General features: G+C 40.7%; 1 protein-coding gene across 1 annotated transcript; it reads left to right on the forward strand.

Moving 5' to 3' along the window:
• The first annotated feature begins 18,750 nt into the window (after positions 1–18,750).
• Positions 18,751–20,923, forward strand: LOC114897886 (filaggrin-like). Its single transcript, XM_029226945.1, is given in 2 exon segments — positions 18,751–20,762; positions 20,764–20,923. Coding segments are annotated over 2 exon segments (2,172 nt in total).
• Positions 20,924–72,089: the final 51,166 nt, after the last annotated feature.

Below are 72,089 nucleotides of genomic sequence, written 5' to 3' on the forward strand. Positions count from 1 at the left end.
GCTCAACATTACTTTCTTTTACTATTGTCTTGGTAAATACAAGCTATGAGTAAAGGTGGAGATACTGCTCCACCACTGGATAGCTAAGCAGGAACATCAGCTACAACTACACCAAGGAATTGAAGAGAATATTCAACCTGGAAAGACTCCACCTCCAAAAGAGCACCTCCCAGGAAATGACTACAACTCCTGTAGGAAATCATTTAACCACAAATTCCAACTCCCCTTCACTCCTACAGCCTCAGTCACACATCTCAAAGGGCTGTTCCCTTGAATTGTGACAACCTGACCCACATAAGCAGCCCAGAGGCCATATGGCAGCATAATGCCTCTCTAGCCCATTGGATAGGAAAAGGGAGGGACAACCACTAATGAATAATTGCAATTGAAATCCTATAATTTCTGATTTGTCAATAACTCCTGATATTTGGGGCATTTTCTTCATCCTGTAACAAATCCTTGTAGCTACAAGATGTAACTGTGGACACCTAAAATGCCTCTGAAACCATTTCATTGTCTGGTAACAACAAGGCAAAGGATAAGTTCTCTCTGAGGATAGAGAAGATGCCCCACATCCCAGAGTTTACTATTCCATGGTCAGTAATTTTAAAGGTTTAGGGGGGAAATCCTTTGGTATTTAAAGGTAAAAGCTAATATGCAAGAGGGATCAGGTCTGTTTGCAGGAAGTGGAATATGAAAACATACCCCATGTATATACAGGGTACAGTGGAAATTCCACTATAAAGTGGAATTGATAGTCCTGTTACCCCTGCAGTTAGTAAACTGCACTGATCAAATAGCCGTATGAGCTGAGTTTAATCAAGTCAGGCAAAGAAATTTACTTGAATCATAGAATCACAGCTCTCAGGTGGAAAGAGGGATTTATCAGACATCCCCCCAGTGTTCCTCTACTTAATGACCCTCCAAAATATCCCTGTCTCATGCTCATCTCCCAGTAATAGATGTAACCTGGTGCAACACAAAGTGCATTTGGAGTGAAAAATCTGAGTTGGAGGCCTCGGTCTTGAATTGCTGATTAATCAGCCATGCAACATTTGACCTCCTGGTCGTCAGCCACAACGTGAGGAGCCTAGGCTAACTGACTGCCAGCAGCTCATCCAATTCCACATTCTCTACGCAGTCACAGAGAAACATCTCCAAAGATAATTCTTTTCATGTTTGGACAATTCTGACTATTAAAATGTTCTTACTTATGCTAAGCCAAAATACGCTTCCCTGCAGTTTCTACCTATTTACCTGAGTTTTTATACAACCCAAGCATAATAAGAGCTTCTCGTATCATTGAAAACAGATATTCTTCTCCCACCATCTGCTTCTCACTCGGTTCCCTTTACCACCTATCTAGCCAATCACCCTATTTACTTGACTCAGAACACACAACAATTTGACAACATCCCTATTGAGAAGTGGGTATCAGAACTGAATTAAAAAGCTACAGAAACAATCTGACAAGTGCTGAGTGAAGAACACCATCACTTATTTTGTTCTAATTAATGTGCTCTTTTAATGCAGTCTGAAATAGCATTACCTTTTGGGCTACTACATCACACTGCCACTACCACAACACCCCTTCTTTTACTCATGGCTTCTACCCTGTCCTTGGGAAGTTTAATTTAGAACCAAAGTCAGAATCTTACTTTTACTTCAGTAAGATTCACTTTTATTAAATTTGAGCTATTTGTGTGACATGCTAAAATCTCCTTGGATCTTCAGTCTATCCTAAAAATATTTGCCATCTGCCCACATTTTCTTTTGTTTTTCTTTTTTCTTTTTTTCTGGCTGCACCGTGCAGGATCTTAGTTCCCCGACAAGGGAAGGAACCTGAACGGTTCCTGCATTGGAACCGTGGGGTCTTAACCACTGGGCCACTAGGGAAGTCCCTCTGCCCACATTTTCATGCAAGTTATTGGTTGGAATATAATGATCATAACATGGTCAAGAAAACAATCCTGGAGCAGACTACTAGGACTGCCCTCTATACTGATAGGAACCTGTAAGATTTGTGTCCTCTGGGCGTGAAACATCAGATCCCAGATTACCCCATCCTTGCCACTCTCTAGACTCCACTTTTCTCAGCTCACTCACACTGCTGGCCCTGCAAACGATTTCCACAGTTAAGGTCACCCAGGACATAGGGCACTTTGAGAGAAACCAGTTTAAATTACTAAAAATATAAATAAAGCTAAGAAAAAAAGAAGAAAAGCTCACACCCAAAGCAATGTGGTGTAATGGAAGTAATGTGGGAGTTGGAGTGAGAATGACCTGGGACTGAATCTTTGGTCTGTAACTTACTCGCTGGGTAAACTTGTGCGCCCCGTCATTATCAGTTTCTTCATCTCGAAATTACGGGTAATAATAATGCCCTCACAGGGCTGTTCTGAAGGTTAGAAGAAATACGTGCAAAATCTTAGCACATTCTTGGCACGTGATGGGCATGCAATACAGATTACTACTATTATTATAGCCTGGTAAGAGAGAGACAATAACAATAAGTCCTGGCACAAAAAGACAATTAAACCCAGGAAGAAAAGAGGAGAAAATGAAGACCTGTGTTCTGTGGATGTTAACTAATGTTTCACAAAAGAAAAGAAAGAACTGGTGGTCTCTTAAGGTTAAAAACGAGGGCATTAAACAAAGTTTTTAAAATTCAGGCATATGAATACCTCACTGACTCTAAAACAAGATCACCTCTCCACCCACCCCCCCCCCCACAACCATCCCACCCTTGCATTTATTTGATCATGTCTCAGGAACTATTACAGGGCCCAAGAACACAAAAGATGATTCAAGACCCAGTCAATATCAGGGTGAGAAGAAACACAAAATGGGGCACTGCGGGTCTGGGAGGATCCCACGTGCCGCGGAGCGGCTGGGTCTGTGAGCCATGGCCGCTGAGCCTGCGCGTCCGGAGCCTGTGCTCCGCAACGGGAGGGGCCACAGCAGTGAGAGGCCCGCGTACCGCCAAAAAAAAAAAAAAAAAAATGGGGCACTGGGCACTACAGACACATAAGTAAATAATTAAAATAAAATATCACCAGTGCTATAAGAGAGATGAATACAGAGTATGTGTGGGAACAGCGATCCATCTGGAGACGTAAGGTGAGGCTTTATGAAGGACGTGGTGATTCTGGAGGATCTTAAAGGATAAAGAGAAGCTAAGGTTGAGGGACTCCCCCAGGTAGTAAGGACAGCATGTAGAGAATCTGAACAGTGGTGGACCATTAAAATAACATGCGAGAAATGTGGATCAGGCTAGAGTGATTTTCCCATAAAATACAGGTGATAAGAGAAGCAGCTAAAAAGATACAAATTCATTCCTACTGTGAAGGGGCTTATATGTCAAGTAAAGAAATTTGGAATTTTCCAGGCAAGCAGGAGTCACCAGAAGGAATGATATGATAAGAGTAAAAGATGAATCAGGCAGGCTAATAATGGAGGGGCTAGTTATGACACTTTTTATTAATGTCCAATCCAAAGATGGTGAGGTCTAGAACTAAAATTGCTGCACTAGATATAGAGAACAGGCCTGCATATTAAGAATACTAGTCTAGGTAAAAGTGACATGTCATGACATTCGCCTGAGGGCTAAAGACAGGGAGAAATGGAAAATGACTTTGCGGGGTTTTAGACACTCAGTGGGTGGAGATGTCATTGACCAATTTGTGGACCTCTGGAGGATGGTATATTTTGGTATAAGGCACGATAATGAGTTCAGTTTTGAACAGTATGGACTGAACTAATTAGGGGACATCCAAATGGAAACGTAATCTGTTCGACATACAGTCTGGAAATTAAGAGAGAGGCCAAAGATAGGTGTCTCCTGTATATTTACGAGGTTAATGAGAAAACCCACAGTTTAACCCACAGGAAGAGTAAATAGAGCATGTCTCTGATACCCCAATGTAATAAACTTGAAAATAAGATTAATGATTCTTGCCCAATAAGTTCATGCCAGCTCAGAGTGATCACTGCTTCTAACTCAAGAGCCCACTTTCTTGTTCACTTTTGGAAAGTCAAAATTAAATTTGCCTACCTTCTCTGAATTGCATACTCTGTAGAAGATCAACATTCATCATGGCAAGTTCTCTCAGGATTCAGAGATGGAATTCATAGATATAAAGGGACATGCAGGTAGGTGCTTGTGATGTTTGCTTAAATATAAATTGAATTTAAGTTTTTCAGAAATGTATATTCTCCTTCTCTAGAGACAAGGGTAAGGAAGTACACTTATCAATAGATAGTTATCAACCACCCACCATTCAAAGCAGGGGTAACAACAACCACAACAAAACCTAGAAGTTGTGGACCCTGCACACTAAGGACCCATGCTAGCCAAAGTGTACCTTCCATAAAATCGCCAGTATATGAGAATAATGTAAAGCTAAATTTGGAACTTGGCAAGACAAGTACAGATGAGGACATGAAGAAGTTGGGAAGCAAACACATTGCTAGAGAAATAATAGAGGTGGAGATATGGGTGGATCTGGGTTTGGTTAGGAATGAATCAGACCAACCTACAGAAGATGGCTCCTCCCTGGATGGACCTGCTATAAAAAGGCCATTATCCCAGACTTCAGCACACAGCAAGCTCCTTCAGGCTACATTCTACTTGCTCTTCTGGTGAAGGAAGGAAGTAAGTAAGAGGAAATACATCTAACCTCGTCTACTTGCTCTTAAGCAAGGTGGAGATCTGGATGTATGTGTGGTCTGAGGCCACAAGTTCTGGATGTTTGGGGTTCTTTATTTTTAGTGGCAACTTTACTAAAAGTTTATTTTGACATAGAAGGAAAATGAGGGCATAACTTTGCTTTCCGCAAGGCTACTCTCTTAATACCGCTGGATTATCTATTTATCCATTCACTGAACAAATATATATTAACTACCTTCTATTTGCCAAGTGCTGCTCTTGGCTGATTATGTGGCAGTGAAAAACGTAAACTCCCTACTCCCGGGAGCTTACATTTAGTAGGGGGAGACTTTCAGTAACAATAAATGAATAAAAATTTCAAATAGTGATAAGAGCAATGAAGAAAATAAGAGAGTGATATGGTAAAGTAATAGGAGGAGAGTACTTTAGATTGGAGGGCTAGAAAATGCCCCTCGGGGAATTATCTTTTGAGCAGGGATCTTAATGACAGACGAAACCAGTCAAGGCAAATGAGAGGATTCTAAAGCAGGAGTAAACTTGCTTTAAAGGACAAAAAGAAGCTAGTGTGCCTAGAGCATGTTTAACAGGAGGAACAGTGGTATATGGTGATGTCACAGAGCTAGACAGGGGTAGACCATGTAAACAGGGGCACAGTAGAGTTTGTACATCATTTTAAGTATATGAGAAGCCACTGGAGAGTATTAAGCAGGAGGAGTAAAAAGATCATTCTGAGCTGCTATGTGGAAAATAGGATAATAGGCAATGGTGGGAGCAGGGAGATGGACTGCAGTTTAGATGAGAGATGACAGCGTAATAGAAATAGTGAGAATTTTTTTTCCCCACGTCTTTACTGGAGTATAATTGCTTTACAATGTTGTGTTAGTTTCTGCTGTACAACAAAGTGAATCAGCTATATGTATCCATATATCCCCATATCCCCTCCCTCTTGTGCCTCCCTAATGGAATATTACTCAGCCATAAAAAGGAACAAAACTAAGTTATTTGTAGTGAGGTGGATGGACCTAGAATCTGTCATAAAGAATGCAGTAAGTTAGGGGGCTTCCCTGGTGGTGCAGTGGTTGAGAGTCTGCCTGCCGATGCAGGGGACACGGCTTCGTGCCCCAGTCTGGGAAGATCCCACACGCTGCGGAGCAGCTGGGCCTGTGAGCCATGGCCGCTGAGACTGCGCATCCGGAGCCTGTGCTCCGCAACGGGAGAGGCCACAACAGTGAGAGGCCCGCGTACCGAAAAAAAAAAAACAAAAGAATGCAGTAAGTCAGAAAGAGAAAAACAAATACCATCTGCTGACACATATATACAGAATCTAAAATAGCGGTACTGATGAACCTAGTGGCAGGGCAGGAATAAAGACACAGACGTAAAGAATGGACTTGAGGACATGGAGGGTAAGGGGAAGCTGGGACGAAGTGACAGAGTGGCATTGACATATATACACTACCAAATGTAAAATGGATGGCTAGTGGGAAGCTGTTGCATAGCACATGGAGATCAACTCGATGATTTGTGACGACCTAGAGAAATAATTCTTTGCTCAAACCAAAATCTAGAAGTTATGCATGATTCCAATCTTTCCTTTACACCACACTGATTCATCACCCTGACCAACGAACTCTGACTATAAGACGTGCCAATCCATCTTTCTCCCTGTCCACCACTACCATCCTAGTTGAGGCTATCCTTCACTCCCACCTCTATTATATGAAAATACCACAATTTATTTATTGTTTTTATTGATAGATATATGGGTTGTTTCCATTTGGGGAGGTATTATAAATAATGGGGCTATGAACATTTTTGTACATGATTTTTGGTTACAAATGTGTATATATTTCTACTGGGAACATTCCTAGGAGTAAATTACTGGTTTTAGGTATTACCAAACAATTTTTGAAAGTACTTCTGCCAGTTTATGTTCCTTCTAGCAGTGTATGAAAGATCCAGTTTCTCCATATTCTCACCAATATTTGGAATTAGGATTCTTTTTCCCTTTTGTCTATTTTGTCATTTTGGTGGGGGTACTACTGTCTCACACTGTAATTTTAATTTGTATTACCCTGATGATTAACAAGGTTAACTTTTTGTGTTTATTAGCCATTTGGATATCCTGTTTTGTAAAGCTCCTCTGCTCTCCACCCATTTTTCTATTGGGTTGTCTGTATTTTTTGTACTGATTTATAGGAGTTATTTTTATATTCAGGATAGAGTCCTTTATTGGTTAAATGTGTTGCATATATCCTCCCACTCAATGGCTTTCCTTCTCTCCTTTAATAGAGTCTTTGAATAAACAGACACTCCTATTTTTAATGCAGTCCAATTAATCCATCTTTTTCTTTATCATTAATATTTTTTGAGTTCTATTTAAGAAGTATTACTCTACCCCAAGTTCTTGAAGATATTCTCCTATGTTGTCTCCTTTATCTTTTTATATGTAAAATCCACCTGGGAACAAATTCATTTTTCCATATGGGAATTCAATTAACACAGCACCATGTATTCAAAAGACCAGCCTTTCCCTGACAACTCTCACCACAATCTTTTTCATAAATTAAATGTGCATAATGATATAGGTCTGATTTTGTACTCTTACCTTTCATTTATCCATTTGCTTGGCATTGCACTGATGTCACGCTGTCTTCTTTTATAATGTACTTTGACATCCGGTATGTCCACAAACTTGGTCTTCTTCAATGTTGTCCTGGCTAATCCTGGACCCCCATATTTTAATATAAATTTTAGACACTGTAGAAAATTGTTCTATATACAGAAGACACATCATTCTCAGTAATGACAGTTTTGTTACTTCCTTTCCAATTATTCTGTTTTTCATCCTTTGTCTTAACTGTTGCTCTGGCTAGGACCTTCAATACAATGTTGAATAGGATATTAGCAGGTGTACTGATCTCATCCCCAAACTCAGAGAGAAAAGTTTTCAGCATTTAACCATTAAGTATGATGTTTGCTATAGCATCTTCATAGATATAATTGATACCTTTTATTTATAAAGAAAAATTAATATTGGATTTTATCAAATGTGTTTTTGCATCTGTTGAGAGGTTCATAGAATTTTTCCCCAGTATTCTATCAGAGTAGTTAATCAGTTCTCAAATGTTAAACCAAACTTGAATTTTTGGATTAAAATTTTCTTAAGTATGATGTATATTCTTTTTGTACAACACTGGATTCAGTTTATTATCTTCTTTCAGATTTTTGCATCTATATTTATGAAGGAAATTGTCTTGAAAATTGTTTCTTGTAATATTCTTGTCAGGTTATGGGTACTGAGGTTATGCTGGATTCATAAAATGAGTGTTCCCCCTTTGCTATTTCCCTCAAACAATCTGTATGATGTTAGGGTTATTTATTTCTTACACATTAAATAAAATTCACTAGTAAAGCCATCTGATTTGTAGTCACCCCTCCCCCCAACATGGAATATGTATTCATTTAAGATTTAATTTCTTTTTTTAAAAAGATTTAATTTCTTTAATAGATATAGGAATATTTAGGTTTTCTATTTCTTGTTGTTTTCATTTGCATAAGAAGCATTTTTCTAGAAATGTGTCTATTTCATTTAAATTTTCAAAAATTTTGGTTAATGTTTTTTATAATATGCACTTACCTTTCTAATATCTGTAAAATCTAAAGCAATGCCCCCTTTTATTTTCCTGATATTGGTTACTTATGCCTTCCTCCTCTTTTCTTAATTTTTCAGGGTTTCTTAGTTTTATTAATTTTTCAAAAATCTTGGCTTTTTGGTTCTCTAAATTTGTTTTCTATTTCATTAATATCAGTTCTTACCTTTATTATTTCCTTTAGTATACTTTCTTTGGGCAGAATTTGTTGTTGTTTTTCAAACTTCTTGAGGTGTATGGTTAGGTTATTGATTTTTCAGCCTTTCTTCTTTTTTAATATATGTATTTAAGCTATAAATTTTTCTTTAGGCATGGAATGAATGTATCCCACAAGTTTTGCTATTTCATATTTTTCTCATATTCATTTAGTTCAAAATATTTTCTAATTTCCATTGTAATTTATTCTATAACCTATTTGTTATTTAGAAGTTAGTGCTTAATTTCCAAACATTGGACATTTTTGTAGGTTTCTTTCTATCATTGAAATCTAGCTTCATTCCACTGTGGTACAAAACAAATTCTGCATGATTTCAATCCTTTAAAATTTGTTGAAACTTGCTTTATGATCAGCATATAGTAAATTTTTTAAAGTCTCATATCCATTTCAGTAGGATGTGTATGCTAGATTTGTTAGATGCAATGTTCAATACATATTAAAGTTTTGTGAATAATTTTGTGGAGCTCTCCTACATCCTTACAATATTTTTATTTACTTGTTCTATCAGTTGCTGAGAGAAGTGTGTTACCCATTATAATTATAGATTTGTCAATTTGTCCTTATAATTCTGTCATTTTTTTTGTATGTATTATGAGGCTATGTTATTAAGTACATATCAATTTAGATTTTTATATCTTCCTCATGAACTAATCATTTATTGTTATGAAGTATTCTTCCAGTTATACTTTTTGTCTTAAAGTCTACTCTACAGATATAAATATAGCAACAACAGCTTTCCTTTAGTATTTGAATAATGTATCCTTTTTCCATCATATATCATATTTAAGTGTGTCTCTTGTAGGCATCATGTACTTGTTTTCTTTCAATCTAGTCTGACAATCTTTGGTTTTAAATTACAGTATTTAGTCCACTCATACTCAGTATTATTACTGTTTAAATCTATTTGGTTTAAATCTACCATATTACTACTTGGTTTCTATTATCCCACCTGTTCTATATTTCTTTTTCTCTTCTTGACTTTTTTGAATGAATTACATATTTGTCAGTTAATTTTTGTCATATTGGCTTATTAATTATACATTCTTTTACTATTCTTTTCATGCTTACCCTAGGGATTACAACACCTATCCTTGACTTATTAGAATATATTATAAAAACTACTTTAACACTACTCAAACAATTCAAGTATCCTATAGTACTTGAACTCAATTTACCCCCTCCAGCCTTATGTGATATTGTTATGCATGACCATAAATCCTAAAAAATATTATTATTGTCGTTGTTTTCAATCAATACCTATTTAGATTTCCCCACACACTTACTCTGTTGACATTCCTTCATTCCTTCCTGCCTCTCTGTGCTTCCAACTAGGATCATTCCTTACTATTTCCTTTACGGATCTGCTGGTGATTGGTTTTGTTTTTGTTTGCCTGAAAATATCCTTAGTTAAGCTTTCTTCTTCTTTTATACTTTCACTGGGTATAGAATTCTAGTACAGAACTTACTTTCCTACAGAAAGATGAGGAAAACATTTCATTGTCTCCTGGCTTCCATTATTTCTTTTGAAAAGTCAGCTGTCGGTCTTACAGTTGCTCCTTTGAAGATAATGTGTTTTTTCTCTGGATGCTTTTAAGATTTCCTCATTGTCTTAAGTGTTCAGAAGGTTTTTACTATGTGTCTAGGCATGGTTTTCTTTTATATACCCTGCTTGGAGTTGATAATAGTTTTTGATTCTGTGGCTTGATATCTTTCATCAGTTTTTTTAAAACTGCAGTTACTTAACCCCCCAAATTACTGTACTTCCCTTCCAGTCTGAATGTAGGCTTCAATAAATTGTCACAATTTTGGTAGCATTATGACACCTTCACACACACACACACACACACAGACACACACACACACCAGCTTTCTAGCTGTTTTTGTTTTTTTTGTTGTTTTTTTACATCTTTATTGGAGTATAATTGCTTTACAATGCTGTGTTGGTTTCTACTTTATAACAAAGTGAACCAGTTATACATATACATATGTTCCCATATCTCTTCCCTCTTGTGTCTCCCTCCCTCCCACCCTCCCTATCCCACCCCTCCAGGCAGTCACAAAGCACCGAGCTGATCTCCCTGTGCTATGCGGCTGCTTCCCACTAGCTATCTACCTTACGTTTGGTAGTGTATATATGTCCATGCCTCTCTCTCGCTTTGTCACAGCTTACCCTTCCCCCTCCCCATATCCTCAAGTCCATTCTCTAGTAGGTCTGTGTCTTTATTCCTGTCTTACCCCTAGGTTCTTCATGACATTTTTTTTTCTTAAATTCCATATATATGTGTTAGCATATGGTATTTGTCTTTCTCTTTCTGACTTACTTCACTCTGTATGACAGACTCTAGGTCTATCCACCTCATTACAAATAGCTCAATTTCGTTTCTTTTTATGGCTGAGTAATATTCCATTGTATATATGTGCCACATCTTCTTTATCCATTCATCCGATGATGGACACTTATGTTGCTTCCAACTTCTGGCTATTGTAAATAGAGCTGCAATGAACATTTTGGTACATGACTCTTTCTGAATTATGGTTTTCTCAGGGTATATGCCCAGTAGTGGGATTGCTGGGTCATATGGAAGTTCTATTTGTAGTTTTTTAAGGAACCTCCATACTGTTCTCCATAGTGGCTGTACCAATTCACATTCCCACCAGCAGTGCAAGAGTGTTCCCTTTTCTCCACACCCTCTCCAGCATTTATTCTTTCTAGATTTTTTGATGATGGCCATTCTGACTGGTGTGAGATGATATCTCATTGTAGTTTTGATTTGCATTTCTCTAATGATTAGTGATGTTGAATATCCTTTCATGTGTTTGTTGGCAGTCTGTATATCTTCTTTGGAGAAATGTCTATTTAGGTCTTCTGCCCAATTTTGGATTGGGTTGTTTGTTTTTTTGTTATTGAGCTGTATGAGCTGCTTATAAATTTTGGAGATTAATCCTTTGTCAGTTGCTTCATTTGCAAATATTTTCTCCCATTCTGAGGGTTGTCTTTTGGTCTTGTTTATGGTTTCCTTTGCTGCACAAAAGCTTTGAAGTTTCATTAGGTCCCATTTGTTTATTTTTGTTTTTATTTCCATTTCTCTAGGAGGTGGGTCAGAAAGGATTTTGCTGTGATTTATGTCACAGAGTATTCTGCCTATGTTTTCCTCTAAGAGTTTGATAGTTTCTGGCCTTGCATTTAGGTCTTTAATCCATTTTGAGCTTATTTTTGTGTATGGTGTTAGGGAGTGATCTAATCTCATACTTTTATAGGTATCTGTCCAGTTTTCCCAGCACCACTTATTGAAGAGGCTGTCCTTTCTCCACTGTACATTCCTGCCTCCTTTATCAAAGATAAGGTGACCATATGTGCATGGGTTTACCTCTGGGCTTTCTATCCTGTTCCGTTGATCTATCTTTCTGTTTTTGTGCCAGTACCATACTCTCTTGATTACTGTAGCTTTGTAGTATAGTCTGAAGTCAGGGAGCCTGATTCCTCCAGCTCCGTGTTTCATTCTCAAGATTGCTTTGGCTATTCAGGGTCTTTTGTGTTTCCATACCAATTGTGAAATTTTTGTTCTAGTTCTGTAAAAAATGCCAGTGGTAGTTTGATAGGGATTGCATTGAATCTGTAGATTGCTTTGGGTAGTAGAGTCATTTTCACAATGTTGATTGTTCCAATCCAAGAACATGGTATATCTCTCCATCTATTTGTATCATCTTTAATTTCTTTCATCAGTGTCTTATAATTTTCTGCATACAGGTCTTTTGTTTCCTTAGGTAGGTTTATTCCTATTTTATTCTTTTTGTTGCAATGGTAAATGGGAGTGTTTTCTTGATTTCACTTTCAGATTTTTCATCATTAGTGTATAGGAATGCCAGAGATTTCTGTGCATTAATTTTGTATCCTGCTACTTTACCAAATTCATTGATTAGCTCTAGTAGTTTTCTGGTAGCATCTTTAGGATTCTCTATGTATATTATCATGTCATCTGCAAACAGTGACAGCTTTACTTCTTCTTTTCCAATTTGGATTCCTTTTATTTCCTTTTCTTCTCTGATTGCTGTGGCTAAAACTTCCAAAACTATGTTGAATAAGAGTGGTGAGAGTGGACAACCTTGTCTTGTTCCTGATCTTGGTGGAAATGCTTTCAGTTTTTCCCCATTGAGGACGATGTTGGCTGTGGGTTTGTCATATATGGCCTTTATTATGTTGAGGAAAGTTCCCTCTATGCCTACTTTCTGCAGGGTTTTTCTCATACATGGGTGTTGAATTTTGTCAAAAGCTTTCTCTGCATCTATTTAGATGATCATATGGTTTTTCTCTTTCAATTCTTAAAGTAGTCTTACTCTGAAACAACCTACTAAGCCATTCCACAAAGTGATCCCTTAAAAACTGAATTATACTAGATTACTCTGTTACAAAAAAAAAATTATTTAGTGACTTCCCATCACACTTAGAATAAAATGCATAAATATTACCCTATTTGGAAGATCATCATTTTCTGACCCCTTTCTGTAAATCTGAATTTAAGGTGTATCACTCCTGATTTGTTCTGGAGTTGTATTTTTTTCTATATCACTAACATTCCAAGTTGATTCCCATGTTGGGATTACTGCACTGTTCCTTTTACTTAAAATTCTTCAACTAGTCAACAAGGTTAGTTGCTTCCTATTTTTCCATTTTAAGCTCAAATATCCTCTTTACCGCAAAATCTTCTCTGATTAATCTAAAGTACATTCCCCATAACTCTATAGAGCACCATTGTTATTTTAATGGTAATGTATATCACTCCTCAATATCTAATCACTTCATTCATTTGTTTACTGTCTTCAGAAGAATAGCCACCTCATTTATCTTGTTTATTAGTATATCCCCAAAGCATGAAATAGTACTTAATCCTGTGGTAGGTGTTCAAAATTTGTTAAATAAATTAAGGTGTGAATGAAAGAGTGCAGAAATCAAGGTAACGTCATGCTTGGAGGTATCAATCTGGAAGTCATCAGATAGATAGTATCTGAAGTCAAGGGATCCAATGAGATTTCTAAGTGCATAGATACATGGACATGGGCCATGGGGATTTCCAACATGTGGAGAGTAAGCAGATGAGAGGTTAGCAAAGAATACTGAGAAAGAGCAGGCAATAGATAAGAGGTATATCAGGAGAATGTAGTCTTGAGATCCAAGAAACAAACAAACAAAATTCCATGAATGGTTAGGGAAAGGTTAACTCTACTTTACACCACCAAGAGGTTGAGTAAGATGATGATGAGATGGAACCAAACACTGTATTTAGCAACCTGGAGATCATAGGTTATTTGACACAAATCAGTTTCAAGTGTTTTGGAGACAGAAAATTGAGAGAACTGGGTTAAAATGAATGGTAAACATAAAATGAGGGAAAGCACAGAAAACTCTTTGAAGACTCTTTGGTGAGAAAGTAAACAATTCATTAGGAGAGCTGGATGGGGTGGAACATCCTGGTTGAGGGGGAAATACTGTTCAAGGGAACAAACTTGTCTTCAAGATGATACAAACTCCAGCATGTTTTTGTTATGGGTCAAAATTAATTACTAGATAAGGCCAATAGTATGGAGGTAGGAAAAGTGACCAGTTTCAGGGATATTTTTAAAGTACACTGAATAAAACGTTGATGAATTAAATACAGGATGTGAGAAAAAGGAGAATCAAGACTAATTCCCAGGTTTGTGGCTTGAGCAATCAACGAGATAGGAATAACTGGGGAGGAGAGGGTGTGGGGTAAAGTAGTTGGAAATGAAGACTTCTATCTTGAACATGGTAGGTTTAAGACCTCTCTTAGGCCCAAATAGAAATATCTGATAGGTATTTAGATATACACGTGTCAAGCTTAGAGGAGACTTTATAGCTGGACATATAAACTTGGGAGTTGTCAACCTATACATAGGATTTAAAATTATAGGGCTAGATGAGACCCCCTCCACCCCATTCAAGGGAACATAAATAGAGAAAAGAAACTAAGGAGTCAATCTCAGGCACATCGACATTAGGGGCTGAAAGAGGAGACTAAGAGCAAATAGGCAGTGAGGTTAGAAGAGAAACAAGAGAGCACAGGGTCTCTGAAAGAGGATGTAGCCACCTGCATCAAATGCTGCTGATATGTCAAGCATATGTGAAATGAAAATGGATAGTTGGATGTAGTAAGATAAAGGACTTTTATTTATCTTCATAAGAGATTTAGTGGATTTTTTTCAGAGAGAAAGATAATTTGAGTGAAAGAAAATAGCAAGTAAAGAAGAAATATAGGCATATCTTTTGAGGGGTTTTGCTATAAAAGTGAAAAGATAAATCAGGTGGTTTCTAAAGGAAGATGTAGGATGGGAGGAGAGGATGTTAATAAGAGGCACTTCAGCATAAATATATGCTGAAGGGAGTGATCCAGCACAGAAAAAGAAATTGATGATGTAGGAGAAAAAGTGGACAACTGCAAAAGCAAATTGTTTGAATAGGCAAGAGAGTGAGGTCCGTTGCTGAAACAGAGGAGAGACACATAGTTTATCCACCGAAACAGTAGTGAAGGTTAAGGTATGTGGATACAAATGCAATAGGTTGGGTGAATAGATATTGGGAAAATGAAATTATCTTCTAATGGCTCCCAAGTTTTCAGTAAAATAAAAAGCAAGGCCATCTTCTGAGATAAAGGAAAGGAAGAAGCTGTTGGGGCTTTGCCAATGAGTACAAGAAAGAGTGGGACAAGAAACAGAGGGTGTATGCAAGGAGTAATGATGTAGATTAACTATAATGTCTAACCAAGGTAAAAAGAGAAGTGAGTACATAAAGCAGTAAAAAATGAGGTTAAAGAATTATTGAAGTATGGGTACAAGAGGAAGTCAGAGAGTAAATCCTTGAGAGTGAGATTTTGGAGACAGTGCCATTACAATTAAGTCCAGGTCTGAAATATCACCACAAATAACAGTAGCTGAAAAACTCTTAAAATCTTAGGTGTGTTTTTGTAAAAAGCCTATAACCGTACTTTTAATTCAGTCTTTATAATCTGCCCTTTAACCAGAAAGTCTGGCCTATTTTACATCTACTGTAACTAATGATAAAATTATATTTAATTCTACTCTTTTATATTTTCTGTTTATCCTGCCTTTTCTATGCTTTTTATTTTCTTTTCCCCGGCTTCTATTGAATTGATCAAGGTTTTTTTATTCCCGTTTTTTCTTCTCTTAATGGTTTAGAAGTTATAAATTCTATCCTTCTAGTTCTTATCCATAAACTTATCAAAATACATATTTAACCATGTCAAAAATTAATCAGTACGTATTTCCTCTTACCAAACAATCTAAGGTCCATAAATGCTATAGATCTGACTACTACAGTAATGCCTTTCATGCTGTTATTTTCTATGGCTTCCAAATTCTCAGTGAAATAAAAATCAAGGACATCTTCTGCCTGGTTTTATAAGTCCTAAAGTAGTCATTATAATGCTTTTATATAATAAATGCTCGTTTAGATTTGTTGACATGTTTAGTAATTCCTTTGTTCAATGAGATAAACTGAATATTCCTTAAATGCTATTCCTTAAATGGCAAAATGAAAGCTAGTCAACAAAATATTTTTTTGTTTTTTATTTTTTATTTTTATTGGAGTATAGTTGATTTATTACAATGTTGTGTTAGTTTGAGGTGTACATCAAAGTCAATCAGTTATACATATTAAGTATAGCCACTCTTTTTTTTTTTTTTTAGATTTTTTTTCCCATATAGGCCATTACAGAGAATTGAGTAGAGTTCCGTGTGCCATACAGCAGGTTCTGACTAGTTATCTGTTTTATATATAGTAGTGTGTACATGTCAGTCCCGATCTCCCAATTTATCCCTTCCCCCGTCTTATCCCCTGGTAGCCACAAGTTTGCTTTCTACATCCGTGCCTCTACTTCTGTTTTGTAAATAAGTTCAGTTATACCCTTTTTTTTATATTCCACATATAAGCGATATCATATGACATTTGTCTCTCTGTGTCTGACTTACTTGACTCAGTATGACAATCTCTAGGTCCACCCATGTTGCTGAAAATGCCATTATTTTGTTCTTTTTTATTGCTGAGTAATATTCCATTGTGTATATACACCACATCTTCTTTATCTATGCCTCTGTTGGTGAACATTTAGGGTGCTTCCATGTCCTGGCTACTGTAAACAGTTCTGCAATGAAAATATTTCTTATAATATTGAAAATTTATTAAAGCCATTTGATCCAATCAAACCTTTTTTATAATATTGAAAAAGTATTAAGCCATTCTATCTAATCTAAACCAAAAAAAAAAAAAAAGTAAACTGAAAGGATGTTTGTTCATTGACTGTCTCAGCCATTTGACAAACTGGCTTGCAGAAAATAGTCTCTCAACATACATTTAGCAAATTAGCTTTTGGAGAATGGATTTTTAGCAAATTGGTATGAGTAAATTTTCCTGCTTCTGACGAGTAGCCTTTCTAAAATCCTGTTATGGACAATGGCCAGATCAGAAAAGGGTGTCTTATGTACAGCACACTAAGGTCTGTGAGAATGTCTAAATCCTGCTGTGAATGAGTTCAAGGCCAAAATGTTGGCATTTTTTAGTAAGTAGTTCAGTCAAACTCTGTGTTAATATTCACCATGTAGATAATATATAGAAGTTTTTCGTGGCCATCTTCCATTTTAAAGCTGGACTACATAGGGAAAGATGTAGGTTTATAAATGTGGAAATTCATCACAATAACTGATATGACCTACAAAATAAAATAAATACAAGAAAAGTACATTTTAATTTTTTTCTAGGTTCACTTATACTTCCAAAAGATGTCTACTCTCCTGGAAAACATCACTGCCATAATCAAACTATTTCACGAATATTCAAAAACAGATAAGGAGACTGACACATTGAGTGCAAAAGAGCTGAAGGAACTTCTGGAAGCAGAGTTTCAGCCAATCCTGAAGGTAAAAGATATTTGCCAGCATTAAAGGGTGTATCATTTTTGTTCTGCATCAAACAATCTGTCAAAATATTACTGTGAAATCTTTATGAGTTGTTTCTTTTGGAAGAGGAACAAATGTAATCTTATTTCAAAACAGATATAATTTGTTCAAATTCTTTATATCTCTATATATACTACACACACAAACACACACACACACACTGTGAAAAAATATATATAAATATTTAGTGACAAATAAGTGAAAAACAGTTAATTCATTGTAATATTCCCCCTAATTTCAAGAATGTAAAGAGGGTACAACTAAAAGACAATTCAGTTAAGGAATTTATAAAATACTGACATTTGAAGAAGTAAAAAGAACTTGCCCCATCAAATTTTTTGTGTCACCATACTAGTGTTTAAGATTTATTTTTTATTTTTTATTATTATTTTTTTTTTGCGGTACGCGATCCTCTCACTGTTGTGGCCTCTCCCGTTGCGGAGCACAGGCTCCGGAAGCACAGGCTCAGCAACCATGGCTCACAGGCCCAGCTACTCCACGGCATGTGGGATCTTCCCAGACCGGGACACGAACCCGCGTCCCCTGCATCGGCAGGCAGACTCTCAACCACTGTGCCACCAGGGAAGCCCAAGATTTATTTTTTTTAGGACAGTACCAACAGCTCCCTGCTGAGTCAGGATAAGATAAATATTATTAAAGAAAAAATTAGGTTCTACTTTCCTGTACCAAGAATTCACATTCCCTAAGTTAACTTTAATTATTTAATTACCCATTTGAGTCAGTCTCATGGACTTTCCCTCTCTCTTCCTTGTATACAGAATCCAGATGACCCAGATACTGCTGATGTTTTCATGCATATCCTCGATGTAGATCACAACAATAAAATAGACTTTACAGAGTTTTTCCTGATGGTATTCAAGTTGGCTCAAGCATATTATTATACCCAGAGACCGAATTTCAAGACATTAGGGAAAAAGCAGAAAAAGAATAGATACCATTATGAAGATGATACAGAAGAAGAGGATAAAGAAGAAAGAGAAAGAAAGTCCAGTCATTCAAGAAGAAGTGATGGAAAGAAAAAAGATAGAACAGAGAGCCCAAGAGGAAGAGGAAGAAGCAGACATGGGTCTAGTTCTGGAAGGGAAGGAAGAAGAGGTGACAGAGCTACTTCTGGACACAGAAATAGATCTGGGAAGAAACATCATGAATCAAGTAGGGAAAAGAAAAGGAGAGCGAGTCCTACTGAACTAAAAGAAAGAAGTCACATGTCAAGTGTTAGCCCCATCAGGGAATATGAAGGAAAAGAAGAAGAACGTGGTTACGAAAATAAAGGTAGAGAATGTGAAAAATGGATAGGATCAGAGCCTAAGGGCTCATATCAAGTTTGTGAAGAAACTGTGACTATGGATTTTCAGTCCGGTTGCAGTACACACCAGGTTTCCAGTATCAGTAAGGGCAGCGACAGCAAAGAACATTCACAAGATTCAGGTAGACAACCAGTGATCACTCATGGAAGGTCGCCATCCAGCTCAAGGAACCAACATGGGTCTTCCCACGACCAGTCAGGAGACAGCCCTAAGCACTCAGAGTCGCATCAAGGAAGGACAGACACACACAGGAAGAGTGAATCTGTCCATGGAAAGTCAGGATACAGTACTACTCAAAGACAGGGGCTCCATCATGAGCAGGAAAGAGACAGCTCCAGATACTCTGGAACTGGACATGGACACACCTCAGATGGATCCAGAAGTGGGAAAGACAGGGAATCCAGTGTCGGTCAGTCCAGTGACAGCGAAGGACAGTCAGAAGATTCAGATAGACATTCTGTGACCACTCATGGAAGGTGTGGGTCCAGCTCAAGAAACCAACATGGGTCTTCCCATGGCCGGTCAGGAGACAGCTCTAGGCACTCAGAGTCGCATCAAGGGAGGACAGACACACACAGGAAGAGTGAATCTGTCCATGGAGAGTCAGGATCTAGCACTAAGCAAAGACAGGGGCACCACCATGAGCAGGAAAAAGACAACTCAAGACACTCTGGAATTGGACATGGACACGCCTCAACTGGATCCAGAAAGAGTAGGCAGAGGGAATCCAGTGTTGGTCAGTCCAGTGACAGTGAAGGACAGTCAGAAGAGTCAGGTAGACATTCTGTGACCACTCATGGAAGGTCTGGGTCCAGGTCAAGAAACCGACATGGGTCTTCCCATGGCTGGTCAGGAGACAGCTCTAGGCACTCAGAGTCACATCAAGGGAGATCAGCATACAGGAAGAGTGAATCTGGCCACAGCAAGTCAGGGTCCAGTACTATTCAAAGACAGGGGCACCACCATGAGCAGAAAAGAGACAGATCCAGATACTCTGGAACTGGACATGGACACACCTCAACTGGATCTGGAAGCAATAGACACAGGGAATCCAGTGTTGGTTGGTCCAGCGACAGTGAAGGGCAGTCAGGTGATTCAGGCAGACATTCTGTGACCACTCATGGAAGGTCTGGGTCCAGGTCAAGAAACCAACATGGGTCTTCCCATGGCCAGTCAGGAGACAGCTCTAGGCACTCAGAGTCACATCAAGGGAGATCAGCATACAGGAGGAGTGAATCTGGCCACAGCAAGTCAGGGTCCAGCACTACTCAAAGACAGGGGCACCACCATGAGCAGGAAAGAGACAGCTCCAGATACTCTGGAACTGGACATGGACCCACCTCAACTGGATCTGGAAGCAATAGACACAGGGAATCCAGTGTTGGTTGGTCCAGCGATGGTGAAGGGCAGTCAGGTGATTCAAGTAGACATTCTGTGACCACTCATGGAAGGTCTGGGTCCAGCTCAAGAAAACAACATGGGTCTTCCCATGGCCAGTCAGGAGACAGCTCTAGGCACTCAGAGTCACATCAAGGTAGGACAGACACACACAAGAAGAGTGAATCTGGCCACAGCAAGTCAGGGTCCAGCACTACTCAGAGACAGGGGCACCACCATAAGCAGGAAAGAGACAGCTCCAGACACTCTGGAACTGGACATGGACATACCTCAACTATTTCTGGTAGCGGCAGACACAAGGAATCAAATATCAGTCAGGCTAGCAACACAGAAGGACATTCAGGAGATTCAGGTAGACAGCCTTTGACCACCCAAGGATGGTCTGCATTCTATTCAAGGAACCAAAGTCATGGTTCAGATCAAGGTTGGAGACATGGCAGCTATGGCAGTGCAGATTATGACTATGGACAGTCAGGGTTTGGTCATTCTCAGGATGAAAGTGTCAGTCATGATTCCAGCCATATGGGAGCCAGGGACAGATTTGAATATAGGAGCATTTATGGGATCCAATATAACAGGCAGTAACAGACACCTTGCAACATATGGCCATTCAAATTATATTTCAAAACGGTTGGGGTTTGGACAGTCACATAGACACTATTATTATGAGTGAGAAACTATTAAATAAAGTATTAACCCAAAGAATTGGAGAATGACCAAGACAACTTTGAGTCAAGAAAATGTTCATTATACTTTCAGTGAGGTTATCTTTTCTTGTCATTTTTTTAAAAATTAGTTACACTATTTCTTTACATTAGTGATAGTTTCTTTTCATTCTATAGGAAGCTTTGAACTTTATAGTTAGGAACTGGTTAATGGGAGAAAGCAATATCATGGAGTGCTAAATTTGGAAAACCATAAGTATTTGGGGAGGTTGGGGTTAAGTAAGGATTTTTCTTTCGAGAGGTTAAGTTTCAGAACCTCTCCAGATTGGTACATTAATATTTGTAAAAAAAAAAAAAAAAAAATCAAAGGAACCAATAGTATAAAATCACTGTTCTGTCAGCCAAAGCTGCTATATTAATATTAAGGGTCATCACACCTGCTTCTATTATCCTTCTATTGGAACTCTGTATTATTCTTCATTCATTAATCACCTTGGGCACATAGAATCCAAAAAAAGTGAACTGCATGAAAATTGAAAATAAAAAATTGATCATATATCATACTGTGTCTCTTCCATGCTTCTCATAGACCCAAAAAGACTTATCTCCCCATAGTAAGAATGACATATTTTCCTCTGTCACTGAAAACTATATGTCCAAATGGCAGATGTTCACCATGCAAAAGAAATAAGGAGTCCAAAGAAGAAAAAATTTAATCAAATCCTATATCATTCTCCAACATAGTCATTGTTCCATGTAGTCACCATCAGGATGAAAAAAGGCTTAGCTTAATCATAGATAGCATCATAATTATTACAAAACATCAACCCGGGGCTTCCCTGGTGGCACAGTGGTTGGGAGTCCGCCTGCCGGTGCAGGGGACACGGGTTCATGCCCTGGCCGGGGAAGATCCCACATGTCACGGAGCGGCTGGGCCTGTGAGCCATGGTCGCTGAGCCTGCGCGTCCGGAGCCTGTGCTCCGCAACGGGAGAGGCCACAACAGTGAGAGGACCGCGTACCGAAAAAAAAAAAAAGATCTGCAATGTACACAGGGATTGAGTGAAAAGCAACAAGCAAGCTCATTTTTCTAATTAGTCTCAAACAATATTATGTCTATGTTTGTGCTCCATTAGCCAAATGAAGGGAGCACCACCCCCAATGGGAATCCTGCTTCCCTGCTTGAAGTACTGTCCCCAAATACCCCTACAAAGCTGCAAAGTCCAGACAGTGCCAAGAACACAATCAGCATCCAGTAAATGTTTGCCATTAAGGATGGAATTATAGGCATGATTGAATGAGGGGATGGAGAGTGAGAACCAAGGAAAGAATATTGAGAAAACCCACCGTTAAAAGGTCTGCCCAAGTCACATAACAAGTGGGCAGTGGAAACAAAATTTGAAACCCGATTCTATCTTCCAAGTATATGTTCTTCTCACTGAAAAGGAGAGAGCGTTATCAAAGTTTCAATAGTTCAAATTTCAGGTAAAATGAAGAATTAAATACGTTCATTGATTTTGGTAACTTGACATTTGCAACGTGGAAACAGTTATTTCTGTGGAGAGGTGATGATGTAAACTCTGTTGGAAAGCTTACAAGTGAGTTGGTTTTTAAAGAACTGGAAACAATAAAGGAAGTTCAGAGTAAATATCTAACCACACTTCTCCTGTGAAAAAGCCAAAAATTAATTTCCAACCAAATCCCTTAGGTTTTACCCATCACTAAGTGTCCTGGGATAGAGAGATTCTGGGGGTGAAGGCTGGGAAAACAGTCTGCAGGAGATAATTTTTGAGAATTAAGTAGGGATCATATCATGTAATATCTTGGAAGCCACAGGAAAGAGATTAGATTTCTTTTTTAATTTGTAGTTAAAAAAAACCACATAACATAAAATTTTATCAATTTTTAAGTACACATTTTAGTAGTATTAAGTATATTCACATCGTTTTGCAACCAACCTCCAGAACTTTTTCATCTGCAAAACTGAAACTCTGTACCCATTAAAAAACAATTCCCTATTTCCCCCCTCCCTGCAGCCCCTGGTAACCACCATTGTACCTTCTGTTTATCTTAATTTGACTACTAAAGATACCTCATATAAGTGGAATCATGAAGTACTTGTCTTTTTGTGACTGGGTTATTTCACTTAGCATAATGTTCTCAAGGCTTATCCATGTTGTAGCATGTCAGATTTTCCCCTTTTTAAGGCTGAATAATATTCCATTGTATGTATACCACATTTTGTTTATCCACTTGTCTGTTGGATGGACATTTAGGTTTCTTCCACTTTTTGACTATTTTGAATAATGCTTCTATGAACCTGGTTGTGCAAATATATCTTTCAGACCCTGCTTTCAATTCTTTTGGATTGAAATGGGATTGCTGGATCATATGGTAATTTCATATTTAATTTTTTGAGGCACTATCATACTTTTTTTCCGTATGAGCTGTAGCATTTTACATTCCCACCAACAGTGCACAAGTGTTCCAATTTCTCCAGGTCCTCACCAACACCTGTTATTTTTTGTTTTTTTGATAGTGGCTATCCGAATGAGTATGAGGTGGTATCTCATTATGGTTTTAATTTGCATTTCTCTAATAATTGTGGTATTGCACCTCTGATCTTTTACATCATCTTTGGGTAGATATCAATTCAAGTCCTTTGCCCATTTTTTTATTAGTTTTTGTTGTTGTTGTTGATATGTAATAGGACTTCTTCATATATTTTGGATACTAGCACCTTATGAGGTATGTAATTTGTAAATATTTTCTCCTATAACATAGGTTGCCTTTTCATTCTGTTCTATCTTTTGATGCACAAACTTTTTAAGTTTGATGTAGTCCCATTTATCTATTTTTGGTTTTGGTGCCTGTGCAGAAGGCTGGATTTTATTCTGATCTGATAGAAAGTCTGAAGAATTTTGAGCAGTGGAGTGATAATAATCTGATTTTTAATTTTAAAAACATTTTAACTGTCTGATGGAGGATCTATCTCCATTGGGATTGAAGGCAAGACTGGAAAAAGAATAACAGGAGTCAATACAAAATATTATAGTAGTTGGGATGAGGGCAGAGGTAACAGAGGGAGTAAGAAGTGGTTATAATTGGTATATATATATATATATATATATATATATTTTTTTTTTTTTATGCGTTACGCGGGCCTCTCACTGCTGTGGCCTCTCCTGTTGCGGAGCACAGGCTCCGGACGCATAGGCTCAGCGGCCATGGCTCACGGGCCCAGCCGCTCCGCGGCATGTGGGATCTTCCCGGACCAAGGCACGAACCCGTGTCCCCTGCATCGGCAGGCGGACCCTCAACCACTGCGCCACCAGGGAAGCCCTGGTATATATTTTAAAAACAGAATCAATAGAACTTGCTGATGGATTGGTCTTGGAGTATAAGAGAGAGTGTAGATTCAAGGGTGACTCCCAGATCTTTGGGCTTGGAAGAGCTTGGCTGAACAGTTCTCACTTCAGGTCTCTCATGCAGTTTTAAGTAATAGTCAGATGTCATCTGGGGTTTCAATCATCTGAAGGCTCAACTAGATCAAATGTACAAGATGGTTCATCCACATGACTGGCAGCTGATACTGGCTGTCAGCTGGGAGCTGAGCTTGGCCACTGACTGTGGGCACCTCTATGTGGCCTCTCCAGCCTGGCAATCCCAAAGAAGTCTGATGTCTTACAAGACACCCAGCCTTCCTCAGAGAAAGCATGCCAAGAAAACCAAGTGGAAGCTGAGTGGTCTTTTCTGAACTAGCCTCAGAAATGACACAGAATCACTTCCTCTTTATTCTACTGGTTACAAGCAAGTCACAAAGTTTGACTCAAATTCAAACAGAAGGACCGCCATTTTTCAAAGAGAGAAATGCCAAACAATTTGAGGATGTGTTTCAAAACCACTACACTTACAATGTCAACTTTTTCTAGGATAAAAATTTTAAAGGTGAATGTAAGTGAATCCCTCAATTAGAACATAAGTATGAGAGACAGAAGAGAGGCCAGCTTCCTGGAGGTAATGGAATATGTGTAAACTTGGAATACAATTGGATAATCTGTGTGGGCTCAAACATGAAATCTAAGGGACTCAAGGACAGAAGTCAAGCTTGAATACCATCAGCTTAAAGTTAAGATTCATCCAAGACAACACACCGAATGGGAGAAAACATTTGCAAGTCATATATCTGATAAGGGGTTAATATCTAAAATATATGAAGAACTAATACAACTCAACAGCAAAAAAACAAAAACAATTTGTAAAAAATAGGCAGATCTGAATAGGAATTTTTCCAAAGAAGACATACAGATGGCCAACAGATATATGAAAAGACCCTCAACACAACTAGTTATGAGGAAAATGCAAATCAAAATCACAGTGAGATATCACCTCAGACCTGTTAGAATGGCTATTATCAAAAAGACAAGAGATAACAAGTGTTGGTGAGAATGTGGAGAAAAGAGAACCCTTGTGCACTGCTGGTGGGAAAGTAAATCAGTGCAGCCACTATGTAAAATGGTATGGAGATTCCTCAAAAAATTAAAATTAGAACTACCATATACTCCATCAATTCAACTTCTGGGTATTTATCCAAAGAAAACAAAAACACTAACTCAAAAAGATATATGAACCCCCATGTTCATTGTAACATTACTTACAATAACCATGATCTGGAAACAACCTTAAGTGTCCATAAGTAGATAAATGGATAAAGAAAACCTGGCATATATATATATATATATACACACACACACACACATACACATGCACACACACATATACATACAATGGAATATTATTCAGCCATAAAAAGGAATGAAATCTTGCCATTTGTGTCAACATGGATGGGCCTTGAGGGCATTATGCTAAGGGAAATGAGTCAGACAGAGGAAGAAAAATACCATATCATCTCACTTACATGTGGAACGTAAAAGAAACAAACAATAAAAAGAGAAAACAAGCTCATAGATACAGAGAACAGACTGGTGGTTGGTGGAGGTTGCAGGGTGGTCAAAATGGGTATAGGGTGACAAAACTTATAAACTTTCAGTTGTAAAATAAGTAAGTCATGGGGATATAATGCACAGTATGTTAACTACAGTTAATAATACTGTGTTGCATATTTGAAAGTGCTAGGAGAGTGTATCTTAAAAGTTCTCATCACAAGAAAAAAAAATTGTGTAAATATATATGGTGATGGATGTTAAGTAGACTTATCATGGTAATCATTTTGCAGTGTATACAAATATTGAATCATTATGTTGTACACCTGAAACTGAAACAGAGCAGGACCTTATGGTCCTTGCCCCCCACCATGTCCTCAGCCTGCCTTTTGTCTGTGGAAAAACTTTAGCCAAGGAATAAATTTAATCAGAGAAGTGAGAAAATACAGAAACAGAGGAAAACAGTCAAAGGAGACCAAATAATAATAGTTTAGTCATTAAGCACAGTCAAGGACCTTTAGTTCCTTCTTAAGGGCTATAGATAATATTCTGAGCCATATCCTGTGAGCTTTCTTATAGATACCGAAACCCTCACCAGGTGGAAGAAGTTAACTACATGATAACCAAGCTGTAGCCATGACATAAGCTGCCACAATTCTGAGAACTGGCCTCAAAGAAATGGAAACAAACCCACCCTGGAACTGAAGATTAACCATGCCTAACACAATCAAGATGATGCTGGTCAGACCACTGATGACCAATTTCAAGATGACTGTCAGAGCTGACTGTACTGTTTCTGCATGTAGCCCCTCCCTCAACCTATAAAAGCTCCTGCCCAATGGTTGCAGGAGGCAGGGAGTCGGCCTTTGGACAGGGGTCTGCCCTCCCTGCCTGTTGCCGGCATCCAATTAAAGCAAACTTTCCTTTCCACCAAACTTGCCTCCTTATTGGCTTTTGAGCGGCGAGCAGCCAGATCCCACTTTTGGTTACAAAACTAACATAATGTTATATGTCAATTATACCTAAATTAAAAAAAAAAATTCATCCACAGCTAGCAATGTTCTACTTTACTGGTAGTAACTTGCTATAAGTTGACCTTATTCAAAACACTTAATAACGATGTTATTTTTTCTACCGTAAAAAAAAAGAGAATGGAAATTTATTGATTTCTCACTGCACATCACCTTCCTCACAATACAGCAAGGTAAAAAAATTATAATTTACCCTTTAAAAATTATAAAACTGATGAGCAAAGACATCAACAATAACTTATCTGAAGGCATGAACTGAGTGATAAAGCCTCAAAGCCCAGTCCCTTCTACTACGACATACTGACTAGCACAGTTTCTGGCACACAATGGATCCAGATTAGACACCAGTTTCCTTTCTTGACTTCCTCTAAAAAGCAGCATAGGGTTCCATTTTTAGAGCCTAAAAAGAGAAGGCATATCTTCATATTAACTCAGCAAGGTCTCTTTCCTTCCTTGGCAGTAAGGCTTTAATAGAAGATAAGTTGAACCTAAAATTCTCAAAATGAAACTTTATCATAATCCAAGCAGAGACTCTTCTTGGTTCTATAAAAATATACTATTAAAATGTACAAAAACATTAATCATTGCCTATGTTGTCATCTCAGGTTCTAAACAAGCAGTGTTGTTCAGAAATCACACCACCAAGGCGACCACTTACTGCTAAGATGTTAACATTTAGGGAAGTAGAGGACATGAGAAGAAAATGAGTAAATTACAATCATGTCCTACGCTATTACCAAAGTGACTGAGCTTTTGGCAATAAGATTGTGGTTTTAATTTAACAAATGATTTATCTATATAGCTTCATATGAAAATGAACAAAATAGTCCCTAGCTCTTTGTGGGGCTATACAGCCATCAGTTTTCATTGCTCTTCCCTTCCAAGGACTTGTTCCACTCTTCTCAGCACCTCTCCCAACCTGTCACGTGAGGAAAGGATTGGCAATACATATCAATGGATGTCTGGGATCTAGACAAACACATTTCCACACATCTTCAAATAGAAAGCTGAGAATAAGGATTAGACTGATCAGAATCCAGACAATACAGTTGTTGGTTGGCTCTTGATGAATATTACTTCATTCTTTCATCAGGAGGATTCAAGGAAGTTAAATATTAATCATTTAGTTGTCAGTCTCTATACTAGATGTTGGAGTTACAAAGATGAGACAGATCTGTTCCTTCAAGAGATCACTAACAATGGAGGAAAGACATAACAGCATAAGTAGATTTAAAAAGATATTATTAGGGCTTCCCTGGTGGCGCAGCGGTTGAGAGTCCGCCTGCCGATGCAGGGGACACGGGTTTGTGCCCCAGTCTGGGAAGATCCCACGTGCCGTGGAACAGCTGGGCCCGTGGGCCATGATCGCTGAGCCTGCGCGTCCGGAGCCTGTGCTCTGCAACAGGAGAGGCCACAAACAGTGAGAGGCCCGTGTACCGCAAAAAAAAAAAAAAAAGATATTATTAATGTGCAGCAGTGGTTGAAAACTATAAGGTGCTAGCTAACTGTTTTTAGTGGTAAGAAAGACCTGGTTCAGGGCTTCCCTGGTGGTGCAGCAGTTACGAATCTGCCTGTCAATGCAGGGGACATGGGTCCGGGAAGATCCCACATGCCGCAGAGCAACTAAGCCCATGCGCCACAACTACTGAGCCTGCGCTCTAGAGCCCGCAAGCCACAACTACTGAAGCCAGCGTGCCACAACAACTGAAGCCCGCACGCCTAGAGCCCGTGCTCCACAACAAGCGAAGCCACCGCAGTGAGAAGCCTGTACGCCACAACGAAGAGTAGCCCCCGCTCACCGCAAGTAGAGAAAGCCCGCGCGCAGCAATGAAGACCCAACGCAGCCAAAAATAAAATAAATATATAAAAAAGAAAGAAAGACCTAGTTCAGATAAACCTTTTGAATTTAGGAGAAACGTGCACTAAATCTCTAAAAATGGCTGGAAATGTGCCAGGTTGACTTGGGAAGGAGAGTATTCCAGGGGGGTTAACCATCCTGTGCAAAATCCCAAAGATGAAAAAATAAATAAATAAAGGTGCTCTAAAGGAAGTGATAGTAGCTCAGCATAGCTAAGATATAAGATGAATGTTGGGACATGGCATAAGGTGATTCTGGAATCCTTGGAACCAGATTGAAAGGCTCCTAGTAAGCCATCCTAAAGGATTTGGTCTACATGGGAGCCAACAAAAGGTTTTAAACAGAGAACATGATTACGTTTGCATTTTAAAAGATCATTTGGTGTGAAGACATGGAAGCGATGACGTCAGTGGCAAGAAGACTAGCTAGGAGACCATTGCAATATCTTGGCAAAATTATGTTAGGAGTCAGTAAGAGCAAAGCAGAACTGAATGTCACAGACATGACTGAGATAAAGTGAATATGATTTGGGGATAGATTGAATGTGGTGATTGTGCAAGAGGAAAGTCTTAGATAATCTACCAGATTTCTGGCTTGGATTTCTAAGTAAATAGAGCACATCAGAGGTGAAAAACAATACCTTAATAGATGAATGTACTTTACTGGGAACTTTCTAACAGTTTTAAAGTTGAATCACATCCCAACCAGTGGTTATAAACTAGTAACCTAAAGGCCAAATCTAGCCTACAGATGTGTTTTATTTGGCCTGCACCATTTTAGCTCAAGTATTCTGAATCTGATATAGTTGGATGATTCCACATAAAAGCATGCATAGCTGCCTTCTTTCAAAATTGTAAGACAAGGCATGGGTTCATTAGCATCTTTTTCTGAAGACAATCAGCAATACTTAAGAAGTAAGACTGCCACCTATTGGCTGGACATATACCAGCCTGTTCATTCACATCCATTATATCCACTGTCTCCCCTCCACTGAAAGCTGCCTCATTTATCTAGGTCATCTACCTGCCTGATCCCATTAGGGATATAGATATGTGACCCCTCCTCCAAGCCTAAAGCACACTGAAGCTCTCCTCACCACTAGCAACCCCCATTTCACCCCACAGTCACAAGGGGAACTTGAAGTCAGTCAAGGGTGAACTGGTACAACAATTACACCGTGGGGGGTCATTGGAAGGAGGGGTGGACCTTTTAATGATGGTGTAAAGAGGCTTAAAATTCTCTTCCTCTTACCAGATCTCTTATGTGTTCCTTTGTTCTGAGATACTTGGTTGTATTAGTACAAACAGGGAATCAGAGTGGGATTAGGAGGAAAGGACCTAAAAGAAGCTACTAGTACTAGCCACTCTTCCAGGTCTTAAATTAAAAGACTACAAGAAATTCATGAAGTTCTCCTTGGTCACAAAGTTGATCTGGGTGATAGAGCAGATAGAGGTTTGGGCTGAACCTTGGGAAGTGTGCATTCCTCTTGCATGTACCCTTGGGTAGCTATCTTCCTGGAACAGAGTTCATAAGCTGTCAGCTATGGGAAGTGAACGAATTTTCACATTAAATTCATTGTGAAGAATTCTCAAGAGAAAGGCAAATACAGTAAGAAAATAAACTCTCTTTGCCGAGGGAAACTGCATGCTCCCTGTGGCAGATTTTAAATGGCTACAAATTCGTTGACACTCCTGGCATCAAGAGGCGGAGTCTATGTCCACTCCCCTTGAATCTGGTTGTCCTGTGACTGCTTGGGCCAACAAAGTGGAGTTAAACCTGTGCCATTTCCAGGGCTAGTCTTTAAGAAAACTGGCAGATTGGCCCTAAGAGACTGAACATACAAACAAACAATGTCCAGATCATATATAAAAACAGAATTCTGATCCACAGCCTGCAGAAACCTGCCCAGGAAACCAAACCCTTATCTACAATAAACCACCCGGGAAGCCAGCCTGCTATAAGTCAGATTTGTAGTTAGACTGTTATCTCTAATAATAATCCAGGAAGCTAAACAATTACTTTTGTAACAAGCAATCCAAATGGCCAGGACTCAGCTAATAGCTGACAGCTTCCCTGAGTTTTATCCCTGACTCCCACTTAAGACCAAACAGATAAAGCCAAATATGCACCCCCATCCAATCATACAGGATGTTCCATTTCTAATTAGCCCACCTACAGCTTCCCCATGCCAATGGGGAATGTGACTTTAGACAGCAGATCACTTTTCATTTGGAGGAGATAGAGCACATAACACAGGACACCTAAAGTCAGTCAAGGACAAAAAGAGGAAAGGATAAATGCAATGTTTTGGTTTTTAACCATTTGGAAACATAGTCATTCCCGCCCTTCACCCCATTCCCCTAACACTATTTTCTTCTTACCATGTTCCTGGCTCTTGTGTTATGTTTTTCCAGTAAGGTCTTCATTCATAGGGACTGAAAATACAGAGGAAAGCAAAAAGCAAAAAAGCACTATTTGGAGGAACTCTACTCACAAGTCACAGCTTCCCTAAGGCTGTACTCCAAGTGACGTGAAAACCTACCATGATTTTCCAAAGTTTAGGAAGGGGATTGGGCAGCAGCCAGATCACACTGCACCCACTGCATTATGCTTCATGAGGTCTCCAGGGAAGTATCCCCTAAAATGAAAAGTCCTGAAAAAGACATTTACGTTCTTAGATCTTCTCTTGCTGGAAACACATATAAGTACATAAGTTCACCCAATTAAGACAGTCAATATTAGGCTGACAAGTAAACTCTGAAAATTTTATGATAAATTACTATCTATGAGTTTTAATATAACTAAACTTTGAGGCAATGTGCCAGATAACTGACAGAATTAACTTATTTAATACTCTCAAAGGCCCTTTAAAACAGGCATTTTACCCTCACCTTAAAGATAAGGAAACAGACTCAAAAAGGCTAGGTAACTTGCCTGACGTCATAGAGCCATAAATGGAAGAGCCGGGGGCAAACTCAGGTAGGTCAGACTCCAAAACTTTAGCAGCTGACACTGTTCCAGGTTGGCTTGTGGCCTTGTCTACTCAAGAAGGGCAACAATATAGTGGCGGGTGTGTTTTTTAGGTCAACCCCATTATGTAAACTTACCTCACAAGATTTTTTTAAAATAGGAATTGTTACCACGTCCAAGATCGTTCTGCTCACCACACAACAGGCCAACAAATTGGAGATGAGGTGTTGAGGCAAGGATTAATGACTTTATTCAGAAAGCCAGGCATCCGGGACTAGCATCCTAGAGTACCATCTTGTCAGGGTCTGGATGCTAGTTTCTTTTAGAGAACAGAGAGGGGGAGGAGGTGAGGAAGTAAAGTAAAAAGGTCATAAGTCTTGCAAAATACCTCCTAGTTTTGGCCATCCTCAGAGAGGGGATGTGTTAACTTCTTCTTTCCTGCAGCCATTCACAGGTGGGCAGGGTCAGGGTGTTTTCCTGTGGGCTGAACAAAGGCACTTTGGTTTAACATTCAGGCAGAGGGGTAGGGTTCCCCGAGGCAGGCAATTATGTATGCCTATATCTACAGACAGAACAAAAGCAATGGAAGACAAAGGTCAAAGTAAAAGAAACAGATCCAACATGGAGTCAGAGTTTGTTCTTCCCTGTTACAGAATTGCATTTTAAAAAAAAGTTAGTTGAAATACAACCATACTACACATGAATTACATATAATCCAGTGACAGTTATCTTGAGTGATGGGGGTACACTGTACATGAGCACTAGTAAAAAAGTGGGGGAAGAGCTGGTGTGCTCACCACCACTGGGGGTACCACTAAAAATGCCTGATCCAGCCTGAAGGGATTTTGCCCTAAGTTGGTCAGGAAATCCCAAAGTAGAGCTGGGAAACTACAGGAAACTGTGAACACAGTTCAATACTGCGATGCTGATGAAGGAATTAAAATGCTGATGGAGAGACTAAGCCAGGCTTCACCATGAGATCAGCACTGCTTGAGGAATCAGCTTTTTCAACATAAAAACACATCACTGGTGACACGAGGTCATGCTTGAAGGCCTTTTGGAACTGTATCTCAGTAATTATTCTGGTTTTATAGAGGTTCACAGCTCAGGATAATTTTTATACTATTGTTATTTTCTGCTACCTTTTGAATATCCTCCCCCAACTTATATGTGGGCAGGAAATTACAAATAATATGCAATGTGGTATAGACAGAGTCTTGTGCAAAGCTAGATCAATAATCTCGAAGATTAGGGATGATATTTTATTCCCAAGCTCAGATTTTAATATTTAGCATTATTAAAATGATCTATGTTCAATTTTCATTCCAGCCTATAATATCTTCAGTGGTAGTATTGAATCTTACATACAACATATTAGCCACCTATTCACACTGTTGTTCAAGTCACTGATTAAAATGGTGACCTACACACAGTCAAGGGAACCAGCACACCAGCTAACCACCCTACAGACTGTTAGCAACCCATGAGTCAACAAGATTCAGAAACCCTTTCATCATATGGACAGACCCTGCCACCATTCCCCTGAAGGCCTCAGCCACCTCATAAATTTCCATCAAGGTGGCTGGAGTCATTAAGTGACAAAACCCTCTGAATAAGAGAAGAGGTAGACAAAGAGAAAAGAAATGTAAGAGAAGCTAATGCTGACAAGGAAGAAAAACATGGATTGTTTTTTTTGTCCTTTTATTATGCTTCAGAGAGTATTTGATACAGGGCAGCATTTCCCTCACTGTGTTTCCTAATAATACATGTTCTTCAAAAGAAGAATTCCAAGGGGAAAAACATTTAGGAAACCCTGGTTAGACAAGGGTCTTAGGTACAGCACAGCTTCTCAGAGTCAGAGCCTTTAATAGTCTAATGCACACTGTACCTCCAAGAGAATTGTGTGTGCTTTCCCTAACGTCCGAACACTATAACTTATTTCTCACAGAGCACCTATTAATACCCTATATCCCTGATGGTATGAAGATGAGCAAAAAGGAGACTTTATCATGAAGATGGGGACACAGCAATGAGGGTAATGGGATGACAGATCCATGAACAAACAATTAGAATACAATGTGACAAGAGCCATGGGAAAACCCTATGTAGATGCAAGTGATTTCAGTAGAACAAATGACCTCAGGGGAAGTCACATATAAGCGATGACATTTCAGGAAGATCTTACATTATATATAGGAGAGCTTGTTGGGCAGAGAAGAAATACAGCAGAGGAAACAGCATGTGCAATGACATGAGATCAAGAGTGAGGGTGGTATGATCAAGGATAGTAGTTAACATTCAAAGGGACAATCCCATAAGAGACAGTTCGTAGAAGAGGAGGCTAGAAAAGTGGATCCCATCTGATTTCAAGGTGGCTTGTGGGCCCAAATTTTAAATAATTTGAATTTATTCTATAGGCAAAAGAGACGCCACAAGCTTTAAGGCAGGGAAATGACATGATAAGGTTTGTTTATAAGAAGATGAACCTGGCAGCAGTATAGAAGGGATAGTAGGAAGATATCCCGGTGGTAGAGAAAGACTGATTACAAAGCTGCTGGAAATGGTCAAGATGCAAGGTGACCAGGGTCAAAATCAGATCAGTAGTGCTAGGACAGAAGAGGGCTGGGTCCAGGAGACAAGTCTGCAGTAGGACTGACAGGATAGGATGTGGTGGTCATCTGTGGATGAGGGTGGGAAAAGGGGGGAGAAATGAAGAATGACTACAGAAGTTCTTAGCCTGAGACACTCAAGAACGATGATGTTACTGATATGACAGTAGAAACAGGAGAAAAGATACTTCTCATTATATATTATAATGGAATCAGTTTGAAGCTCTTAGGTTTCAGATGACAGGGATATCTAAATACGTGAAGAGATCATATAGGCAGTGAAATATAACAATCTAGAAAAAAAAGTGCAAGTTTGAGCATGTTCTGCAAAGAGCTAGTAGTGTTTTTATAGGAGTGAACACACGGTGTATGGCACGTGTCTGATATTCCAGGGTAATAACAATGATAAAAAGAGAAAAGTAGACCCCTCCTCCCAACTTGGGATAACTAAATGTTTGCACCTCCAATGTCCTCTCTGTTCTCATTTACCACAGTACTTCAAAGACTACTATTAGTGATTTAATTATCTCATAGGCAGGTTTCTTCAATACTCAGAGATGGAATTCACAGTAACCAATGAGGTCACATTAAATCCTAGGTGGGCACACTCTTTTTTTACACTCTTCACCTCTCTTGGATTTCAGAGCCCTCTTACATATGCATATTCTATCACTCTCAGTTCAAGGATCACTGCTCTTCAGCAAATATATATATAAGCATTGTTAAGTCACCACAGCAGACACAAGAACGTATAAGGGATGACACATGTATACAAGGAACGTGTGATTTCCAAAGAGACTCTTCTGTAAAATTTCTGGTAGAAAGGACTAATATTAATCTAAATCTGGAAGTTGCTAATATAAGCAGAAATGAGTACTTAAAGAAGTTGTGAAATAAACAGTAGAGAAAGAAAGGTGGGGATAAGGGTGGATCAGAATATGATTGTGAATGAATTAGACCATCTCATAAAGGATGGCGCCTCCTGAGAATGAAGCTTTCGTTGCTATAAAACGGCCACTCTCCTGACCTTCGTTCGGCACCCTGCCAGCTCCTTCAGTCCACACCCTAACTTGTACTTTTGGCAAACTACGTAAGAAAAAAATCTATCCAACTATTCCTACTTAGTATTACCCAAGATGGAAATCTAGGAATGTGCTCTAAGGCATAATACCACTGGGAGCTTAGCTTTTTTTCTTTATTTTATGTTCCCTGTTATCATAAGATTCCATATAGAGAGGAAACTAAGGACAGAAATGTACCTTTTCTGAGATTACTCAGTACTCTCTTTGCAGTGCTGCACTGTACAGCCCTAAGACATGGGAGGCCATGAGAGGGTCAGCATTATTGATAGTCTCTACTATTTTCAGAGAGCTTTATCTAAATGTCATACAGCTCTTACTGCCTCCTGCACTGTTGAATCTAAAGATGCAGGGAATTCTTGTGTCCTCCTACAACCTTTGGGATATATGATAATTTAGACAAGTCTTCAGTGAGATAGAAGCTGATCTTAGGAGACCAATCCCATAGCCTCTCTATTATCTAGATTAATGATAGCTAAATTCTAATCCAATGATTCATCTAATCCTAATTCAATGATTCCATTTTTTCAGGTAATATTTATTCAGTTCTACCACTGAACAGGTGCTTTCATATATGTTGGAGATACAAAGATGAATAAGCTGTGGAGATACAAAAATCCATAAACTAGCCTCACAAAGATCACTTACCACATGAGACAATCCCGTAAAATGCTAACTATAATTTAGTATATTACATGATATGTGTAGAACGAAAAGGACACAGTATGAACAGTGTGCTAAGGATAAATGAAGGAAGGAGACCCTACACAGATTAATTTGTTCAATTAATTTGTTAATCTTCATTTGTACAATCATGCAACAGATATTACTAAGTGCCTACTCTAAGCCAGAATCTATTCTAGGTTTTGGGTTTAACGCAGATGGCAAAACAGATAAAACACTCTCTCAAAGAGCTTATTCTGTTGGGGGAGATAGGCACTACACAAATTTCAAATGGTAATAGATACTGTAAAGAAATAAATGTGTCAGAGTATCTAGCAGGAAGGAGAGTTACTCTGAGGAGGCATCATCTGAGCACAGACCAGAATTACAAACAGAAGTCAGCTATGTGGAGAACAAAGAATCAATAACCAAGTCAGAGAACAAGGTTTTCTGGAAGGTACAGGCTGAAAAAGACACGATATTCTTCTGAGCTGAGAACTCAGTGTGTCTTCAGCATGGTGAAAAAAGGGAGAATAGAGGTATGAAATGAGACCACAGAGGCAGATGGGGGTCCAATCACAAAGTGAGTAGTGGTAAGAAGTTGTCAACTAAGTATGATGAAAAGCTCTTGGAGTGCTTTAAACAAGAAAGTAACATTTTGATTTATATTTTTTAAACTTCAGTCTATTACTGTATTGATAGTAGATCGTGGAATAAAGCAAAAAGGAAGAGGGAGACTAATTGCACAATATAGTTGAAATGATGGTGGCTGGGACTAGGTTGGTGACAGTAAAGATGGAAAAAAGGAGATGAATGGAGGATATTTTGAAGGGAAAGTCAATGGGACTTGTTGATGTACATTAAAGATGAGGAAAACAGGAATGAAGGATGACTTCTAACAATTTAGTCTGACCAAGCTGACAGATGATGGTGCCTTTTCTGGTTCCATTTATTTTGGTCATGTTAAGTTTCAATGCCTACAAACACCTGGAAATTCAAAAAGGCAGCTGGATAACATCCATGTGCCAAACTGAGTGTTCATTTTTACTGCTTGATACCTTAGCAGCATTTAGCACAGTTGACCTGTCCCTCCTGATTCCTCCTGGCTCCCATGACACCATGTTCTCATGGACTCCTCCTACCTCACTGTCACTATTTTTGGGTCTGCTTGGCTGGCTCTGCTTGACCTCTAAAGGTTGAAGGTCTCCACAGTTCTATCCTTGGCTTTTTTCCTTATACAGCTACACATCTACTAGGTTGTCTCAACCTAGTCGTTTGGCCTGCCATCAGTATGTCAGTGAGACAGCTTATCGTCAGTCCAGTGATAGTAAGGGACAATCAGAAGATGCAGAAGAATAGTCAGTGTTCCCCCATGATCAGTCTTAGTATGGCAATAGGCAATATGGATCCAGCACAAGAGGAAAACAAAACTCTCATCATGGTCAAAGAGGAAGCAACTCTAGACAGTCAGGATCTCAGCCGGGCCAAATACTCAGTCTTGGATAGTTTGGTTCTATGCAAGAAAATATGGGTCAAGTATAAGAGGACATGCATCCAATCATGGACAGTCAGGAAAGAGTTCCAGACATTCAGCATCATCTCATAGCAAATCATTATATATAGAGTCTGGAATCAGTATAAATAGACAACGGTGCCTAGTATAGTCAATCCAGTGATAGTGAAAGACAATCAGAAAACTTAGCATCAACCCATGAATAGTCTGGGTGTGGCCATAAACAATCAAAATCTGACAAAATAGGAAAACAAGGCTCTAGCCTCATGCTAGACTCTCAGGACCAACATCTACCCATGGACAGTCTGGATCTACACACGTAGAATCTGGGCCCAACACAAGAAGACATGGATCCAGCTACAGTCATTTAGGAGAAAGCTCCAAATACTTCTCACAGACAATCATCACCTCTGCAGTCTAGATTCAGTACAAACAGTAGAGATATAACTTTACTCAGTCCAGTGGTAATGAAGGACAGTTAGGTGACTGGATAGACAGTCACTCTCTTCCCACAGTCCACCTGAATATAGGCATGGGCAGTCTGGATCTAGCACAAGAAAAAGAAATGGCTCCAGCCATGGACACTTAAAAGATAGGCCAGGGACTCATCAAAGATGGGTATCCACTCAATCTGGGTCTTCCAATGAAGAATCTGTGTTCAACACATGAGAAAGAAATGGATCCACCTATGGACAATCAAAAGGCAGCACTGGAACTTCAGGGTCAACTCACAGACAAGCACCATTAATATTCTACAGACATTAACAGTGATGCAGACATCAAGAGACACAGTTATACCCAGGCCAGTAATGATGAAATACAATCTGGAGATACAGAGAAAGAATCACAATAAACCCACTGGCAGTCTGAGTACAGACAAAGATAGTTGGGCTCTAACACAAGAGAAAAACAAGGATTGAGTCTTAGAAACTGAAAAGATAGCTCTATAAACCCTATGAACTCTAGGGCTTGTCAGAGCCAGACATCCACTAATGGTCACTCTGAATCTACAAATGAAATCTCAGGATCCAATTCTAGAAAGAGACAAACAGCCAACCACGAACAGACATGAGAGCTTTGGAAAATCAGTGTCCCATCATGGCCACATAAAAATTCATGAACAGTTGGGTCTAGTCATGAAGAGGCTCAGATAAAGAGTGAGGATTAATCCATGAAAAGTTTAGGTCCAGCATAAAAAAGAGACAAGTATCTAGCCATAGAAAGGAGATGGCAGTGGACATTCAGGGTCTACATCCACACAGCCTCTACCACTGTAAGCAGGAAACAGACATCAGTTATAATCAATCTAGTGATAGTAAAAGGCAATCAGGAGATTGAATAGACAGCTTCCACTCATGGTCAGTCTGAGTGTAGTCATAAGCAATCTTGGTCTAGCACAAGAGGAAGACAAGGCTCTACCAAGGAGAATTAGAAGACAACTCTAGACATTCAGAATGTCAACATGGCCAGACAGCAATTCATGGACATTCTGGGTCTACCCAAAGAGAATCTGAGTCCACTATAACAGGAAGTATGTACAGTATTTGGCTATGGAAAATCAGGAGATAGCTCTGAATACTCCAGTTCTGCTTACAGACAATCTGAAAATACGAGGTCTAAATCAAGTATACGCAGACATTGAGGATCCAGTTATAGTTGATAACACAATCAGGAGACTCACATAGAAAGTCAACATTAGTCCATGCACGGTCTGAGGATGATTATGGACAATTGAGAAACAGGAAGTCAGAAGACGGGTTTATACACTCAGAGTCTCACAAGGACAGACACACACTGGAAGACAGTCTGGACCTACTCATGAACAGCCCAGATCTAGCACCAAAAGTATATAAGGTAGTTATGGACAATCAAGAGATAGCTGTGGACACTCAGGATCTACCCACACACAATCATTTACAAAGTCTGGTTATAGTATCAGCAGAGAAGGGGGATCCAGTTATAGTCAGTCCAGTATATTGAAGGACAATCAGAAGACAGGAAACAACAGTCTTCACCTTCCCATGATGAGTCTGAGTATGGATCTAGTAGCACATGAGGAATAAATTACTCTAGCCATGGGAGATCTGGAGATAGGCCAGGGTTCTATCAAAAATGGACATTTATTCAGAGGCAAGCTAGGTCTACCCATGCAGAATTAGAGTCTAACACAAGAGAAAGATATGGGGCTTTTATGGACAATCTGGGTCATCCCACAGGCAATCATCATCTACACAGACTGGATCTGGAATAAGCAGACATCAAGGATCCAGTTACGGTCAGGCCAGTGATGGTGAAGGGCAATCAGGAGATTCAGAGAGAGCATCAGCATCAACTCACGGACAGTCTGGATGTAGACATGTGAAATAGCATTCAGGAGGACAAAGAGATAGGTCCATACAGTCAGAATCTCAAAAGAGCCAGAAAGCCACCCAGGGACAGTCAAGATTCAGCCCAGCAAGCAGATAAGCCTCTAACTAGGAGCACACAGGAGACTGCACTAGATATTCACAATCTCCTCATGCCCAGATATCCACCAACGGACAGTCTGGGTCCACCCATGAGAGAGATCTGAGGATACAACAGAAGGACATGTATCCAGCTATCAACAATCAGAAAATAGCTTGACACTCAGGGTCAGCCTACAAACTTCATCCATACAATCTGACCCTAGTAAAACTAGAAAATGAGCATACAATTATTGTCAGTTTAGTGGTGGTGAAGGAGACCCAAACAGAGAGTCAACGTAAACCCATGGACAATCAGAGCCCCCAAAAATAAGCCCCCCAAAAGCCCCATTCATGAACATTTCTGAAGACCAAGTTAGAAATTCAGAGTCTAGTCAACTACCCATGAGCAGTCAGAATCCAATACCAAAAGAATAATGTATACAACAAATTCTTTCCAGGAAAAAGTCATGGTCATAATCAGGCAAGAGATAGCACACTCAGAAGCCAGACACATCAAACCCAAGGTCAGTTTGGGTCTAATCATATTCAGACAGTCATTAGTAGAGACAAAGGCAAGGATTTGGGTTATAATTGCAAACGTGGCAGCTATGGAAGTGCTGAATATGACTATGGATGGTCTGAAAACAGCAGAACAGAACATTTAGCTTTGATTCCAGTCCACTGAAATCTGGGAATAAAAGCACAAACAAGCCTAGGCTTGATCAGTCAGGATCTGCTTCTGATCATTCAGAGTCCAGATCAACAGGTAAGATAGAAAGGCAAGGATTTAATTTTGGATACTCAAGAATAAGTTATAAACTTCATTTGATACCGATGATCAGTCTGAATCTATCAGAGGTGTAAGACCATCAACTGCTTATAGCATGTCCCCTGAATGACCTTAGACAATTAGAATCTAGTCATTTTCTAACTAATTCCCCTACTGTCCGTAATTCACTTCAACAAGAAAACAGGCAGCTAACGATAGACATTCTAGTAACTCTGAAGTTCAGTCAGGATAATCAAACAGAAAATCATCATCTACTAGTGGACAGATGACTTCCGGCCATGAAAGACCAGGATTCAACTCAACAATACTGGAAGACAGGAGTGCAATAATACCCACCCAAGCAAGTTACATCTACAATCATTTTGAGTCCAGTACAAATGGAAAGCAGGATAATAATGTCCAATCTAGTGATACATCCAGGCAATCGTGGTATGAACAAGGACAATCAAGTTCCCCAAAGTGAAAATCACATCTCCAGTTCTTACAAATCTGGTGACAGCAAAGCCCCACCTCCCCCCCAAAAATAGGAGAATGCAACTATTGCTGTACATTCAGTACCAAAACCAAAGGGTTCAATGGAAGGTATAAAAAGGAATCTAGCCATACTCAGCTATGGGACAGTGGAAGGTACAGCCAGGATGAGGATATTTATCAAGATGGCAGTTCTGAGACAACAAGTAACAATGGAAGCAAGCGAAAATCAAGTTTTTACTACTTTTTGTAGCAACACTCCACTCTATAAATACATCCATGAGCAAAGGGACAATTACCATAAGTGAAACACCAAAGACACGAGAAAAATACATAAAGCACAGGAATCTGTAGTGAAAAACTGCTTTTTAAAGACAGTTATCTGTCTCTCTTATTTTCATTAAAAATGTAATTCTACTTTAATCATTATACTTCCTGTTAATCTTCCTTTAAAGAATAGTGTATACTCCTCCCCCTCAGCTATATGTTAGTGATATAAGTTTAAATGTAATAATATAACACAAAAAATTTTGCTGCGTAGGGTTCAATAAGAGTTAAATACGAGCACTTAAGTTTTGAAGTTTCTGCCACGTTTGATATTGCATGTGACTCAAAAGTGACATATTAGGTCTTACAGCATCATCAGATTACTGTGACGGCCATACCTTGAGTTTATAGACAGAGCTTTCAAGTCTTTGGTTTCAGACTATCTACTGCATAAAAATTGCCAATATAAAAGTATAAACACTATGTCTTGCCTCTTCCCTTCTCCATTATCTTACTATATAAATGGTAAAAACTGACCCAAACAGGCAGAGAACTAAGGATGCTTTGCAGAACAGAAGCATTTAAGCACAACCATGGAAGACGAGCCCTCAAACAAGCCTGAAAGAGGGCGTGAAACTCAGGTTGTAAAGGGCTGATGAGCAAATGGAAGATAAGGGAGTCAGAGACAGGGAGTGCTCACTGCTCTTTTAAAAAGTGAGTTATGAAGAGGTGGAAAGAATTAGATGATGGTGATAACTTAGATGACAAGTCATCATCCTTCCCCCATCTCAAGCCCTCCCTCTAAGACGTATTGCTTTTCTCAGTGTGTATGATAACAACATAATCAGACAAGCCAGAAGCCTTGGTTACTTCCATTCCCTCATCTCTCAACTGACTGATCTTCCTTATTCTACCTCATCTCCCTATGGTCTAGTATCAACATAGAAGTGAGTCAGATCATGTCTCTCCTCTGCTCAAAACCCTGCATAAGCCAACAATACTCTAGTATGTTAGATGTATGTATTACATAGAAAAGGCAGGGAGGCCTTGTGAGATGGTAATATATCAGCAAAGACTTGAAGGAGATAAAGGATTAAACCAAATGGATATCTGAGGGAAGACGTTCTTGAAATAAAATTCCTAAGGGAAGAGTGTGCCTGAAGGTTTTGGAGAACAGCAAGGAAGCAGCATGGCTTCAGCAGAGTCTATGAGGAGAGGGAAAGTAGGAGGAGAAAAGGTCAGAGAGGAAACTGAGGCCCAATTAGCTTCACACTCATTACATTCACTACATTCCCTCTCCCCTCCCTGTCCCTCTCCCTCTCTCCCTGCCCCTCCCCCTACCCGCTCCCTTACCCCCACCCCAAAAAACACACACACTAAAAGGCAAAGGTTCTGGATCTGACTCCCATCAACCAAGGTCTATAGGTCTCGCTTTTTCCCCTCCCATACTTAAAGCTCAGACATCCCCTCTGATGTCTCCCATGCTAGCAGGTCTTTTATGCCACCTCTGTAACATCTGGAGGATCCCTAAGGAGCACTCCCAAACACTTTCTCCATCTGCCCACTTTGAGAGACCAGGTCTACATGCAGAAAGCCTCAAGTAGGTAGGAACAAAGGGATACAGGCTATAAATGGCCATGCCAATAAGAGAATAAACAGCAAGTTAAGGAGATGGAAACACACTAGTGAAAGATATTGACAGAAAAAATAAGAGGATACAAGTAAGAATGAGCTCTGGATTCCCAGCATCTGGGTGTTTTTGAGAACTTGAAGGAGAAAAGGGAGAATACTAACATGAGAGAGAGAGAAACAACTGAATAGGAAGGCAAATCCTCAAGCAGAGTTATTCCAGGGCCTAGGTCTGGAGCTGAAAGATACATCAACGTGCCTGGCCCACCTCCCAGATAACACATGTTAAGGTATAAAATTACATCAGATCCATTTTTGATTATTTTGAGATAAGAGAAAAAATGACCCCTGTACATGGGGAGAAAGATATGGTGGGGGAAACACCTCTTGGCCAGTTTTATATTATAGCTGACTTCTTTTTGATTCCATTTACCCCCAAATCATGACCATCAACACTCTCTGTTATGTCCCTGCTTTTTACCGTCTCCTCATTCATAGGCACTAAGGTACAAACAACTCTCAGAAACTGCACAGGGAGTTGAGGGTAAAAGACAGAAAGGACAAGAGGGAGACTTTCCCTAGCATTTCCCTAAGACCCAGCAGATGGTGCTATAGGAACAGTGCCTTCCAGACAAGAGTGAAAATGTGACTGAACAGAGGTGGGAAGAAAGCTTCACTGTTTATCCTCACCAATCTTATTTGTTTGCTGGTTGGTTTTTTTTTAAGTCAAAATTAGATTCCTTAAGAATTGTCCCCCAAACCCTTCCAAGACAGGAATAGTCCCCCATTCCCTGGCTATGCTTAGGAAGAAACAGATTTGAGTTTGAATCTTTTTCTCCACTTAATAACTGACTTGAAACAAGTTTTGTATTTTCTCTGAGCCTTGGTTTTTCATCTGCAAAATAGAGGTAATAATTCCTACATCATATGGTTGTTGTGAGGATTAACAGAATGATGTACAGAAGGGCACAGAGCACTGTGCTTGGCATAAAGGGGAATGTAATTTCCTTTCTTCTGCCAACACATAAGGCACTGAAAATCCTAGAACATGTCACATACCTTAAGAAATCTCTTCTCCTGAACCCTGTCGCCTTCAAGGGGAAAAACCACTAACTAAACTAATGGCGGAAGGTGGGGGGTGCAGACTTCATGCCCACTCTGTTAATGTGGGGCACGTACTCTGGTAAAATCATGAATCTCAGTTTGAGAAAAGACTTCTCTGATAATCTAGTCTGACTCTTACATTAATAATTCTCAAAGGGGAGACAAGAGGCCAAAAGGCACATTCAACATGCCTGTTGTTTTCATGACACAAACCGAGAAACAAAGCTCATCAAACTCTGATTGTTGATTTTGCAGGATAATCAGAAAATAAAGCACTGAAAGGATTAAAACTGCTTACACAATACATGAAAGTTCCTTTAATGCCCCTGACGATAAATACAATTACTTTGCAAAGACCTCATTGCATTTTCAGCCAACAGAGATATTAAAAGTTTCTTCGTTACATCAAGTCAAAATTTACCTCCCTTTCATGGTCACTTGTTCCCTTTCCTACCACCTCACATACACCAGCGTTCACAGACATGCATGCTTTTCTCTCTCACAAGAATTAGAGCTTCTGATGTCCACACTTCCCAGCCCTTCTCTTCCCTCTAGATTCTCCTCTCCTGTGAATCTTCCTGACAAGCAAATATAGAAGAGGGCCAGCAGGGTGGCAAACTACAGCCCAGAGGCCATATCTAGGGCATCACCAATCTGCTAAAAATGGCCCCTAAGCTAAGAATGCTTTCTACATTTTTAAGGGTTGAAAAAAACTTGTTACATGTGAAATTATGAAATTTAAGGGTCAGGTCGATCAACAGGTTTTATCGAAACACAGTCGTGCTCATTTGTTTACACATCATTTATGGACGCTTTCATGCTGCAAGAGCAGGGTTGAGTAGTTGCAACAAAGCCCATCTGGCCTACAAGCCTATAGTATTTACTACCTGATCCTTTACAGAAATGTTTGCCAACCCCTCCTGTAGGAGAGCACTGGCCCCAAAAACATGTTTTACCCACAACCCTTTCTTCCCTCTGTGGTGACAGCCAGCTCCTGCAGGAAATTAGCCCTCACTCAGCAAATTCCACCCCCACTGCAATCCCACAGTCTCAGTCACACCTCTGATGAAGCATGACAGCCAGGCCCAAATCACGCATCCAGAGGAAACGTGGCCACAGAATGGATACTGACTCTGCAGCCCTCTGAGTAACACTGAGAAGAAAACATGTAGCCTAATAATGGTAAAATTTGGAATCATATAATTTATCATTTCCCCATAGTTGCTACAACCCTTCCCAAACCCTGATGATCATATTGCACAAGTTGTAAGTCTATGTCACTTCACCCAGCTTCAGTGAGAGTTGTGTTACATATTCACAACAGATGGAGTGTACAGCAAGGTCCTCAGGGACGATTCTTAATATAAGATTCAGTTTATATCCAGGTGAAATCATGTCCTCTGAGCTGAACACGGGAAGAGAAAGGGCAGATCCTAATCCTGTGAAAAAACAGAGGTGGTCAGTGCTGTAGTCATGCACTTACACCCTTACATGACCCTTACTCCTCTTTCATTTCGATTCAATTTGGCAAACGTTTATTGGGGACCTTTATGTGCCATGCAATGTGCTGTGTCTCCAAGTGACATAGGGATTATATAAGGCCTGTTCTCTATTCTAAGGAGCTAATAATCTAGAAGTGACATAGGCACATAGCCAAATACATTTGGGTGTCTGTGTGTGTGTTTGTGTGTGTGTGTGTGTGTGTAAAGGATATACACCAAACAATTAACAGTAACTATTTCTGGGCAGTAGGATTACATGTATTTTCATTAACTTTTCTCTATCTACATTTTCTAATTTTTTATATTAAATATTAATTACATAGACAATTTTAAAAGACTATAATAGTGTGTGATTGATATTAAAATAAAATTATGAATAGGGACATAATTATAACTCTCTCTCAAGTAATTCAGGAAAGATTTCCTACAGAATATGAAAGGTGAGTTTGAAAAATGAATAGTACGAGTTTGTCAGGAAGATAATGATGAAAGATATTCCAGAAAAATATGTAAAATAGTATGGTATCTTCAGGAAGGTTTATGAAGTTAATTACCAGTGGAGCACAAAGAAGGATAGGGAGTGAGGAGATGTGGCTGTAGAGAGGCCACAGCACAGATCATGAGGAACCTTGGATACCATGCTAAAGAGCATGGATTTCTTCCCAATGTTAGATAGTGGTTGAGTGAAAGCAACATTGATGAATGGTCACTAAGGTCTCATAAATAGACTTAGGTAAAGAAACAAGAGGACCTCTGCAGCCATTATCCGTTCCAAGAGGCAATAATATCATGGGTGACACCTTGGCTGGAGTCCTGTATAGGAAAATTAAGTTTAAAAAAGAGAGTTTGACTAGATGATCTTCACGGCTCCTAAACATCAGATTCCATGATTCATTGACATCTGGTCCGTGATGTCCCTGCACACACTCCATTCAACTTCAATTAAAATCCACATAATTTGTTATCAATGCATTATGCTAGACACCTTGTTGAACAGCACAGAGGTCTTTCATTGCAGTGTCCAGAGACTCTGGCAGGTGGGGTTGATACTAGCCCAGATTTGGGAACTGCTAACGCAATCTCAGGTGAAAAGGTAAGGAAACGAGAAGGTAAACACCTGGGAGGTGGAAATGTAGGTGGATCTGGGCTTGTTTGGAAGTGAATTAGGACATCTCAAAGAGAGCAGCTCCTCCCTAAGATGGACTACTATTTGTTCTATAAAAAGGCCACTATCCCCAACTAGCAGCACCCTGTCAGCTGCTTCAATCTCCATCCTACTTGTTCCTCTGCTGAACCATTTAAGTGAACAGGAGTACTTAGGGTTATAAATTATGAGAATCCAAGATGTGTTCTAAGGCAAAGAGGCTCTGGGCACCAGGCTCCTTTGTAACATACATACTTTGGGGAACTTTGGTATAAGTTTAGCTTTATTGAGAAGGAAAATGAAGAGATAGTCGGGAGTGGTAGTACCTCCTTTCTTTGGAGTCATTTCCTTAAAGATCACAAGGCTCAAATTATCCATCAGGCAGGTTGCCTCCTTTACTCTGAGCCTTTTCTCTTTGATGTGTAATCAGTAAAGCCTGAGGGTCAGCCCCTGCTTAAAGAATGAAAGAGGGCTTCCCTGGTGGCGCAGTGGTTGAGAGTCCACCTGCCGATGCAAGGGAAGCGGGTTCGTGTCCCAGTCCAGGAAGATCCCACATGCCGCGGAGCGGCTGGGCCCGTGAGCCGTGGCCACTGAGCCTGTGCGTCCGGGGCCTGTGCTCCGCAACGGGAGAGGCCACAGCAGTGAGAGGTCCGCATACCGCAGAAAAAAAAAAAAAAAGAATGAAAACAGAAGCTGAGCCTCATAGCAGCTGTCCCTGGCTCCATATCACATAGGCCTATGGCTGGCTTTGCCCACTTTGTCTACTTTCTCTGGCCCCCAGTCTTGAGCATCCAGGTGAGCCCTGGTGCCCCCCAGCTGGAGTCAGGCATGCATGTGAACAGACCTGTCCCTCCCTAGTTTGAGGGTTGGGACCTAGAGCGAAACTGAGGAAGTGGATGGATCGGCGCACTCAGGATTCCTACAGCTCCCAAACAAAGCTATGAAAATTATCCCTGGTAGAGGCAGGGAGCCCAGAACAGAAAGTCATTGTTGCTCCATTCATTCAGGAATGGAAAGAAGAGATATATCAATAGATTCTGTTCCAAATAACATCACTTTCTTGCTACATGGCTTGAACAACTCATTCAACTCTGGATTGGTTCTTGATTACAACAGAATGAAATTAATCATGGCTAATTAATGCTGAACAATTATTACAAATGACTCAAACTATTTATCTATTTAAGCAAGAAAAAAGAATAATAATAGGTGGGTCTCTGTCCTTTTTTCCCCTCTAGGTTAACTGAATTTACCGAAAGATGCCTAAACTCCTACAAAGCACTGTCACTATTATCAATCTTTTCTACCAATATGCCACCCAGGATGGGGAGTGTGACATGTTGAACAAGGCAGAACTGAAAGAACTTTTGGAAAATGAGTTTGATCAAATTCTGAAGGTAAGAACTCCATGTCTAGACCGAAGACAGCTGCAATTCTTTTCGTCACCTCTTTCTACCTTTTTGTCACATACGTCAAATTCCTGGAGAACTTTCCCTACTTGGTTGTAGAGAACAGTGTTTAAAAAAAGGCTTGAAATAAAGTCAAAAGTTGACCCATGGGCTTCCCTGGTGGTGCAGTGGTTGAGAGTCCACCTGCCGATGCAGGGGAAGCGGGTTCGTGCCCCGGTCCGGGAAGATCCCACATGCCGCGGAGCGGCTGGGCCCGTGAGCCATGGCCGCTGATCCTGCACGTCCGGAGCCTGTGCTCCGCAATGGGAGAGGCCACAACAGTGAGAGGCCCGCGTACCACAAAAAAAAAAAAAAAAAAGTTGACCCATAATGTTTCCATAACATGACCAAGGGAAGTGATCCTACTAAACAACAGGGGAAAATCCACAGATTAAATAATGTCCTATGTGAGTAATTCTTCTGGAAAGAAAATGAGCTGCTTCTCAGAAAAACTGCAAAATAGATGAAATGCATCTTCTTCCCTTTGTCTTTCTTCGACCCAGAACATCCTGACCACTGTCCATTACTGAGATTCTGGCACTATAAGACCTCTGAGTTCAGGAAATTAGCATCTTACTCCTAAATCATAAAACAGAGTGACTACCACCCTAAAATGTTAGCTCAGGAAATAAATATTCATAAGCTTAGATCTAGCGCTTGATCTTCAGTTCACTAAATCAAGCTGTGTACTGAATAGTTTTATTTGGGTTTCTATGGCTGCCTTAACTTCAGCGTCGGATGCGAAACTCATCATCTTCCCCTTTAAATAAGCCTCCTCCTCTTCCGACCAAGGCATAATCTGGTGCCATTCTTGATTTCCTCTCTCAGCAGGATCCTCCACCCTGCAACTTCTATCAAATTCACCAACAGTCTCTCAAAACAGCCCATTTCTCTCCATCACTATTGCTAGTCTTTGGGTCAGGCCACCTTCCACTTCCAATCTCAACATTATATGCAAATCTAATCATTTCACAACTCAACTCAAAATCCTTCAACAGTTCCCAGCTCTTAAACTTCAAGTTCCTTAACACAACTCAAAAGGTATGTTCTGGGGCTTCCCTGGTGGCGCAGTGGTGAAGAATCCGCCTGCCAATGCAGGGGACACCAGTTCGAGCACTGGTCCAGGAAGATCCCACATGCCGCGGAACAACTAAGCCTGTGCACCACAACTACTGAGCCTGCGCTCTAGACCCTGTGAGCCATAACTACTGAACCCACGTGCTGCAACTACTGAAGCCCGCACACCTAGAGCCCGTGCTCTGCAACAAGAGAAGCCAGCGCAATGAGAAGCCCGTGCATCGCAACGAAGAGTAGCCCCCCGCTCGCCACAACTAGAGAAAGGCCACACACAGCAATGAAGACCCAACACAGCCAAAAATAAATAAATAAAATAATTTAAGTTTTTTAAAAATCGTTTAAAAAAAAAAGGCATGGTCTCATCCCTATTTATCTTTCTAGCCATATCTCTTGACTGTTAGACTCTATATTTAGCAATCCTGAATCTCTCAGTTCCTTGTATGAGCCATGCTTCCTCTCACCTCCGGCTCTCTGTTCATATTGTTCCCTCTGCCTGCAACAATCTTTTGCCCCTCATGCTCTCTCCATACCCCTTTATTTGGCTAATTCCAACCCATCATTCAAAACACACCACTTCCTCTCATTAACCATCCTTGAACCCCCAGTGGTTGTCCTCTGGTATAATGTTTCACATGAAATTATCACCATACATGGAACTTTTAAGTTTGTGTGTCTTGCCCAGTAAACGTTAAGTTCCATTTTGTCAGGAACCAAACTTGTTCACTGCTTTATCCCTGAACCTCACTCAATGCTAGGCAGATAGTAGGTGCACAATAAATGTTTGTTGTTGAGTTAATTAATTAAGTAGTTAATTAATTAAAAGCTGGACAAATAAAGAAAAGCCATATAGAATTAAAGCAGTTATCCAAAATTATTGTTTATAAATTAGCTAGTCATATATATTTGACCCATTCCTTAAAAAATAATCAATTCCCTATTCCCTGTCATCTTCCAGTTGCACCCTCTTCTAGCTATTCATTGCATATTCCTTTTTCTCTTTCTGCATGAGATAGGGCAGTCCAGCCTAAAGGACTATGAGGCTGAGCTCCACCTAAGTAAGCTAAACATTCATATTTCTACAGCCTTCCTTCAACTGGTTAGCTCAGTGTGTGCTGCATACTCACAGAGCTTCCTTTTGTACCTTGTTCCTATACAGAATCCAGATGACCCAGACACTGTAGATAACATCATGCAAAATCTGGATTGAGACCATAACAAGAAGATCGAATTTACTGAGTACCCTCTGATGATGTTCAAGCTGGCTCAGGCTTGTAAAAATCGTCGGCAAAGACTACTGCCAAGCTTCAGGGTCAAAGCAAAAAGATCACAGTCACCAGCACCAAGAGGAACAGAGTGAAACAGAAAAGGAGGATGAAGGGCAAGAACTGTCTTCTAGTCATTCAAGTTGGAGTGAAGGAAAACATGATTCTTACTCCAGAGGCTCCAGGGGCAGCATTAAACACAGGTCTGGGTCCAGCTCCAGAAGAACTGGGCATCAAGGAGGCTTATCTAGTTCTGGGCACAGGCAAAGCTCTGGGGAAAGAAAGAGAGAGTCAAGTTCAGGCTACTTCAAGAATAGTAAGAAAAATAAGCATGGTTCTCATCAGCACAAAAGGTCTAGGAGTGAATAAGCTGGTTATACTCATTCAAGGAACTGTAGCACAAGATCAAACTCAGCAAATCAGTCAGGTACTTATGGAGAACAAGGGCATGTGTGCCACACAGAGGATCAGTCTTCCAGTTCTGGCCAACACTGGTCTGACTCAAATGAATCTTTAGGGAAGAGACAACATCAGAAAAAATCATGCCAGTCACTTAGTAAGCAGCATCGTGGAGTCATCTCAAGGAGTTGTGGAGGACAAGACCACTGGTCAAATTCAAATGAGCCCACTGGTTGTGGTCATGGCTGTGGCTCAGGCCAGCCCTCTCAACAGAGATGGCATGAATCAAATGAAGGATATCAATCAGGAACCTGTGAAGAACAAGGATACTGTCCTACTCCTAGTTCGAGTGAGGTATCCAGTTATGGCCAACATAGGTCAGACTCAGGATGGTCTTCTAGCTCTATCCAACGTGGGTCTGGATCAGGTCAATCCTCTGGCTACAGACAACACAGATCTGGCTCAGGTCAGTCTTCTGGCTTTAGGCAGCATGGATCTGGCATACGTCAATCCTCTAGCTATGAACAGCATAGTTCTACTTCAAGACAGTCACCAAGCTGTAGCCAACATGGATCTGGCTCAGGTCAGTCATCCAGCTGTGGCCAACACAGTTCCAGATCAAGCCAATCTCTTAATCATGGTCAACACAGGACTGGATCAAGTCAGACTTCTAGCTATGGCCAACAAAGGACTAGATCAGGCCAGTCTTCTGGCTTTAGACAACATGGGTCTGGCTCAGGAGAGTCTTCTGGCTTCAATCAGCACAGATCTAGCTTAGGTCAATCCTCCAGCTATGAACAACATGGTTCTACTTCAGGACAGTCACCAAGCTGTGGCCAACACAGATCTAACTTAGGTCAGTCTTCCAGCTATGGTCAATGTGGCTCAAGTCAACATGGCTCAAATCAGTCTTCTAGTCACAGCCGACACAGTTCTGGCTCAAGTCAGTCTTCTGGCCACAGCCGACATATATCTGGCTCAGGTCAGTCTTCTACATTTGGTCAGCATTGTTGTAGCTCAAGAGAGTCATCTGGCTTTGGTCAGCATAGATCTGGCTTAGGTCAATCCTCTAGCTATGAACAACATGGTTCTACTTCAGGACAGTCACCAAGCCGTGGCCAACACGGATCTAACTTAGGTCAGTCTTCCAGCTATGGTTAATGTGGCTCAAGTCAATGTGGCTCAAGTCAGTCTTCTGGCCACAGCCAACATGGATCTGGCTCAGGGCAGTCTTCTAGCTTTGGTCAGCATGGTTCTAGCTTAAGAGAGTCATTTGGCTTTGGTCAGCATGGATCTGGCTTAGGTCAGTCATCAAGCTATGGACAATACCAATCTGAATATGGTCAATCTTCTAGGCATGGAAAATATGGTTCTGCTTCAGGTCAGTCCTCCAGCTTTGGACAAAAATGGTCTGGATCAGGTCAATCTAGCTATGGCCAACACAGGTCTGGCTCAGGTCAGTCTTCTAGTTGTGGCCAGCATGGATCTAGTTCAAGACAGTCTTCAAGCTATGGCCAATATGAGTCTAGCTCAGGTGTGTCCTCTAACTATGGCCAACCTAGGTCTGGGGCAAGCCAATCTTCTAGCTACAGCCAACATAAGTTTGGCTCTAGTCAGTCCTCTAGGTATGACTGTTATGGGCCCAGATCAGGTCAGTCTAGCTTTGGGCAACATGGGTCTAGCTCAGGAGAATCGTCTGCCTTTGAGCACAGATCTAGCTTAGATCAATCATTAAGCTCTGGATAGCGTGAATCTAGATATGGTCAATCCTCTGACTATAGACAACATGGTTCTGCTTCAAGACAATCTTGAAGCTGTGGTCAACATACATCTGGATCATGCCAGTCTTCTAGCTATGGCCATTGTGGGTCTGGATTAGGTCAGTCTTCTAGCTATAATCCACAGAGGTCTGGATCAGGACAGTCTTCTGGCCATGTCCAATGTGACTCTGGCTCAAGTCAGTCCTCTAGCCATGGCCAGTTTGGATCTGGATGGAGTCAGTCTTCCAGCCATGGTCAACACAAATCTTCCATGGGTCAGTGTTCTACCCAGAGTCAACATGGATCTGGCTTTGATTAGTGTCCCAGTTCTGAACAATATGGGCCTGGCTTATGTCACTCATCTAGCCCTGGACAATATGGTTCTTGATCTGGTCAGTGTTCTAGCTCTGGACAATATGGGTCTGGCTCGTGCCACTCATCTTGCTCTGAACAAGGTGGTTCTGGATTTGGTCAGTGTTCTAACTATGAGCAACATGAATTACAAGGGAGATGTAGGTCAAGTTCAAGTGGAACTCATGAAGGGTATAGCAGACCCCAAATAGGCTCAACCCCCAATCAGTCAAGAAGAAACAGCCAGGAATGGTCAGGGTACAGCCAGAAAGAAAGAAGCAGGAGTTGTAGCCCATTAAGTAGCAAGTCGAATGGATATGAGAGTATTCATGGACAATCAAGAACATGTAGGCAACAAAGCCAAGGACGGAGCCTGGGTCAAAGGGAATCTGGCTGTAGCCATTCAAATTGTAATGAAGGGCAAACAGGAAGCAATTATAGACAAGATGAAAGCTCCTCAGGTTGTGGCTTTAGACAGTTTACACCCTCCTATGGACAGCCTAGATCCAACACTACCAATACATTGTTAATTTGCAAGGAGGATAATAGACAAGGTGGCTATTATTACCAGAGAGAAGGAGGTAACTATGAAGGGGGAGATACAAACTCAAATTCCCACAATTTCCATAGCAGCACTCCACTCTCTGAATATGTCCAAGAGCAGAGGTACTAATTCAAGGAATGAATAATAAATAGAAGTGAAATTAACTCAAGTAGTGGTTTAAGAAATATGAAACTTATATACAAGCAATTCATTATGAAACTTCTTTCTAACACTGGATGTATCTATTTCTGTCTTTGCCTTTTAAACATGTAACTGTACTCAATTGCTTGTTATTGGGTTCCTTCCAAAGGATGTACAGTATGGGGGCTACTTAGTTAGGAAATACTGAGTTGAATAAATAATGTGTGGGAATAAATTTGGAAGAATAAGGCAAAGCATTTGAGGAGCCTGGGGTTCAGTTGAGGTGTCTTTTTGAGAGCTCCTTACTCACCATATGATGCCAAAACTAATGTTTCATCTCTAAAGAGCAAAAAATTATAAATGTGTTACCAGTTCTGGAGCCAAAGCTTCTATTATAGTAACATGGACCATAACTTTTTGTGTGCCCCACAATGGATGACAGCAGAAAAAAGAAGACCCTAAAAGCAAAGACACAGCATTGATAGTGTCTTTGCTTATCAAAACCACCAAGCCCCTATTCTTAGCTGCATCTTTAATGAGTAAACTAACAAGAGGCATTAAAAAGTGGCACCAGGTGCTTCTCCCTAACCTGTGAGTGAGAGCATTTTTTTCTTAAAGGGCAGGGATGAATCAGGTCAGGATTAAAAGATCCAAATGTGGGCTCTGGGACTTCCCTGGTGGCGGAGTGGTTAAGAATCTGCCTACCAATGCAGGGGACAGGGGTTCGATCCCTGGTCTGGGAAGATCCCACATGCCGCGGAGCAACTAAGTCCATGAGCCACAACTACTGAGCCTGCGCTCTGGAGGTCACGAGCCACAATAACTGACCCCGCATGCCACAACTACTGAAGTCTTCACACCTAGAGAAGCCACCACAATGAGAAGCACACGCACCGCAACGAAGAGTAGCCCCCGCTCGCCACAACTAGAGAAAGTCGGTGCACAGCAACAAAGACCCAACACAGCCAAAAAAAACAAATGTGGGCTCTGACCTGGTTTCAGCAAGAAAGATCTTGACCCCTACTACTAAGAATTTTCTCCAGGTTAAAAAAAATTTATAAGAGCAATAGCGTGAAAATACAATGGCTCTAAACTACTTCTGTAGTTCACTGGCCTGCCTCATAGGACAATACCATTTATACAGCGATTGAACAAAACACTGTCAGCCACTGCTTCATAGTTTCTTAGTTTGACTGTCACATATTTGTTTCAAGTCTTTGGCTTCAAATAACTGGACTGCATTAAAACTGACAATAAATAATGGTGATCAAATACTGAGGTTTGTCTCTGCTTCAATTCACTCTCACACACAGGTGGTCAGACTAAAAACTAACTTAAATAGTTATTTTCCAAGGCCCTGTCCTTCACAGATAACCCAGAATATGTAAATAATTTTTTAAATTCAAAAACAAGACAACTCAATCTTAAAATGAGCAAAAGATCTGATTGGACACTTACCAAGCAAGATGTACAAATGGCCAATAAGCACCTGAAAAGACGCTCAATGTCCTTAGTCATCAGAGAAACGCTAATTGAAAAATAATGAGGGGCTTCCCTGGTGGCGCAGTGGTTGGGGGTCCGCCTGCCGAAGCAGGGGACGCGGGTTCGTGCCCTGGTCCGGGAGGATCCCACATGCCGCGGAGCGGCTGGGCCCGTGGGCCATGGCCGCTGAGTCTGCGCGTCCGGAGCCTGTGCTCCGCAACCGGAGAGGCCACAACAGTGAGAGGCCCGCATACCGCAAAAACAACAACAACAACAAAAAAACATAATGAGATACTACTACACACACATTAGAATGGCCAAAATTAAAAATACGGGCAATACCAAGTGTTGGTATTACTGGTGGATAGTAAAATGATAATGCTTTGTGATGACCTAGACCCAGAGGGGTGGGATAGGGAGGGTGGAAGGAGGCTCAAGAGGGAGGCCATATGGGGATATATGTATACATATAGCTGATTCACTTTGTTGTACAGCAGAAACTAACACAATATTGTAAAGCAATTATACTCCAATGAAGATATTTTTTAAAAAAAGAAGAAAGTAAAATGATATATTCACTTTGAAAAATAGTGTGGCAATGTCTTATAAAGTTAAATATACACGAGTATATGACCCAGCAATTCTACTCCTAGGTGAAATGAATACATGTCCATGTGAAGATTTTTACATGAATGTTCACGACAGCTTTAATAATAATACCCAAAACTTAAAACAACCAAAATGTGCACAACTGATGAACAGATAAACAAATTGTATAGCCATCCAATGAAACACTATTTAGCAAAGAGAAAAGAATGAACTGCTCATATACATGACATGGATGAACCTCAAAAACATTATACTGATCAAAAGAATCCAGACACAAAAAAAGTATATACGGACTTCCCTGGTGGTGCAGTGGTTAAGAATCCACCTGCCAATACACGGGACATGGTTTCGAGCCCTGGTCCAGGAAGATTCCATGTGCCGTGGAGCAACGAAGCTCGTGTGGCACAACTACTGAGCCTGTGCTCTAGAGCCCGAGAACCACAACTACTGAGCCCGTGTGCCACAACTACTGCACCTCTCATGCCTAAAGCCTGTGCTCCACAACAAAGAGAAGCCACCGTAATGAGAAGCCCGCGCACCACAATGAAGAGTAGCCCCCGCTCGCCGCAACTAGAGAAAGCGCGCGCACAGCAACAAAGACCCAACGCAGCCAAAAAATTAATTAATTAATTTTTTTTTAAGTACATGTTATATGATTCCATTTATAGGGAACTATTAAAGACAAATTTTAAAATACAAAACATAGAAAGTAGACCAGTGGTTGTCTAGGGCAGGGAACAGAACTTATGAACTTATGAATTAGCTGGAAAGAGGAACCCAACGGAACAGTCCAGGGTGATGGACTTATTCTACATTGATATATATTTACATCAAAACTCATAAAATAGTATACTTAAAATGGTGTATTTCAATACCACAATAAAGTTAATTTTGTTTAAAATCTCCACATGGCTTTTTGTGAAACTTGATACACTAATTCTAAAATTTATATAGAAGATCAAAGAATCAAAAATAGCCAGGACAATTTATAAGATAAATAAGGAGGAGGAATGTCACCTTAACAGATATCAAACTATGTTACAAAGTTATATTATCTAAGACAATGTGGAATTGTTGTAAAAACAGACATATAAAGCAATGGAGGGACTTCCCTGGTGGTCTAATGGGTAAGACTCCGCACTCCCAATGCAGGGGGCCAGTGTTCAATCCCTGTTTGGGGAACTAGATCCCGTATGCATGCCGCAACTCAGAAGTCCACATGCTAGCAACTAAGAAGTCTATATGCCACAACTAAAGATCTACATGCTGCGATGATGATCCCGCATGCCACAACTAAGACCCAGCACAGCCTAAATAAATAAATAAATATTTTTTTTAAAAAAAGCAATGGAACATCCAGAACAGACCCAATTAAGTTATAAATGTCCATAAATCAAAAGACATTCTCAAAAAGTAAAAATGACAAGCCATCGATGAGGATAAAACTTCTGCAAGGCCTATAAACAACAAGTAATTAATAGCTAGACTGTACATAGAACTTACAAATATCAAATTAGGAAAAACTGGCAAAACTTACAAAAAGAAAGTTTACCAAAATAGAAATTCGAACAGCGAAGTGACATTTTAAAAACAATGCTTAGGGAAACATAAAATTGAAATACAATGAAATACCATTTCATACAGATCAGGTTAGAAAGAACTAAATTCTGGCGATATCTAGCATTGGAGAGGACTGGAGCAATGAAGGTCTACATTGGTAACCATTTAGGAAGCAATCTGGCAACGACACAGGAGTCAGACAATGTTGCAAATAACTTAAAAGTTCAACAGAGGAATGGATAAATAAATTGTGACATATCCATATACTAGAATGCTATACAACAGTTAAAATTAATGAGATATACCTGGGGTGGAGGGGAGGGGAGTACAGAGTACAACACCGAAAAATATTCCACATTGGCATGTAGACTGTTTTGAGTTGAAGGCAATCAAGGCCTAGCAGACTTAGGAAGAGTTTTGTTTCAGAGGTTGGTTTGTTTTTGCCTCTCCCTTAACTGTCTAAAAGGTTTTCGGTAGGGGGCCTATACCAGGACCAGAGCTATTAGCAGAGATAACTTTTTGTATCAGAAAGACTTACCTACGTGGCCTGGAAAACATTTGTTTACCAAACATTTGCTCTTCTCAACTTCCTGTGATTTTTCTTCCTCCCTTTGAGGACCCCTACCCCCTCCTCCTTTGCTCAGAATGGTATATAAGCCTCATTTGCCTGACTGCCTTTGAGTCTCTTATTTTTATGGTACTCTCATATGTATGAAATTAAATTTGTTTTTCTCAAGTTAATCTGTCTTACATCAATTTAACTATTAGACTAGCCAAAGAACCTAGAAGGAAAGAAGAGAAAAGTTTTCTGCCCCTAAGTATATTCAGATCTTCCTCAACTTATCATGGGAGTTATATCCCAATAAAACCACTGGAAGGTTAAAATATCTTAAATTGAAAATGCATTTAATATACCTAACCTACCAAACATCATAGCTTAGTCTAGCCTACTTTAAATATGCTCAGAACACTTATATTAGCCTTTAGTTGGGCAAAACCATTTAAAACAAAGCCTATTTTATAACAAACTGTAGTACATCTCATGTAATTTATTGAATACTGTACTGAAAGTGAAAAACAGAATGGTTGTAAGTGCATCAGTTGTTTACCCTCGTGATTGCATAGATGACAGGGAGCTGTGGCTCGCTGCCACTGGCCAGCATCAAGAGAGAGAACTGTGCCACATGTCACTAGCCTAGGAAAAGATCTAAATTCAAAGTACAGTTTCCACTGAATGCTTATCATTTTCAAACCATCACAAAGTTGAAAAAGCGTAAGCCAAACCACTGTAAGTCAGGGACTGTCGATGTATCTCAATATGGAGAAGTCCCCAAAATATAAAGTGAAAAAATTGTAAAACATGTATATGTTGTGTGTTATCCTTTATAAAGTGTTACAATATACATCATAATACCATATATTATTTGTAGTTAACACATACTTGGTAAATATAAAAATCTTTATGGGAATGTTAAACACCAGATTCAGGATAGTGGTTACCTCTGGAGAGAGGGGAGAAAATGGGACTGAAAGAATAAATGAGGCCAAAAGTTTTCTTAAGCCAGTTGATGTTTATTATATTATTCCCTACACTTATTTGTAAACCATAATTATTTCACAAAAGGAGGACACAAAGATCAATGTGAGCATGCCATCAAGGACCGCTCAAGGGAGAAAGTGTTCTGACAAGCTACTCCACTGACATACATGGTCCAGCGTGTCACAGGAGTTGAAATAAACATATCAGCAGCTCAATGCCTGATGAGATTCATCAACTGAATCACACAACCAACTGTCTGGTTCAGACTTGAAACTTACCAGAGAACCTTCTGAAATGTTGGCTTCCTATAATTTTCCCAAAAGGCCAAAGCATTCACTAGCCAGATTAATAAAGACACCTAGTATTTCTGACAGCACATTTCTGATTGGAAATTAATAAGCTGGCATTCTAGTGTTCATGCTTCACACCCTGGTTAGTTTAGTTACAAAGAAACAGCTTTCCTAAGTCTAATCATCTCTGAGACACTGATATCAGTGTACATCTGAGTCTACAAGGATGAGGACCAAACTCTAACCCTTTTACCAGGCAATAACTCAACCTTACTTTTTGCCTCTTCCAAATTTCAGGGTTCAGGAGAAAGAAAATTAAGATAAAGCAAAAAGAAATTCAAATAAATGCCTCGTTGTACAGATAAGCCAAGTTTTTCATAATATTCCTCTTCTCCTTGTTATGACTCCAAAATCTAAGAACCATAGTGTTTCACCTAAGAGAAAGGGGTAGACTAACTGTTTGGGGCAGGATCTTACAGGATCTTAATAACTTATCCAGGGTCTGGATCCCAATCCAGAAAATAAAGAAAGTCAATTTTTTTTCTGTGCATTCAATATGCAATTAATCTCTGGGAGACAGATTCATACTAAGCAAAGTCTTTAACAGTCCAATTTTTAACAAAAGATAGATATGCACTGAGAACAGAAACCAGTTGTCTATCATGGGAACTTCCTTCCCACTGGATAGATTCATTTAAGAAATATCAGAGGTTCTTCGATGCGCTTTAGAGCAAAGGAGTTTGATTCTCAAAGTGTTGCCCTATCATGATTTAACAATTTGTCTTAAAAGGGAAAGAGTATGAAACTAACATTTTTATTGAGTTCTCTATGAACTGGGAATACTAAATTATGTGCTGTACATATATTATTTAATAATATTATTTATTGCTTAATTTCACTCTCATAGCAACCCTGCAGCTAGAGGAGGTACACTCATTTTATTGAAGAGGAAACTGAGACTCTGAAAGGTCAAGTGACTTGCTTACGTTAGTAGAGACAGGATTTAGACCCAAACCAGTCTGACTCAAAAACACAAGTGAAGTTACCATACGTCTTCCACTCTAGTAATATTTCTCTTTAAACAACTACAGTCAAACTTCTAGGACCAGAGCAGCCCCCTCGTCTGGACACCGCTGGAGACACACCAACTGGTACTCATCCTGACTCTCCTTTTCCTACCCTCCATGCAAAGATAATGTCCTTGAGGGACACTTGGGAAACACCCCTGCTCATTAGCAACATACATAAGAAAAATTTTAAGGGAGGGCCCCTGCGGCAGATAACTCATCTCCTCACATTTTATTTATCTGATCACATTTAATGCTTCTCATTAGGTTCAATTCCAGAGGGTGGCATTTCTGACCTAGTCCTCCCTAGTGCATGCCTTATTTGAGGTTCACTAGGGACTACTTATCAACAACCTCCCACAGCCTAGCACTCTTTAAAAACAAAGATCCTACATCAATTCCCCCATCAGCCAGAATTCCCTGTCTCTGCCCTGCCTGCATCACCCACTCCTGTGTCCTCTGACTCCCTCACTCTGTACTCTCTACCCCATATATGAAAGATCCCTGAGCAGCCCTCCCGGCTCCTGCTTGGTCCTTATCTACAAGTCCTAGTCAGAGCATTCCAGATGTTGAAGATATTATATCATCAGGTAATCTGAGATAGAGCTATGACAAATTTGCCATGCAATACTCCCAGACTGCACAGGCAGAGAATGAAACTGCATGTGCAAAGACATCAAAGAAGTAATATGTTCAGGGACCAAAGAGTAGATGTCTTTGGCTGAAGCATGTAGGCAAAGAGTATCAGGAACTGTGCCTGGAAAAGCTAGTTGGGAAAGGCTTAAGTGGACTGTGAGGTACACAGAGAAGAAAAGTCAGGGAAGAACACTGATAAAGATGAATCAAAATAGGAGGAGAAGCAGGGGAAACTGCTGTTCCAGAAGCCAAAAAAGAGAACTCCAGTAAGTAACAGGCATGAATATAAAATGTATTTTAAAAAGTGACAATAAATAAAACCAGAGAGAACTGGCAGAAGAGTAAACAAATAGATCGATATATCTGAATAAACAGTCCAGAAATATACATACCTATATATGTATTTTTTTAAAGGACACATGGAGTGTCTGCTACATACTCAACATATGTAAAGCACTTGGAGAAGTGCCTAATCCACAGACATCCTCCGGTAAATGTTAGTGGCTACCCTTATTATTATTTGTTGTTGTTGCTGCTGCTGTTGCTGTTATCATTATTCCAAATCAGTATGGAAAGGACAGATTCTTTCAAGAAGTTTGGTAGGAAAGAGAAGTAGGAGAGTAAGCAAGGAAGACAAAAGATGCCTTTACAAAGAACGAAATTAAAGTATGGGTTGAAAACCTAGGAAGCACCCAATAAAGTTTACTAAATGAGTGAATAATATTTGTAAGCTAAGGAGAAGGAGACTGAAAAGAAAGAGATGGTTGATACCAAAAAGGAGGTTCATTGCTGGCTCAACGATCTGGAAGAAATGACAGAAATGGAAGCAAGAGCACATATAGCAAAATCAGCCCTAGAAAGGAATAGGATTTCTTATATGCTTGAGGGTAAAAGGAGGTAAAAATGAGTGAAGATATTATTATCTCAGTGTTACTAAAAGAGGTTCCTAGGATGAGAATTATCACCTGAGGTACTTATTCAGAAAGCTAATTCTTGGACTCCCCCCAAGACCCACTGAGTCAGAATTTCTAGGAGATGGGATCCAGCAACCTGCATTTAAATGATCTGTTGGATTCCTTTGAGAAGAATGGAAGTTAGGAGAATTCACATCTGTTGCCCCTATGGAGAAAGCAAAATTGACCCCTTGCCCATCGCTATTATGACTAAGTACACCAGATCCAACTGTTGCAGAGGGAAAAAAATCTTTATGCCCTGAGATAACCTGAAAATACGGAAGAAGATTCTACCTAAAATTAGTGCCCCCAAGTCAATGAAGCCTTGAGCTCTTTCCTGTAAACTGCTGACTCCCTCATGAAAAATGTTTCTCCCTGACTTTCGTAATACTGACATCTACAAGTATGATAATCAATCACATGGGAAAATCACTGATTTTTACCCACAAGAAAGGACCAACTGTAACCTTGGTAACCTCATGATTTTTTTTTTCCTTTAAATATCTCTATGTCATTTATTCAAAGAAACATTCTTCTCAAGACTGGACTCCTAATGCATTTTAGACACTCCACCATCTTAACAAAGAAGGAAGTGAAGTGATCTGCTAAAAGGAATATAGGGAGGGAGGGAGGCTTGAAAGGAGTGGGAAAGGTGTGAAGCACCTGTTGAGGGGTCTGGGAAGGGCATAAACTAGGAATGAGGAAAGACTGTCAGGTAGGATTCAGAGACTAGATAAGGTGGAAAAATCACAAAGGTGTAGAGAGAAGCGAATGCACCACAGTATGTGATATCGCCAACACCCAACAGGCTGGCAGAATAAGCAAAGAAAATGGCAGATATGAAATCAGCAGGGTAGGTGTGAGGACAAGTGAAGGGTCCAAGGCCCTGAACGACCCCTAGTGAGGGTTACAAGTATGGGAGAAAGAGACATCTTACAGTATCTCTCCTGGGCCCAAACTGTGTGTGTGAAGGGAGGGATAATCTTACAGTCAAATTTCCCCCAATGTAGTAAAGATGGGCCTTCCTAGCAGCAGCAGCTTTTCAGGTAAAGGTAAATAACAATATGGAATATACTAGGACCTATGTATCAATGCCAGGCCACGTACCCCTTTTTAACCTCACAACTCTTTGGAGCAGAGATCCTTAAGCTTTTCAGTGTGCAAACTGGGGTTCTTAGAAGTTAACCATGAGTCCAAGGACACACAGATCAGCCATGATGTAGGTCAGAAGTGACCAACCACAAAACTCATTCTCAATCCACTAGCCCACACTAACTTCAGGAGCAGCAGGCTCCACTCCACAGAGTAAAGGGAAACAGCATCATAGAAAACCAGATGTCTGATAGAATACGGGGTTGCAGGGAGTTTTTCAAGGAAGAATTAAGGATATAGGGACCTTTCTTGGCAACAGAACTAAAGAAAATCAGAGAAGAAAAATGTAGGAGAATTACCAGAGGGAGGAAAGCAAGTAACAGGCAATAAGTAGCTGTAGATTGTATATCAGATTGCTGGTTGAAGGCGTAAGTATTTGGAGGACGTGAGGGGGAGGACACAGGGAGGAGAAGGAAGGGAGAGGAAGAAAACAAGCTCAGCCCATCATGATCATTACCTGTGACATCTCTCAGTGGAGGTGGAGGCCCTGTCTAGATGAGGAGTCACTGAGACTAGCAGGAGGAGCTGATCTCATTGCACCCTTAATCCAGTCCTTTTCTTCTGCCCACTTTGGGAGCAAGCTGGGTGACCAGATTTGTGCCTCTTTGAGATGCTTACCCACTGCTGACAAACTCACGATGCATTATAACATAACTTTCAAAAGTGTGATTATGGAATCCAGGACAGATTATGAAAGAAGGCAAGACGGAGACTGGCAGGCTGAACAAATAGAGACAGAATAAAGAACAGGTTTGTTTAAAATGCACACCCAACCAACCAGCAGCTCCACTCCTAGTCTTGTATCTTAAAAGAAAGTGTACATATATGACAATAATAATATCTAACATTTATATAAAACTTAGTATAAGTCAAACTTATTATATGTTACTATACTGTATGCAACCCTCTCAATTACCCCATGAGAGAGGTAATTCCATACTCCCATTTTACTGATGAGGACAGTGAGGCACAGCAATTGCGTAATTGGCTATGGTCACCATAGCTAGCATTTGAACCCCAGTGGTGTGACTCTAAAGTTTTTCTTCTTAACACAAGGCACCAACTATGGCTATGAAATCTGTCCACTGTCCAGAGATGCCCACAGGGAGCAAGTCCAAGAAATCCAATGCATGTCCACGTAACAACCCCACATATCCTTAGCACAACGCTACAGCCATGTGAGTACTTTTTCCTTTTCCCCAGGGACCCTCCATTTGCCAAGCTATGTGTCCAGAGGAAGCCTTTCTAACTCACACAAAGGTGCCAGAGTCTAGCTGTGGTCCTACCTACCTGCCACAGCACTACACTATTTTGTGTGGGAAGATATTTCTGAGGCTGTTTGATGCGGCACTGCTTGTAGCGATGAATGTGGAAATGGATAAATAAACTGCACAATATACTTATACTGGAATGCTACGGAACACTTAAAAAGGAATGAACTACTTGTTATATATATATTGATTATTTAAATATAACATTGAGTGAATCAAGCTGTAACTTATATACAGTATACTATGTAAATTTTAAAACCCAAAAAGATTACATTTTATAAACACACACACACACATACACAGATTCACCAACTTTGTGTTGGTGATTGCTTCTGAGAAGGGGAGGAGATCATAACTTGGGGAAGAGCATAGGAGACTTAAATGTACCTGTAATGTTTTATTCCTTTTAATAAGCCTTGAAGCAAACATGACAAAATATTTGTCACTATCAATTCTGGGTGACAGGCATGCAATTACTCAAAATAAAAATAAAGATTAGTTTTTAAGAATGGGCTTAGTAGGAACCTAAGGAATAGAAGAGTAAGAAGGCTACGCTGTGTGATCAATAAGCGAAACTTTGGGAGTCCAGGCTTCCCAAGAGATGGAGTAGTTATGGGTGAATGCAAGGTTCAGGGTGTGGCCATTTGAATGGGTGGCTGATGTGCAATGGAAAGGAGCCAAAGTCCTTATTGAATACGGTTATAGGGCAAGATTAGTCAAGGGAAAAATGAGGTTGGAAAGAGGGTGGAGTACATATGCATTAATGGGGGAGTAGTCGTTGAAAGAAGCCAGGGTGGTGAGCAAAGGCAAGCTCAGCCCATCTCCAGCCACAACACAATGAGAGAGAATGAGCACCCTGCACTGGAACTGCTGGAAAGTCATGTCACTCAGGAAAAGTCTGGTTTCAGTTCAGGTGAGGAGGTAGTTACCTCAAAAATTCTACCGACTCTACCTTTCTAATTCATTGATCCAAAACTATGGGTTCAGTCAGAGAGGAGTGGTTGATGTTACCAACAAAAAAGACCTAGGGACACCTTATACTGGGAAATCAAGCTGCCAACTGCATCAAGGAGCACAGAATGCTGAAGGAGATTATCACAAAGCAAAGGCCAAACGGGCAGTAAAATACTCAGTCCTGGGAAATCAAGTTGGCACTGAATGAGTGAAATGACCTGAGGGAGCAGATAGAGATATTTCAGAATATTGTCAATGAAGAGATGACTCTGGCTCAGGAAGTGGTTCTGGCTCTGGAAACAGCTCTGGGAAAGTGTCAAGGGATGAATGGAGAGAGGGGCCCACATATGAAGGGATGTGAGGTTGAGAGTCCAAATGGACCCATACAGACAAGGTAAAACCATATCCTAAGAATTAAATCTTTTCAAGATAGAATAGAAGAGTGACTAGGTCAGAATGGTGAAGAGGAAGACAGGCAAGTATCCAAGAAGGGAACAGGAGTAATTGGATGGAACTTGCAGATGTCCCCTGATGCCACTTTTGGGCTAGGAGAAAGTCAGTCCCCTCATGCATGCCAAGGCATACCAAACCATGTTTGTCCTCCCCAGCACTGAAGGGCCTCACCTTGGAGACACTAATGGAGGCCCGTGTCCCCTCAGCTCTAGGATGCCCACACTTAGAGAGAGGGGACTGTTCATTGTCACTGGAATTGTTCATTTAAAGAGACTCCTTTATTTCTGGGCAGAGTACAATGTGCTAAAAAAGAACTGCTTACCTTGATCAAGACCTTATTCACAAAATACACAGATGCCTTTCTGTTAAAAAAGAAAAAAATTCATCACACTCACTCTGGGGCAGAGGAAGAGCACAGACCCACATGCTGCATCCTCCTCTTTATTTTTCTCCAACTCCCCTCCATCCCTGTTTAGGCAGTCTTTTTTCTATTCTGCATAGAGGTAGAGTAGAAAAAAATATATAGGTCCCTTGCAATAGCATCTTCTTTCAAATTTGAACGTCTCACACCTGCACCTTGCCTTTTGCATTTAGAAGAGAGGAATGCTGATGTCTTCTTCCTCAGGTCCTTTAGTTTGGGCTGAGGGGCCCTCAGAGTACACTTTGTGAAGCCCACAGGGGGCTGGGAAAGACCTCATTATTACTACACATAGATGGCCGCGGATGTTTCTGTACCTATAAAATGTTTCACTTCCAAGTATTTCAAAAGTCAGCACAATAAAACCACTCTATAGTGTAAAATAACTGGTTATCAAATCCATCTTTGCTCTGTTTGTAGAGGGAAGTAGTAAGAGAATTAAATGCCTGATATGGTGGGGAAGTAGGACCCAGTGGTGACAAGTAACTTTTTATGGTTCACCAGTTTGGTGAAAGCACCAAACCCTCCTGGGCCACCTTGACAACAGCACCATTCTTGTCCAGCTATACTCACTGAGCTGGGGAGCATCATTTGAGGAAGGAGAGGATGGGGAAGTAGAGCAGGACTGCAATGAGACCTAACACTCAGTCTTCAGACTTGGTTGCCTTCTCCTCCTACAAAGCAAACCCAGGGCAGAAGCACAGATCTTTCTGTCTCTGTGCAGCCTTGTGTATACAGAGCTAGGCAGTAACACGTCCTTCACTGTGTCAGGGAATTATGTGTACATTCCACCTGAAATAATCCCGTCTGCACCTGGGGCCTCCCTCTGTGGCCACTGTCATCTCCTGCAGGAGCTCACCCCTCACTCAACAAATTCCAACATCCCTTCCTACCACACCCTTGGCCACATCGTGATGAAGCCAGGCTGCCTGTCTCTGAGCAGCAGCCCCCAAATGGCAAGAGAACAGAGGTTGTCTCAATGGCCCATTAAATACCCAGAACTAGTAATTATAGTCAAGCCTTGTTGAGTATTAATACATGGTAGCACTGCTCTGAGAACTCAATCACTATAACTGTGTGAGGGAAGTATTATCTTCACCCATATTTCACACACAAGAAAACTACACCATGGAGAGGTTAAGCAGCTTTCCCAAAGACATACTGCTAGTAAGTGGCCCAACAAGGATTTCAGCCCAGGCAATCTGATTCCAGAGCCCATACTCTTACCCACTGTGTGATTCTGCCCTTTGGAAGAATTCAGAACAGCTAATATGATTGTTATGTTGAGAAATATATAATCTACAATTTGCAGCCCTGCCTCCCAATGAGTTTTCACTCCTTTCAATGTTTACGTATGAGGCTTTCAGGCTTCACATCTAAAATGCAACAGGGTATGTAGTTTTATCTTGTCAAAATGGAGTAGAAAACAAGATCTCAGTGGGAGTACCATCCCCATGCCAAGTTCAGGAGCAGTCAGGTCATGTGCTCATGTCTTCACCAAGAGTGACTCCAAGTTTCCAACTTTGCAGACCAGAGAGACAATGTCAGCACTAACAGATTCAGGCATTTAGAGGGCAGAGCAGGTTTGGAGAAACAGATTTTTAGTTTAGTTTATTCATTCAGTCAACAAGTATTTTCTGAGCATTGAGTATCTGATACTGTGGGGGAATCTGGGGACACAACAGGGAACCAGAGTCTGGCAGCATTCCTTCCAGGATATGCTAGAGGAGACTGAGAAAAAACAAGCAAACAGTACGTAAGAAACAGGATGCCATGACAAAATAACCCAGGGAACCTCTTTTATATGGGCATTCAGAAATGTAAATAGTAAATTTGAGATCCTCAAAGACTGGGAGGTGGATATATAGGTCCTAATGACATGCCCCACTTTATGACTTTACGCCAACTTCCCAGGAACTTCCCTAAGAATACTTTAGGACACTGTAATGCAAACTTCTTGACCTGGTGCTCCAGGCCCTGCTGCAGCCACGACCTACTTACCTACCTCTTCCCACCACCACTTCCAAACACACCCTCTCCATTCCATTTAGGCTAATGTCTCACTGTCCCGCAACACCTCACGTTCACCCACACTGTTCTCTCCCTTCACCTATTAATTCTACCCACCCTTCAAGACCAGGCTTCCTCATTTTTATCCACTACAGGCTTACGAAGCTCCCCTCTCCTCTACACTACTAGTTTGCAAACAATTACCTCCAAATAAAGCCTGCTGTCTTTCACTGCTGTTTCACAAGCACCATAACCAAGGACTTTAACACAGACCCTAACCACCATATCCTTGCAGCAAGTGTGGGCAGGAAGGGAAGGGGATTCAGTATACGTCCAGAGTTCTCAGAGCCAGAGGCTGAGAGAACGGACTCAGGCTCAGAAAAGCAGCTCGAGGGGACCAAGAACAGTGTCCAAGTCCACAAGTCCACATATCAGTGTCCAAGAAGCACAATTTCCAAATAGCAAGACACAGAGTCTCCAATCAAGTGGAGAGATCTCTATAGTTGTGAATACAGGTGGCAAGGAGACAGTTCTAGGGGGAGACTAAAAGGCTAGGTGGGTTATGTAATCAAAGCCTAGGAGTAGAGGATAAAGCATAAGCCTGGTCTCACAGACCTGGTCCAACACAGGCTAGAGGGAGCACAGACTTGTGACCGGGGGATAACCAGGGGCACCATGTATCAACTGGCAACAAAAGGAATCTGGAGGAGAATTCAGGAACCTAGACACCAAGACTGGGTGACTAAGTTTGATAATCTGACTCAATTCTAAGTTTAAGCTGTAGGTAGAGATCATCAGTGGACTTGTTTGGGGAAAGTACAGAAAGTAGATGAAAGAGAAGAAATGAAGGCCAGAAATGTCCATGGATAGATTACTAGTCCCCCGGGTGCAGGGCCCAAGCCTCAATTCTATCCTCCACAGCACTTAGCAGATACATATTTATTGATTACATAAAAAAGGAAGATCACAGAGAGTCTGGTGTTACCCAATTGAGGAAATAAGCCAAGCCAACCTGAGTCATCACTTAAGCAAGCTATGTATTTTTGCAGGTTTACAAGAAACCACCATCACCGTGGCAAACACAGAGCAGTAATGTGATGTGGTGAAGGAAGATGGGGCTAGAAATGAGGGGAAACTACACCAACTTTGCCAGCAACCTCCTGTAAGACCTTAGACAAGTCACTTCACTTCTCTGAGCCACAATTACCCCATCTATAAGAGGGCAAATGTAATTGCTTCAAATTTTTCATGGTATCTAAAACACTGTTCACCCAGTTCTCTGCTTGGCTAACTTCATTTTTTTTTTTTAATCTTTGATCAAATCCTGCATCCCTAATGAGGCCTATCCTAGCCATCCTATTCAATACTGCAACCAGCCCATGCCAACACCCCACCCACACACACTCTGGTTTACACTTTTCTTTTCCATAACACTTCTAACACACTATATAATTTATCTATTATCTTTATTGCTGCGTGCTAGAGTGTAAGCCCCATGACAGCAAGGATCTTTGACGGTTCTAGTTCACTGATATATATCAAGTCTCTGAATAGCATCTGGGACAGCATAGGCATCCAATAAATATTTGAAGAATGAATATATGAACAAATCAATTAAAGGCCAAAATCTTGTGAAATAAAAAAACTACAATAACAAATCTGCCCACACCCTCAAGCATCCCTAAAATTCCTTAATACCCTCTTGAGGGAACCCAAAAAGGCAAACATGTCCACAGTGCTCTGGGGCCATCTGCTGGCAGCTCTACCTAGTAGCTACCTCAGCAATTAAACTGACAGGAATTTCCAGTGGGGTATGGAGTTGCAGGGAATGTCTCCCTTCAGCCACTGAACACACTCAGATTACAGATAAAAAAGAAAGAAATGGGCTTTCCTGGTGGCGCAGCGGTTAAGAATCCGCCTGCCAATGCAGGGGACACGGGTTCAAGCCCTGGTCCAGGATGCCGCAGAGCAACTAAGCCTGTGTGCTACAACTACTGAGCCTGTGCTCTAAAGCCTGTGAGCCATAACTATTGAGCCTGGGTGCCACAACTACTGAAGCCTGCGTGCCTAGAGCCCGTGCCCTGCAACAGGAGAAGCCACCACAGTGAAAAGCCCACAGGAGAAGCCACCACAGTGAAAAGCCCACGCACTGCAACGAAGAGTAGCTCCCGCTCGCCGCAACTAGAGAAAGCCCACGTGCAGCAACAAAAACCCAATGCAGCCAAAAATAAATAAATTTATTTTAAAAAAAAAAAAAGAAAAGGAAGAAGAAAGCTAGACTACAAATCAGGAGCGTCCAAAAGTTTCTGGAAGAGAGAGTTAAAATTTCTCTGAAGGACCATATGTCCCAGTGTTTCCCAGAACTTCTTTCCACTTACGATAATAACAGTTAAGTACTACATACTAAGCTCTTATGCGTCAGGCACTGTTTAAAGAACTTTCATGTACTATTCTGTTTAATCTGTTAAACGTTATCAAGCCGTTGACGCTCATACCATTACTACCATTTTATAAGTGAAGAAAGTTTTTTTTTAATTTATTTTTGGCTGCGTTGGGTCTTCGTTGCTGAGCGTGGGCTTTCTCTAGTTGCAGCGAGCGGGCTACTCTTCGTTGTGGTGCGCGGGCTTCTCATTGCGGTGGCTTCTTCTGTTGCAGAGCACGGGCTCTAGGCGCACGGGCTTCAGTAGATGTGCCACGTGGGCTCGAACCCGTGCTGGCAGGCGGATTCTTAACCACTGCGCCACCAGGGAAGTCCCAGAAAGTTTGTTTTTAAAATAAATGTTTTCGTTTAAGTAAAACAGTGAACCCATCTAAATTAAAATATCGATAAGAAAAACCAAGACGTGGTGTGCATGCAGCGCTTGGGGAGTCCTAGCGCGCCTGTGCTGGCAGGTGTGACAGACCAACCAGCCCACCCCTCAAGCCAGGCACGACCTCAGTCCTGGGCTCTGGATTCCAGGGCCGCCCGGTTCATCCTGCTCACCTCAGAGAAGAAGGCGGACGCTCCCCAGAAGGCCATGTGAGCTCCTTCCAGGCCTCAGATGCTCCCACCTGCCTTTCTCAGCTGAGCTGGCTGGGCCCCGCCCCCTCTCCAGAAGTGCAATCCCTCTTCCCAGAAGCAGCTTCCTCTACTTCCCCCGAGGCCAGGCCGGGGGACGCCACAGGCACCAGCGCCTCTGAGGGCGGATGCCTGAGGCATGGCCTCTCGCAGTTTCCAAGCGCACCACCGAGTGGGCGAAGGGCTACGCAGGAGGCCGCCGGGATGCCCGCCCAGCCCGCACGCTCCACCTCCGACGCGGGGAGGCCTCTGCTCCGAGGATCCTCCGCATCTCGGAGGACGCCGCGCTTAGTCCAGGCCTGACCACCCCGACAGGCCCCAGCAGACTCTCCCCATCAGCGCCGCAAGGCTCAGCTCTGGGCCTCTCAGGGGCCCTGGGTCTTGGCGCTCCGGGGCAGCCACTCCAGGGGAGACAGCACAGCGCCCCGAGGGGTGTGGGGGAGAGGCCCCGGTGGGATAAAAGCCCGGGCTTCCGGGAAGGCGAACAACTGCGTCCCCTGGTGGTCAGGCGGGACCTCGGGCTCTTTCCTCAACTGCAGCCCTGATTACAGTGTTTCCCAAAAGGAGGATGCAAGATGGTTTTAGGTGCTAAGTACGCTTTTTTGAAATGCTTGAGTTATTCACTCTTGGGTGTTTTAGAAAGAAATTACGAGTACAACAACCCCTTTTCTTGAATATTATTTTGCTATGAGGCTAACTTTTTAAAAGTGAGTGGTTAACA

Source organism: Monodon monoceros, unplaced genomic scaffold, assembly GCF_005190385.1.
Source record: "Monodon monoceros isolate NGI ecotype Baffin Bay Population unplaced genomic scaffold, NGI_Narwhal_1 Super_Scaffold_18, whole genome shotgun sequence".
Lineage (NCBI taxonomy): Eukaryota > Metazoa > Chordata > Mammalia > Artiodactyla > Monodontidae > Monodon > Monodon monoceros.